The sequence below is a fragment of the Lineus longissimus genome, chromosome 13 (assembly GCF_910592395.1).
Source record: "Lineus longissimus chromosome 13, tnLinLong1.2, whole genome shotgun sequence".
Lineage (NCBI taxonomy): Eukaryota > Metazoa > Nemertea > Pilidiophora > Heteronemertea > Lineidae > Lineus > Lineus longissimus.
In genome coordinates this window covers 12,384,630-12,436,686 of record NC_088320.1, presented here as the reverse complement: position 1 = coordinate 12,436,686, position 52,057 = coordinate 12,384,630, and the positions used below count along the sequence as shown (strand labels likewise).

The window sequence follows — 52,057 nt, the reverse complement described above, 5'->3', positions numbered from 1 at the left end:
CTACCCCATGTGTGATCCCCATATGCATAAGCCCGCAGCACACCAGCCGCCAACTTTGGCGACAAGAAGCGTTCGGATGACGCCTCTCGACGGCAAAGTTGGCGGCCAGTGGATCCCGGTCAGAGCACACCTGCCCAGAATTGGCGTCCAGTAGCGTCTTTTCCGCCACTTTAACCCATCCTGGGCCATGCAGCGCGAAATCATGTGACATCAAGACGCAAGCTGATTGGCTATAGCCTCGCCGCCGACGCCAAGTCAGGCGGCAATCCGTAGCACACCTGGCTTCTTCTTGCGTTCAAACGCGGCGACACGCGTCAAAAATCAAACATGTTAGATATTTGGCGTTTAGTTGCGGCAAGTGGCGGCAAGTCGCGTTCGCCGACGCCGTTCGTAGCAGACTAGGGATTTTTCAGGCGTTCAGGACTCTTGCGGCAAAAAACGCCTGTGAACGCCGAAGTTGGCGGCTAGTGTGCTGCGGGCTATACGCAATCCCAGGCTGGAATACAGTGTTCCATTTTTGCCTCCTTTTCAAGTGAACATACATGTAGCCCTGCATTCTGCGGGTCACACAGCTATGATAAGGTTTTTGAAGGAACAGAAAGTAGTTTGGTCTGCTTTCTTATCACACGAAAATACAATGTTGTGGATTAATGTGAGATAAGGATGCTTTGATTGTACTATTTTCTAGTAGAAAAGAGTCAATTCATAGAGATGATTATGTACTAGCGTATTAAACCTATAGGATGAGAATCAAAAGTCCACCAAGCTTGAAACGTTTGAAGTGGGGGCGTGTGAAATCATATTACATTAGAGGTTTCTACAGAAGCACTCAGTTTTTGTAGACATAAACGTTAGTTTATGTGAGAAAATTGGCTGTTGAGCCAAGTTGTTGGAAGAGAATAGTAAAACAGCTAGCCATATAGGCAGGCCAAACCTAGCTTTTCGCCCGGTCACTGTTTGCAAAAAGTGTATCATGAAAATATCAAAACCGATCTATGACGAATTTTGAAGACTATTTAGAATAAGATTGGTAACCACAACCGCCAGACTCCCCGATTGTGGAATCGGTACACAGTGTACAACTCTACGCGCTCATTTGACTCACGCCCACGTACACGTGGAGGTCCCCACAGCATTTCGTTATTAGTTTTGATTAAAAATGGCCACTTAGCTGTCATTTGTAGAACTTTTGGGGCGGCGCTATGGCCCGTATGTCCACTCATATCTGCTCAAGCCGTATAGGACCGCCCAACCATGCCTATATAGCGGCACATTTTCAGGTGGAGAATAGAAGTTGTGGTATAGCGCGGGCCCTTGAGTTGCTAGGCCTACAGCAGTCAGCAGAATACCTCCTTCAACAGCATGAATTTGAAGTAGGGACTAGACTTTGCCGTTTTCATTTTGAGACTGAGGTAAATATTCTTCTATTTTCTCCGTCTGGCGGGCGTTAGATATCATTACAGGGACGCATGACACTGCAAGGTTGGAGCAAAGTGTCCCCACAATACAGTTCTTATGTAATGTAGATCAAATGTAGTGTTATTTTTTGGATATCGTTTTCCTTTTTCGGTACATTTCTATTTTAGAGAAGCAACTAACGCTTGCTAAACTAAATTGAAGTGTGTGCTTGCAATCCTTAGTACCATTTTTATTCCATAGACCTGTTCATGATAGGGTTCAGTGACGGATGTTTTGTGATCATTAAGTGTCCCTTTTACCGATTGTGACTTTTTTCTCATAAGGCCAACATCTTGGATGAATTGAAATACTTTTGTTCACCCTCAGTTAAGTTGACTTCAATGGTTTTTTTACTCTATTAAGTGGACACGAAGTGCGTTAAGTTGCCAAAGGCTGGTCCACTTTATACGGTCGAGACATAACGCTTTAAAATGCCTTAATCGATGGAGATACAGCGTCCTGGAAAATGTCCCCATAACCATGATAAGTATGCCCTCCAAGAATATCTCTTGTACAACACAACGAGTTATATTATCCCTTAACAACATGGGTCACAAGGAACAAAAACTGAGCAGGTAAAACTAAACAGACGACAAAAATGTCCTTGATAAATATGTAGATGGGCACCCATCACATTCGCTATTAAGCAGTCAATATAACAATGATATATTCCCCCCCCCCCAAGCCTTTCACACTTTGCATATAGCGGGATGTACTCTTAACTTCGCTGTGTATATTTTTCTGTTCAAAATAAATTTCACATATATCGATATTTTCTAATCTGTGAAGTTTAAAATGCACAATTTACACCCCTACTAAATTAAACATGTTTGATATCGTAATGCCAAAATACTTTCATTTGCCTGCAGTTTTAGGAGAGATGACAATGATCTTTAATAGCCGAACACTATTAACACTATCAATAATATGTTTTCAGCTATTTATACATAACTCCAGGTGTGATTAACTTGTGGCCTAACTTATACAGCTTTGTTAAGGCAATGATGGATTAATGAAGTCCGTCTAACACCCCAAGATATTGTATAGGCTAAAAACTCTTTATTTTCATTTCAGATATAACCAAGATGAAAAATTGCAGCCGTCTTCGCAGCCGTCGACGGATACCTCCCTGTGACAAAGCGAAGGAATTTATTGACAGTGGAAGTGATCTGCAAGGATTCCAGGAGAGATACATCAATGAATATATCGGTAAGTTTTAAGAAAAAAACACTTTGCACCAGAAAGTTTTAGTTTACATTTGGCCTGGCTCTGAAAACAACAGCCAATTACTTAGCAATGCTCCCCCCCCCCGCCACATATTTTACCTCTCTTGTAAATGTAGGCTAAATTTGAATGGTGTCCCCCCTGCTTCGAACTAAATGTGTATGTTTTTCTTCTTGACACGAGGCATTATTACACTACACCCCTTTTTTAGGACAACAAATTTTTGACTGAGATAAATGACCTATACCCATTGTCTTAAGCGGTAATTGCTGTGCTCTGTTTGCATTTTTATGATGCTGAGCAACAGGACTGAATTTAAGATTGAGCGATTTCTAGTAAGATCCTCATAAATCCCATTTGTGTCGACCGATTAATTGCTAGTTACCATTTCCGGTAGGGGAAATGGTATTTGCGGTCGCCTGTCTGTGTTTGTGTGCGGGGGGGGGGGGGGTCGCAGTGATGTGTACACCTGTGAAACAGCTACTGCCTTCTTTTAGTCGTTAATGCAGTGTTCTAGTTTCATGACGTTCTGATTTTACATGTTAGAGGATGTGGATCATCCTCACGGTTCTCAATAAGGGCAATATGTGGCATATAGAGGTTAGAGCTCTGGGCTCTTGGGTAGGAGAGCTCATTCGTCTTTGTGTACTTGATCAAGATTTTCTCCCCTCGACTCTCCCAGGGGTAAATGGATACGCATGCCAAATCCTGAACGCTCTTACCAGCGGGCCGGACCTGTAATACAGGTTTTCCTTGCCTATAACGTATTCTATACCTTCTTGTACAACTGAAGATGTACCATACATTTAATTAGGCCCACAATGGGTTATCACCAGGAGTGGGTGTGAATATTCAAGAAATCTTTTTAGTATAAACTCCTCCCTCTTTTTTATTCAAGAACCACTATTCATTCCTATCTAGTATGAGAGAAGTCAATTTCACGTTTATTGGGTTGCTCTTCAATCATTTGTGAGGGATCATTTGAGTAAGATAGCAATTGATATTAAGCAGGCCAAATTTATGGTTGACGCCAAGAGTCGTTTGTGCACCGCTCCCGAATAACGATCTTAAAAACATGTGTACAACTCAATGAATGAGTTTCCCCGTCCACAGACTGTGGCAGTCTGGCGTAAGAACATTTGACCAATATCGTTGGGTTTCATATCCATGTGACATGCGAAGTCAGGCCTACACATAATCATTATGTACCCCGTCGGGCCTCATTGTAATGTCACTCAAAGACGTTATAGGCAAGGACAGCCTGTATTACCCTATGAGGCTGCCAGTGAGCTTTCACCCGAGTGCAGGGATAGAAAAATTATTTGTCATCGCACATTCGAACGACTCACATGATATATATGGTTGACAACTTGCACCATTTTAATCCTTCTCCGTATTGCGAACTGCCAAGGGATTATTGATGACACTGAAACGTTTGTTAGATCAAATGGAGGTATTGGTTGTCTCACCAAAACCGCGAGGGTGGGGCTAAAATATAGATTAAAATCAAGGCGTTCAAAAGTTCCGAAGTTAGTCATGTTCACGCAATAGATGTTAGTTATACGACTCCAACGTGAGGTAATCTGACTGCCTTTAAACATGTAAATCCATCCATCATGCGGTGTTTCTCTCATTGTTTATCGAAGGCTTAAACACAGACGTGACAATAATTTTCGCGAAGTTCTAAAATATGGAAAAGCATTTAACAAATGTGAATGATATTGGGGCATGGCGATTTAGCGGATCCTGCGGATTCTGCGGAATCTGGTCTGCAGCGGATTGGTATCCGGTAGTTTCGCTCCCTGACGTTTTCGCCCCCAGCATTTTCGCCCCCAAACTTAGCCTAAAACCATTAGGCCCCACGGTGGCCGCTGCCGTGATGTAATGTAATCAAGCTAAAATCAAGAGAGTGTCCGAGAGTCACTCTACCCAAAAATTAGTCGTTTCGCCTCCTGGGACTTGGGTGTTTTAAGGATCGTTGCCAGGATCTCGGGCTTGTCACCTGTCATCGCATGATCTTGCTGGCTGTTTGGTCATCAAGAGTGGGATGATTGACTCCGGTGGACGTTTTAGAAAAATCTTTTATTTATTATCATGAGAGTGGGAAATTCTCTGTTTAAACTGATTTGTCATCTGAGAGTCCTGGACATCATCAGTCATCATGTGACTTGAATATCTTAATGATGGATCATCAAGGCAATCGTATGTTGCTCGTGCACGATTTTGCGATGTTGTAAAATAAAGAGAGACGTGTCAACCAGGCCAGTGTAGAAGTTTAAAATGTCCCCTGGAAAAAGTGTCCATCATCCCTATTGTATTCTGCACGATATTAACAAATTAACGAATGAGCGAAAATGACGTGTGACTCGGCCTATTATTTTATTACCAACTCGGCCTGGGTTGCGCCCCCGTAGTTCCTAAAATCATTGATTTCTCGGTCCTTACAGTATGTCAGTGTTGATTCAGCAGTTGTTTTGGCAAAGATATGTTTTTTTTGAGTTTCTGAAACCTAGAGCGCTACTCAACAGGCGGCTAACAAGAAACTACGCATTTATACTGTTGTTGCCGACGTATGTGTACACTGAACTTGGGATGTGCGTCGGCCCCGTCTTGAAATGCCGTCCAGTGCCAGTTGGTGCGCTTTTCGCTGATTTATGCAAAATTCAACATATCTCAAAAGTTCAATGGTTGACCCTCGATTTTTTTGGATTTTTGTGTAGCGTAAGCAACTGTCTTTCATGGGAGAATGGTCACTGTAAGAATTATCCAGGAAAAAATGTATAATATTTGGGGGTTTTCGTGATTGTCCGGCCCAATTCGCAATATTGCCATTTGGGATGGTGAACAGAGCTAGGAGCAAATGTGACGCTTATGATTTATTAAAAGAAATAAAATACCCGATTTAACATCCTGCAGAATCAGGGGCATATATGTGATATACGACACAAATGGGTTGTCCTCATGCATTCACTTTGGAAACGCATTTTAAAATAGATGTTACGTCCTGTTAATGGGGCACGTCATCATCGCGTACATTTGGGAAAAACTCCCTAACGAGACCAATGTGGAAATCGTCCGATAATAGAATGCAGACATTTTTTTCATGCATGTTGGGGTTTTTCCGAAATGCTTGATATCTTAGCGGTTTAGACAATTTAACAGTTATGGAATATTACAAATATTTATTATAAGGATAATTTATCATAATATCGATATTCTCGAGCTGTTTTTATGCTGATTCCGCCCAGATTCCGCAGAATCCGCAGGATCGCCATGCCCATGATATTGGGCTATCGATACAGGTCTTCCTGTGACCATGCTGTGACAGAGGCCGACCTTTTATTTCAGCCAATGAATGCCCCCTAACAGAACATTGTATTACAGTCTATATACAAACAGTGTAGACTTCACCATTTGTGTGCTTGAGTCAGTCCGTCCTGTCTTGTTCTGCATGTCCGTGTTGCATGGGCTGAACTTTTTTATGTGCCCCTACCAAAACGGATGTGCATCACAACTACCAATATATCAGTCCTTGACATCTGTATCGGGAGGCATTTTATAATCAGACTGATAACCCTTAACAATGCATCTTATGATTGAGAGTCAGCCTCCCCATATTGTTTTTCTGGTGAACAGAGAAATGAAGCGTAGGAACACTCTTTGAAATATTTGTAAATATGTTTGACCTTTTGAAAACCTTGGTTTTTCGGCCAGCACAAATATGCACTCCTGCGTGGAGGTGCAGCGACGCGACAAAGCAGAGTAAGAAGGTTTCCACAGTCTCAAAAACCTCTACGGGGTGTGTATTTTGTTTCCAAAAGACTTTTAAAGATTTTTTCAGAACCTCACCAACATTTATTTCTAAGACTAAGAGTGCTTGTGCCCTATATTAACCATAGTTTAGATGGTGCAACCATTTTCAACCATTCCACTGCTGCATCGAACACACGTTTATCTTTAGGCCTATCAAAAAATCATATTTTCTTATTTCAGGTAGGGGTGTTTTCACTGAAGTCCCTTTTGAAAAGGGTGACTTCCTCTTGATTTACAAGGGGGAGGTGATAAAAACAGCTGAAGCTGAAATTAGAGAAGAACGTTACAAAGAGGCTGGTTTAGGAAGCTTTATGTATTTTTTCAAATTCGGAAGTGAAACGATGTGGTAAGTTTTAATGTGTTTGCATTTAAAAATTATGCGGTTAAAGGGAATTTCGCACGACAATCGATTCAGCCTCCTTTTTACATGTTCCTGGGCGGTGAAAATGAACCTTTTCATTCCCTGTTTGAAAACTGGCGCAGATCAGTGAGCTAGATTAGACCTAATAAACATTAAGACAATAAGGCCCGCAAGCAATAGGGTGCCATTCAGGAACTTGCTTACGACTTGATGAAGCATCAATTGCTTTGATACCGACTGACACGCGGGAGGGACAATGCATTGCTCATACGAATTCGAATTCGAATTCGAATGTTGGAGATGAGTAAAGAGTATCTGTATTGTTTTTTGATCTAGAACGTCACCCGCTTCGACCATTGTCATCCAGTTGCTCCTTCCTGACATAGCTACATATTATGAGTTAAACAATTACTTCTGAATATGCACTGAGACTTTGTCAGGGGGCAGGTACAATCTGGACTACCAACATATGTCGTGAATATTTGCATGCTACAACTTTCAGACAATATATCAATTATATAGGAGAGTTTGTTCCACCCGAACTTTGAACTTTCGATTACTTTATATTGTAATGCATTTTTTTATACGAGGTTTGATTGCTGAGGGTAATTACCTTGCATGGCTAATTTATTTGTTTGAATTTCAGTGTCGATGCAACACGAGACGATGGAAGTCTTGGGCGCTTAGTGAATGATGGCGTGAACGGGTCGGACAATTGTTCAATGAGAATGGTTGCGAAGGAAGGGAAGCCATATTTGGCTTTATTTGCCAGCAGGAACATTGGCATTGGCGAGGAATTACGATACGATTATGGTGTTACAGATCTACCATGGCGAACATCTGACAAGCCAGTAAGCTTTGTTTTTTATCAATAATTAGACCCTGTCGTAGTGTGGCATGACACCAAGGGAAAATCAGTTGTTCTTGGATGATTCAATTAACCTCTGACAAATTCATTGTCACGAAGACTCAAGTTCTTTTAAACAGACTACTCGTGCATTTTAGCATACATAGAACTGGTGATATTATTGATGCATAAAAATCCAAGAATATGAGAGGTCTCCCCTTTTTGTGTATGCACTTTCTGAACGTTGAACTAATTACGTTTAAGTGGACACGAAGTGCGATCGGCTATGCTGAAGACCGGTCCACTTAAAAAAGTTCCAGTTCGACATTAGGTTGAAAATGCCTCTTTCTGAAAGAAATGTCCCCATAACTATGGCATTTTCGATATAAAGAAGGACCAAGTGATTAGTGATTTTAAAACTACCAGTCTAATGTTGTTATTTTTTCATGCAAGTGCCCCCACCGAAATATGATTGGTAGAACATGATCATGGAGCGAGACAGACAAAATAATGTGTATGTTTTCAAGTGTCTGCTAAACAAACATTGTCACTTACTAGAACTGAAACTTTTTCCGAATCGTGTTTAGGTTATCTGGTCACTACTCCGCTCGGAGCTCTTCTGCTTTCAACTTTACAACCTAGCTGAATATCAGTTGATCTGGAAATTACAATTTAATTGGCAGAAATCGTACAATGACCGACTGGGTTTTGGATAACCCATGATATTTGATGTTTTTCTGCAGTTCATTTATGAATTAAGAGATCTAACATAGATCAAAATGCGATTTGGCTGGGGAGCCAGCAACATGGTTAGCATACGTGCATTTTTTCAAGAAATGTGAGAGTTCACCATATTTTCCCTGTAAGTGGACCCCTGTCCTCTTCACTCTATTATAAGTGGACACACTTGCGTTAAGAAGTCGAAGGCTGGTCCACCTAAAGCCAGAATACATGCAACTGATATCATCCTTGATGCTGAAGTGGGGGCGATCATGACTCAGCCATCCAATGGTAAGTACTAATATCTAACCCATAAGAGTACAGTAGACCTGCACACTCATGATAATGTATTTATTTGGGAAGAAACGCGCTGCAACACAGGGTTTGACATGGCATTTCAGTATAAGGACAACAACAACTCGCATACACTTTTCTGAATGTTTATTGCCAAAATCATGATTAAATACAGGCATTTCTTTGTGATTCGGGGAGGGGGGAGGCTTTCCTTTGCCGTATGTGATATTTTGTGTCCCCATAATATTTGTGTTGTATCTAAGTCCCCTCTAACATATCGGAAACTTATCATTTGAAGTATTTTTGTTCCAAAATCATGATAAAACACAGGCATTTCGTTGTGATTCGGGGAGAGGGGGGAGGCTTTCCTTTGCCGTATGTGACATTCTGTGTCCCCATAATATTTGTGTTGTATCTACAATATTGAAAAAGTCCCCTCTACCTTGGGAAGTCCCCTCTAACATATCGGAAGCTTATCATTTGAAGTATTCTTGTTCTAAAGTAGGTTTGAAAAATGGTACGTGGAGCAAAATGGAGAAGCGATAAACTTTTTTTGGCTCACCGTAAGGGGAGTCTATACGATAGCGCTGTGTCCGTCGTCGTCGTCGTCGTCGTCGTCGTCGTCGTCGTCGTATCCTAACAGTGGCACGTTTCTTAACTGCTAGGGCTATGAACTTGAAACTTTGTACACAGAATGCCCCAGGTCAGCTGACCTCTGACACTGATTTTCGGTCCGATCTGATTCTCTGTTTGGCCACCAGGGGGCCAAATGTCGATATCTAAAAAGTGTGATATCTCGCTTATTAGTGACTTGTTTTCGATAAAACTTTTGTTGTAGGTACTCATAGCAAATATACATTTTATATTATACGGGTTTTTAATTTGACCTTGTTTTCAAGGTCACAGAGGTCATATGGCGTAAATTGGCCATTAGAGTGTAAACTATGGCACGTTTCTTAACCACTAAAGCTATGAACTTGAAACTTGGTACATATAACCCCCTATATCACATAGCCTCTGGTGCTGAATTTTGGTTTGATCTGATTCTCCACTTTGCCACCAGGGGGCCAAAAGTGGATATCTAAAAAGTGTGATATCTCGCTTATAAGTGACTTGTTTTCGATAAAATTTTTATGGTAGGTACTCTTAGGAAGAATACATCACATATCTTACGGGTTTTCAATTTGACCTACTTTTCAAGGTCACAGAGGTCATATGGCGTAAATTGGCCGTTAGAGTGTAAACTATGGCACGTTTCTTAACCACTAAAGCTATGAACTTGAAACTTGGTACATATAACCCCCTATATCACATAGCCTCTGGTGCTGAATTTCAGTTTGATCTGATTCTCAACTTTGCCACCAGGGGGCCAAAAGTGGATATCTAAAAAGTGTGATATCTCGCTTATAAGTGACTTGTTTTCGATAAAATTTTTATGGTAGGTACTCTTAGGAAGAATACATCACATGTCTTACGGGTTTTCAATTTGACCTACTTTTCAAGGTCACAGAGGTCATATGGCGTAAATTGGCCGTTAGAGTGTAAACTATGGCACGTTTCTTAACCAGTAAAGCTATGAACTTGAAACTTGGTGCATATAACCCCCTACATCAGATAACCTTTGATGCCGAATTTTGGCCTGATCTGATTCTTTATTCGGCCACCAGGGGGCCATAATGGAAAAAGGAAGAAGTGCAATATCTTGCTTATTTGAGTGAATTGTTTTCGATAAAATTTTTATGGCAGGGACTTCTAGCAAGGATACACCACATGTCCTACGATTTTTGGATTTGACCTCCTTTTCTAGGTCACAGAGGTCAAATGGCGTAAATTGGCCATTAGAGTGTAACTATGGCACGTTTCTTAACTGCTGAAGCTATGAACTTGAAAGTTGGTACATGTAACCCCCTACATCAGATAATCTCTGACACCGAATTTTGGCCTGATCTGATTCTTGATTCGGCCACCAGGGAGTCAAAACTGAAAAAGTAGGACATGCAATATCTCGCTTATTAATGACTTTTTTTCGATGAATTTTTTATTGCAGGGACTCTTAGCAATCACACGATATTGATCTTGTTGATGTCATAGACAATTATTGGTTGGATCATAAACTTATATATACTGCCCTGTCTTATTACTTGACAATCAATACACATCTAAAAAAAGTCTTCATGCCTGATTGTGTTCACCATATTCACCTCTAAACTAAGCATGATCCTGCCTACTAAAAGATGTATACGGTGAGCACAATGGCCCCTGGCCGTTTCATTTTGCTATCCGTTACAGTGGCATAGGTTGAGACAGTCATTCCTAGGGAACATTTATTATGATACCAGAGAGTGTCAAAATAGAGAATGATAGAATCTTCACTCAACATTTAAGGGTCAGCCGAACCGCATCCTATTTGTTTGGTCATCAACACTACCGAATTGTCTGATATTCCAAGTGCTGAAGCCCAGATTCCCAATGATGTGCGCCCTGGAAAAGATCTTGATGGCAGTGAATATGAGGTAGGAATCTTTGAATGCGCATTATGAGACAATAAAAGGTCAAAATGTTTTTTTCGCCAGATTACAAAATAGATCGAAGCCATAATATATTGTTAAATTCCTTGTCATTGATAATGTTGCCCTGAAAAGTTTAACACAAACATGTGGCTGAGTGCTGTTACACCCTGTGAGTGTCCAAATAATCTATTATCAAGCAAGTTCATTATTATCATGTTTTATCCTCTTTATTTGACTGGTCAGCTTTTGATGAACAATCAAGACGTTCGCGCTTTTTTTCAGATGTTAGACACCAACACTCCCAGGGATATCACCCAAGTTGATAAGACATTATTGCTTGCTGAAGAAGAGATCGATATAAGAGAAAATCCAAAAGGTAATTTCATAATTCCATCCTGTGTATACCTGTATTCTGAAAAATTACCCTTACGTCCAAATGAAGTTTTCGCCAACTTCTCCAGGTGGCATACTAATGTATTTTGGGTTATTTCCAATAGCTGCAGTTATATTTCTCTATTAAAGCCATCATGTTGGCCTTCGCGCATTAAACTAAATTTGAGTAAAATAACGCCTTAATATATAATGGCACAGTCAGCATAATGATATTCTAGATAATGTTTGGAATGTAGTATGGCGCCAGTGTGTAGTATCAGTCATGCATGAACGCTGATATAATTGAAATTTCAGGTTCATCGACCCCTGTTCTAACACGGCAAAATAGAATCCAAGTCGACAAGATCCAAAGCCATCCAGAACCAATCATCCCACTGCTGCCCAATGAGTTCAGAGGCAATTCTGTAATTCAGCCAGATAGTGCTCAAATTGGAGAAGATACTGAGAATACACAAGAACCTAGACCTAAAGGTAATTATCATTAGTGCTCTTACTACTACTACTACTACTCCTACTGGACGCCATGGCAGCTGACAAGTGACATCAATGATGCACGCCAAGGAGGATCGACTTTTAGCATTCTCTAATCCATGCATGTTGCAAAGCTTCCAATTATGACGAAGTTACTGATACACTGAGCTGTTATACATTGTAACTGTAGCAGACGATAATGAGGTGATAGAATAAAACAGCAGAGGTGTCACAGCTACGTCACAATGACTTTACATCAAACAATAATTGCAATGTTGTGTGATCATCTGGGAGTACAAAATACAGATCTTAAGAAAAATTATATTACAGCAAAAACTGTATCCCAAATAAAATAAATTGCTGTACATACCTACGAAAATAAATAATTATGTGATTTCAGAATATGCTGAACTCCTGCCAATATCTCCAACGATTTTCATGGATCAAAGGTTGCCAATATCTCCAACGATTTTCATGGATCAAAGGTTGCATTCAGACAATTTGTCACTAAATCTCTCAGAATCGGAGTATGGGATGATGAAGTTCGAGGTAAGGGAATTTATGTACATGCACAGGTACGAGGTGTTTAGTAAGTCCCATTCCCCAGTATCAGGATCTGATATTGCTACGCTAGCCATCCAGAAGTATTAAGGTAGCAGGAAGGGTTGGGTGTTTGTGGTTTCTGAGTCTGAGGGGGTTGGTGTCTGTTGACTGTGCTTTAAGAGAGACTAGGCATGGCGCCAGTCTCTCTTAAAGCACAGTCAACAGGCATTTGGTCTCAGTATTTGGGTTTTGATTGCCATGACTGTACCCCTGTAAAAGTCAGAGGAGGAGAAGTTTGGAATGATGAAAGCATTAAAGAAGAAGAAATGTTATTATTGAGGAAAGCAAAATTTATTATGAGACTAGAAGGCAGTGTCCTGACTTGATTATTTTGAAAATGGCGGTCTGAACACATTAAAAGGTGGAACATGGCATTTTATCGACTTTGAAGTGTTCCGCAGTTAAAGGGAGACTATAGGCAGCAGCTAGGTAGGCAAGATAAAGTCATACAAATTTGCCAATAGGGGTCAGTCATATCTCTAGGCATGGCGCCAGTCTCTCTTAAAGCACAGTCAGAGACAAGACCACAATTGATTTTTTAAGCCTTTTAGCAGTTAAATTGTCAATGTTTGACCGCGACGCATCAAAGAACGCGTCAAGTAGTGAAACTGAAATTCGGATATGATATACGGGTTAGTCTTGCGAGTAACTGGTGCGATGGAAATTGGTGATTGACCACGGAAATTTTTTTATAATCGACAAATTAGACAGACTTTGATATTTCCACTGTTTTCAGCCAACTGGCAGAAAAAACTCAAAACACGCCCCCTATTACCCAATTAGCAAAATTCGAAATTAATTTTTTCATCAAATAATTTCTTTATATCTGTAGACTTGCCACAGCAAATATTTTTTCAATACCTCTCCAAATATGTACTTGAGAGTAAAAAACATGCACTCGTCTAATTGATAGGCCTCGACCCTCCAACCTATGAATATTCATTAAATATTCATTAGTGGTCTTGTCTCAATGAAGGTACATTTCAGGGGTTAACATTTTGAGATTTTTTTCAAACTAATGTAGATGACATCCCACAACTCTCCAACAAAGGAAAGTCATATCTGGACATTTTTGGAGAAATGAGATACATTTCAAAGAGTGGTACAACTGTGCCAAAGCGACGAAAGAGGACAAAATCGACAAAAAGTCATGCTTTTGCAGCCAACAGCACCAAATTCAAAGACCTGCCCTGGCCAGAATATGCAAGCTATGGAGCTGAAAATTTAGGATGTGATTTAGGAATATCTTTGCTGCTTAGGGCACAACTTTCAGAATCAAGATCTAAGTAGTTTCAAAGAAATTACAAAATGAATGGCAACACAACAAGACTTGTAAAAATGAAACCGAACTTAGACCGGGGTTAGGTTGACTCTTATTTGGGTCAAATTAAGTTTTTTTCTCATTATTTTAGCTTGTTTTGACCTTAAATCATCAGCAATACAATATTCTAAATGAATTAGAGTGATTTGAGCACATTCAAATTTTTCACTATATTGACCCAAAATGTAGTGTAAATAGAGACAAGACCACAATTGATTTTTTAAGCCTTTTAGCAGTTAAATTGTCAATGTTTGACCGCGACGCATCAAAGAACGCGTCAAGTAGTGAAACTGAAATTCGGATATGATATACGGGTTAGTCTTGCGAGTAACTGGTGCGATGGAAATTGGTGATTGACCACGGAAATTTTTTTATAATCGACAAATTAGACAGACTTTGATATTTCCACTGTTTTCAGCCAACTGGCAGAAAAAACTCAAAACACGCCCCCTATTACCCAATTAGCAAAATTCGAAATTAATTTTTTCATCAAATAATTTCTTTATATCTGTAGACTTGCCACAGCAAATATTTTTTCAATACCTCTCCAAATATGTACTTGAGAGTAAAAAACATGCACTCGTCTAATTGATAGGCCTCGACCCTCCAACCTATGAATATTCATTAGTGGTCTTGTCTCGTCAACAGGCATTTGGTCTTAGTATTTGGGTAAGTACAGAATCAAGGCAGCTCAGAGAGCAATGATTGAACGATGCTGTGGACAAGTCCAAGGATACTGCATCAGTCACGACCAACTTCTCATCAGAAAGCGTCACCACCAGCATATTCAATGTTTAGTTCCAACCTGTACCAGTCCAATGCACGCCTGTCATGGTCAGCAGTGGTCAGCTTAGCGCGATATGGAACATTCTTCCGAAACTCAAGCGAGGGAAGTCTGCTCATTAGCCTATCTCGCGCACTGCTCCTTCTTGTCAAACATCGTAGTGAAATCATGGTACAGTGGGGCGTCCTCGAGGATTGCAGCTGGTCGGACAGACGTGAGGTGGAATGTGGGCGGCTGCACTTCTTCTTTGATGTGCGATGGCAGATAGCACAGCTGTTGCGTTGCATGACAGCTGAAAGTGAATGTGATATCATAGAACTGAGGCGTTTGCAATGAGACTATAGGTGAAGTAGAAGCAAGGAGTGAAATGGGCCATCTTCCAGTGACTAATATACAGAGTAAGGGCACTGGCTGTTGTTAGATTCAGCATTGAATGTATTCCTCGTACAAGCGTGAATAGTGTGGACATACAGTGAGAGGTGAGAGACCCCTTCTTGTAACTTTATCTTGGATATTATATTAGTATTGAACTTCTAGCCATGGAATATGAAGAAATTGAAGTTGTAGGCATGGAATATGAAAAGTTATTCAACGGTGAAAGACATTATTCCATGAGGCTTTGCCGTGATCGCAAAGGACGCGACGTGATTGGTTCACATGCTAATGAGGTATGATAATGATAATTACCTCTATAATGCTACTTGGATAGCGACTGTGTCGTTGACTGGAACAGTGGTCAATGTCAATGTGTGCCTGTAATGTCAATGAAGTATGATGAGGTGATGACGATAGTGCAATTATTAAATATTGGCAAGAGATCATACTGCAACAAAGGTCTTGTTTTTGACAGATGACTGTGCGACATTCCCATTGGGTCTTGTTAGAGTCAGCGCTGCATGTATTCCTTGTACAAGCTTGAATAGTTGTGACGGACTTTGAGGGGTGAGAGACCCCTATCGGCTACTTCGTCTAACTTTATCTTGCCTACCTAGCTGCTAGCAATAGTGCCCCTTTATCAAGACTGAAACCCACTGTGCGGGGCTAAGAAATTACCTTTATAATCCTAGTTGGATAACCACTGTGTAGATGATTTGAAGAGTGCTCTGTGGATGTGTGCCTGTAATGTCAATGAAAGTATGATGAGGTGATGACGATAGTGGAATGACGAAATATTGGAAAGAGATCTATTCCTAGAAGAACATATGTTCTGTTTTGACTAGGTGGCGCATTTTAGAATCAGCAGTGAGCACTGTGTGTAACATGGTGGAGGCAGCGGAGATAATAACTGTGTCGAAAGTATTGTTATAGGGCCTTCCCTAGGCCCATGGGGTTAAATTTACAATCCACGATTGAAAAGACGTAGTTTGATCGCATTCAACTATAAATCCATTGAACAGTTGTGTTCCTTTAGTCAACCGATGACCTTTTGTTGGGCCATGATCGGGGATTGTAAACTGTAAATGTATTATGGACTGGGGGACGGGGGGAAACACAAGTGAAACTGAAATAGACCAAAACAAGTGATTTTGGGGCTTTGGTTTAGACGCATGCCCCATGCGCCATGCGGGATTATACGGTTCATGTGAACTTGTTGACATCCACATGATCTGGTGCTGTTATTGGTCATGGACATGGTACATGGTAGGCCTAATCATCATGCCTATATGTTTCAGGAAAAGCTCGGAGTAAAATGAACTGCCGATGAATAATGATGTTGTTCATGTTTGTTTACCATGTTTACTAGTACATAGCCATAGGGTATGCACTGGCCAGTGCACTTTCTGCACGTCGTCATGGTCATGTACGTGATACCTTGCATATTTTGTTTTTTGAATGCGCATGCTTTTTGGGCAAAATCACTTGTACCAACACTAATGAATAATGTCTTCTTATCCCTATGACTCCATACACAGTGAGGGCATTGTCCCATTCCCATCAAATGGTAACTTATTGTACCAGCAGATACCTACCGTTGCACGCCTGTCATAATCAGTAGTGATGAGCTTAGCGCGATATGGAACATTCTTCAGAAACTCAAGCGAGGGAAGTCTGCTCATTAGCATATCTCGCGCACTGCTCCTTCTTGTCAAACATCGTAGTGAAATCGTAATGGAAAACGTCTGGCTTTGCGCCAGACGTTGAGACTAATAAGTGAAGAACTAATAGGTAAAGAACTTCTACTTGCGCGAGACTGCTCTGATAAAATTATCATTGCCGAGACTACGGTGACGTACACATATATTTTTTACAATCAAAAATGCCCTCAAAAGACGACATGGAATGATTATTTTATTGATATTTCCTACTATATACCTTCCAATTATCACTTTATACAAATAGATCGGCGTTAGGTCGCATGCTTTTCTTTCCTGGTGACACTATAAAGCAAAATAGTTGCAACCCCGTAAATGCGCTATAAGTCCAATAATAAGTGACGGTGACCCGTTATAAATGTTTCGCCAGCTTCGCTTTTTTGCCGCTACGCGGCGCGTTGGGCCCTTGCGTCAAGCATTCGAATATAACATTATGGCCTTCTGCACAGTACATGATTTATCTTCATGAATTCAACAGACGACTACATATTCGCCATCCAATGATCATCTCTGCTTTGTGATTATCGCTTTATGTGTGAATCTCTTGATTGCATTCTGTATGCCACATAGTTCTTTTACATCATTCAATTTCAGAACGAACAAGACACGGACGAAAACAATCACTCACCAAATGAAAGCTCCCAAGATAGTAGCTCCCAGGAGAATGAGACATGTGAAAACACAGAAGAAGTTAGATCCAAACCCTATTCAGAGTCTGGTGAATTAGAGAAGAGAAACGAACAAGAAGGTTAGTCTAGAAATGCATTTCAAGATAAATACGGTGTGGAACGCAGGGCGCCAAAAGGCTTTTGTTATGTTATCTGTTACACAATCTCAATGAGAGTAGGTGTAATGGGCTAAACATCTACAGTAACGTGATGCTGTATGTGGCATACCTATCATAATCTATTGAGTGCTGACAAATTGCTAAACTCCACTGTTTTCAACATGTTAGTGCCTGGACCTGGTGATTTGTTTCCCTTGATGTTATTTGTTCTGGGTACCATTTAGATACACTCATGACAATAATAATCCAACCAGATTTATTAAATCGAACAATTTTACACATAAACCACCTTCTAATTTTGGTCTAATTTCACAATGGATGCAATAAAATTGATGTCAGCATTTCTCAAGCAACCGCTGTTTTTGTTGACAGGATTAGACAATCAAGACATATTTCGGTGTGGAGATTGTAAGCTGAGTTTCTTCAAAATAGACGACTTCCTTCAACATAAGAAGTCAGAGCTTCAGTGTAAAAAGCAAAATAGTGTCGAAAGGAGGAATGGGCCGGAGCCACCAGCAAATGAGAAAGAGAAGGTAAGAGCACTATTTAGCGTATGTTTCTGTGGCAATTTTGCCTCTGGTAGGTGCCAGATACTCCATTATACATGTCATAAATGAGGCATTTAGTGTCCGAGACGACAGCGTAATCATGTACATTGTTAGGTGATTTCTCACTGATGCAGTTGATGGATGGAACGATATGAGACCAGAGGTACTTTACACACGGGATTAAGAAAACAATTTCTGTTCATGCCTATGACTTCTGAGTGATAGAGTGGGCAAAAGAGTAGTGTCCATGTGAAAATTCTATTTCATGGTAACATGTTTGAAATCATTGTTTTTCGATTTAATGCATCCAATTCTTGGATATCAATACTGTGACAAATTCAGCTTGAACATGTCAGTCATGTCCAACTTTTGCCCATGTTTAACATTGATCCAACACATGTTCAAATTATAAAACTTGTAATATTCGAAGGTGTTTAGTTCAGTTTTCTTGCTTTTAGGCCTCAACGAGTGAAACAGCTTGTAGCAGTGCATCAGCAGGAAAGAAGAAAACAACGAAGATGAAGACCAAATCAACAGAGTCGAAATACCCATCAGGTAAGAAGCCATTTATGGGCAATATCTTAGTGTGTAGGGAGCAAATTGGGGAATGCAATCCATTTAACCCTTTTGGCCCTATGAGGTGATCAGTTTGACTGTTTTGCTGAGAAGCTTCCGAGGATGCAAAACTACTGCTATAGATTACAACAGATAAAGCAATAGATATTTTTGCCCCATAATGACAAATTTTCTTCTGTCAAATATTTCTCCATTGCAACTGACTTATCCGTTTGTATCTTGACTACCTGATATATTTACCATGCACCCTTGAATGAGTGTTTTACGGTAGTGTTTCAACATATCAAGTCAATAAAGTGGACAATTGCGTGTCCACCTAATATGTTTGAGGTCGCTGGTGTACCTAATATGATTGAGATGGAAATGTATTCATGAGAAAATATTGGTGATATCCCAAAGCCATCCATCCCCCTCCCCTCCCACCGGCGATCCGCCATGTGCCTTGTGGAGTTATCAAGATATCTTATGACCGTCTGGTATGCTCAAGGGGGGGGGGGGCATGTATCTGGTTGACCACATAATCTGCCCACTGTCCACTTAAAAATGTCATGCAAAACTTTCACTATTCCGACAGGAATTTGGCAGCATATGTGAACTTGGAGGGATTTAGCATGATGCTCTTTGTAATTTCTGTTATTGATGAGTGATAGGGTCAGGCTGAATTATGTCGAGCAATGTTTTGAAATCCAAGTTGACATTTACCATTTTGGCATCACTGATATAATAACTAATCAATGGCATCGCTGATACCATAACTGATTGAGGAACGGTATACAATGTATCATTGCTATTAATGCTAGTGCTGATAACCGGCTAGTGACTGCAATGAAACTGGAGGTATTGGTTGTCACACCAAAACCGTGAGGGTGGCGCTAAGTTGTAGACCGAGGCGGTGCCAGGTTTTGGCCAATAATTGCTCCACCGAGTGGTTTAGGTGAGACAATCAATGCTGACCGTGAGGTATCGACTTCAATTCTTAATCTCAAATCAAATAAGGAATAAAGTGGTTTTGAATGCTTTTGAAATGGTACAAATTCTACATTTTGCACCAACCAAAGCGGTTATGGTTCATTGGCACATAGTGCATTAACACTGTGATGTGTAGTTCATTCTAAACCAAGTTGATTTTATAATATGACATTTAATTTCCGTTTCATTTTTCAGACACGACAAAATTTAACTCAAAATTGCTCTATTCTTTCATGTTATGATGATTTTTTCTCAGTCGCGCTATCAGTGAACATGTTTTTTTCTCTAGTTACAGTACCTGTGTACCAGAGAAAGAGTGATGGTGCAAGAACCTACGATCGACGCCACTCGTGTTATTTCTGTGGGGCCTTAGACAGTAAAGTGTCCCGCCATTGGGGAAAGGCTCACAAAGACGAAATGGAGGTGGCCAAAATTCAGGCAATTTCGGACAAAGCCCATAAGGATAAAGAAAAAGAACGTTTGCGGCACATGGGAGACTTTAGCCATAATATCAAGGTTCTCCAGAAAGGAGAAGGTAGTCTCATTGTGTCCCGCCGACCATCTGTAGCCAGAAACGCAGAGGAGTACTTGCCATGCATTTATTGTTTGGCATTCTTGCATCAAGATGAGTGTTGGAGGCATGTAAAAACCTGCATATTTAATGATCGAGGGAAAAATAGCGATGCATCAGCTGAAGATAACGACTGTTTGCTTGAAAGTGAAGCTGAGGAGGAAAATCATACGGATAAAACAACTTCAGAAACGAACAGAAGCCATTCCATGAAGGTTCAGTGCCGGATTTTCCTGGAAGGTGCTACACGGGCTAATGAGCCACTTTTCAGCCAGGATATTGTAACCTTGAGGGAGGCGGTAATCAGTAGGATGCGCCATGGTCCTATAAAGTCAGCTGTCGAGAAAGATTTCATGATATTGAAATTTGGGTCGATACTTCTCAACAGATTAGGAAGAAACAAACATTATATCATATCCCAAAGAATGCGACAACTAGCACGCTTCTTGATTGCATTTCGTGATAGTGTAAAGAAAAACATTTCACTGACTGAAATAATTGATGGATGTTATTTTGATGATGCAGTCAATGTAACAAAAGAACTGTGTAGTGTAAGTGAGGATACCACAATGAGTGGGGTCCCTTTACTTGGAACCCCTTCACTCGGTCTACATCTCGGACACTCTCTTAAACGGTGTGGCCTTATAAAAAGAGGCATGGGTCTCAGAAAAAAAGATCGGGACATAGATGAGCAATCACGAACATTCCTAAAACTATTCAATGCAGAATGGACCCAGTCTATTTCAACCCAGGCTTTGCAAAGCTTAAAGGAGCGCCGGTATAATGCAACAGAAATACTTCCATTAACTAGCGACTTGTTGTCGTTTAAGAACTATCTGCAACAGCAGTTGGCGACCAGTGTGCAGGACCTTCAAGACCATCAATCATCCTGTTCATGGAGAAGGTTGTCAGAAGTGTTGTTCTGCCTCGTTACATTATTCAATAAGCGCAGGGGAGGAGAAGTGGCCAAGATGAATTTGTCTTGCTTCGTAGATAGACCGAAGTGGAATGCACTGGCCAACGAAGAGATTGTCAACTCTCTATCACCTCTCGAGGTACAGCTGATGAAGAGGTAAGTACATTTACGATACTTGAGCTATTTATCTTTGAACCAAAGACTTTGTTATCTTTAGCCGCGTTGCATGCCAACGAAAAAAGCGTACCTTGGCTGTGAAACGCTCCCGAAAATCGCTTATGTTGGTATAGGCCCTTATAGGTTGATGCCTTACGACCTCTTTATCAAGAATAAAAAATAACCCATATTAACCCGGAAACTCCAACAGACCGATTATCTCCAGCAATACTGGCAATTAAAGCTGAGAATATCTCTAGGTTGTAGAAACCCAAATCAAGGCCCTCGTACCTCCTACCCTCCTATTTGAGAGATACCACTGACTTTCTCAATCACGTACAAGAGGACGTGGAAAACCCCTTACTATACCTAGGAAATTTTGTCTCAGCGCTTTAGATGTTACTTCTCTTTACACCAATAATCATCACACCGAATGGATTTTGGCTGCAAAGGGAGCCCTAGACGGTATATACATCTAACCTGTCCCGACAGAAACCCTGACAAAAAATGATGCAGTATCCTCAAATGCAACTGCACTTTTGATGACAAAACTTCCTTCACAGCACACACATGGACACATGCATGGCCCCTAATTTCTGCAACCTATTCATGGGCAGGCTAGACATGCTAGAACACAACTTTTGGAAACCCAAGAGTTCCAACCAATTCTATGGAAACGGTTCATTGACAATATTTTCATGATTTCGACCCATAGCAGGGAATCCCTAGACAAGGCCATAAAGGCTCTCAATCAATTTCACCCAACCATAAATTTCACAGCGGATATATCTGAAAGTACAGCTAACTTTCTAGATGTCTAAAAAAATCAAAACTGATTTGAATGTCAACCACAGCAACCCCAGCGATAGACATTCGTATTTACATTCTAAATCTTGTCACCATGCATGAAAATCAAACATCGAAGTCGGCTACCCCTGAGCCGAGCCGAGCCTCTCTTTTCTTCTGATACAAATGACTACTGACGGAAATGCTACGACACTTCAAATACCTTGCTACATGTCCAAATATGGACACAGCAATTGAAAAATGCTGGGATTTGGCCGAGAATATTTACTAAAAGTAAGGGTGATTGAAAAAAGGGACATTTTTCCATTCATCACCACTCCATAATCCATCGAACCCACCATACTCCAGACCATAAACTGACCATACACTATAGACCATATACAGACATTAGCCTACGCTTAATGAATCCCCACATCCTGAGATACAGGATTTTTATTCTCCTACATTGAAATATTGAAAGGCTGAATATTGAAAGAAATATTGAGAATATATTTCAAACCACTGATTACATCAAGATATAGAATCCAAGACAACATGTGGTTATCGGAGGTGTAGAAATCTACGTAAACGAAATTTATACAGATTGTTGTTGTGAGGACTGTTGATTTCGATTCTTTTAATATCAGAATTTTGGCAACTGCTTTTTCAAATCATGGAGAGGAAAACCGTGATCTTGCGCTCGCTATATGCAGTAACAAGTTGTATGCGGTGAGAAAAATTCACCAAAACAATCATGTTTTAAAGTTTCACATCGCTTGGGAAAGATTATCAACCCTTTTGCCGACCTCAACTGTTTACACACCAGCAGGCCTAGGGCCGGCCTGCTCGAATTTTTTGGCATGGCAGTTGCATTTCAGCCGAAATTAAAATTCGAAATTGAGCTTAATTTTTTCATCACATTTTTATTTATAGTCTGGACATGGTACAGCTTCCTGGGAAACGGAACAGAAGGGTCCCACTCCTACTTAAACTAGAGTGGGTAACAGCAATGGACCTGCTTGTTCGAAACAGGGAGACCTGCAACGTCGTCAACAATGTATATTTTTTCGGACAGCCATGCAAGACAAATCATCTTGCACCATGGAAGGTAGGTATCTGGCATCTGACAAATCTGAAATTTCAAACAAGTCTTAATTTCATGAGGAGGGATCAATAACTGAAAAGTTTTGATAAGTCAAGACATTATTGTCTCAAGTTTTGCCTTTTCAACAAATTCCCTGAAATGAGCTATATTTTGAAGTAGCATCTCCTATATTTCAGGTTCTCAACCAAACTGCTGTCGCTGCAGGTTGTCTAAGACCAGAGCTGATATCCACAACACGATTACGAAAATACACTGCGACAGTAACCCAGGTATGTTTTACAACCCTCAATTAAAGATGTTTCTTCTATAAACTGAATTGAACGTTTTAGCAGTAATTTTCAATTTTTTTTATACGATTTTCTACAATCCGCTTGGGTTTATCTTTTACGATTTTCTACAATCAGCTTGGGTTTATCTTTTTGTAAAGGATATTGTGCACGTTATTACAATGCACTGTGCAGTCTAACAACTTTCATCTATGATTACAATCAACGCATAAAACGGACACAGTAACTATACCAAAGTTACATCTCCGTCAAAACTCTGGATTGGAATATTAAGCAACTTGTTAATCCGCAGAGACAGTAGAGAATCGGGACTTGAGTCAAATAAGTTTCAGATTTCCTTATTGCAAATTGGCTACTTTTTTAATTGACAGCTTGGCATCGCCGGGAATGTCCCATCATTTGACCCCTTTTGGGCGGAGATTTCAAAAAGAATCGTCTTTGTTCAGAGATGAAAAGAACATGATTTTCCCCACACGTTAAAACCATGAACATTTCTAAATTGCCACAGAAACATGTTTCAGCAAATTCCAAATACAAAATTCCCCAGCAAAATCACAGAGGATAAGTCAGTGTTGTGGTTCCATCACAGCACCACTTTCCCGTTCTCCAAAACGATAAGCAAATATTACCAGCAGTAATCTAGACAATAAATATGGTTATTTATTCCTGCAAATATAATATTGTGTCCTGCTTAGGAACAAATAGGCGCTTGTCTCATATGGACAAAATGCTTCAGGAAATTGTTTGTGTGGTCATCTGATTTAAGCTGTCTGGGGGCTATAGTCATGGTACAAAAGAAGAATGATATTTTCATTATTTTGATAAATTGTTACGAAACTGACGAGTTTTATTATGTCCGACTCATTAAATCATTATAAAATTAACTCACTGTGTTGAACTCCCGAGTGCCAACGATGCCAGAGTTGAGCATACGTAAGAATTAATTGTAACTCTAGAAATTCATTATGTTTCATTACCTGATTTTCAGATCCTTGGTCTTACACCTGGTGAAGTCGAATGGCTTAGCAACCATATGGGTCACACAGTGGATATTCACAAGGAAGCCTACAGGTTGCACGAATCAACTATAGAAATGGCTAAAGTGTCCAAACTGTTACTTGCCATTGACCAGGGAGTGGTTGGAAACTTCAGCGGAAAGTCATTGGACGAAATTGATATAGACAGTAAGTCTGACTTTCTTTAAACTTTAGTGCCATGCCAGAACAAGAGTGGAAAATGATTCCTCTCCTTGTAGAGTACTTTGTGGATTATGTGTTATGAGGACGATGAACTTGAGTCTGGGCAAATATGAAATGGCAGGGCACTTGCACGGCTTCAGACTTACATCATTATGCTTTCTGTGATCAATGTCAAGGTGATATGGGATCAAATTTGGAATGTTGATACATTTGTTTCTTTAACGTTTTAACATTTACGAAATAAACTTGTTTCAGATATTCCAAGGACTGCTTTTGATGAAGAAGATGATGTTGATTGGGATGAGGATGATGGTGAATGCAGTGAACATGCCAGTGATTCCAATGGTATGGTTAAGAAGACAAAGAACAAACGACGAAAGCGAAAGAACAGTGACGGTGAAGAGGGTGTTGATGGTCCACATGCTGATGATTCAGTGGCTAAAGGAAGACCAAAAAAGCGGAAGTTGAAAAAGAAGTTGACAGGAATACAAGGAAAACCGAGAAAATCCAATAAATTGCCGCCTGATGATTCACCCGACCGTTCTCCGGATTCTCTTCCAAGACGAACAGCTCGAAAGGGAAAAAAGATTAGAAATATAGAACCGAACTCTGATGAACATAATGATTCAACCATGGATTCAAATTATAAAGCAAGCAGTAGCAGCTCATCATCTGAATGTGATTCAGGAAATGATAGTATGGAGATGCCTAGAAAAAAAGGTAAAGCAACTGTCAGAGGAAAGACGCAGAGGGTAAGATGGACAAAGGAAGAACTGACTGCATTAGAACTGGGATTCAAGAGACTCCTCTTGAATAAACGAATCCCTCGCCAGAATGATATTTCGAGGGTAGTTGGTAATTTTCCAGTCCTGCGCAGCAGAACTGATGCTCAGATAAAAAGTCGAGTTCAGCATATGATCAAATCGGATAGCAATGCACGAAACGCCTTGTTGAAAAAGTCAAAGGAAAAAATGGGAAATATCTAAATAATATGCAATGGTCAACCAACCAAATCACATTTTCAGATTGTCCTAAATCGGTGAAATTTTCCCCGAAGACCAGGCATTGCATTTCCTTGCTTGGAAAGGCCATCATAATTTCTTCTATTTGCTGTCCACCAAAATCATGTCTGCTCAGGTTTGTGATGATAAGTGTGGTGTTGGTATGTAAATTCACTCATTTTCTTGCCGCTTACTAGAGTTGCAAGTTATAGCATTTACATGTGATGGCAATCCATCCATATACCGTAACTTGTATTTTAGTTTCATGTTAATTTACTTGTCGCTAATACTAGAGTTGCAAGTTATAGCATTTACATGTGATGGCAATCCATCCATATACCGTAACTTGTATTTTAGTTTCATGTTAATTTACTTGTCGCTAATGCTAGAGTTGCAAGTTATAGCATTTACATGTGATGGCAATCCATCCATATACCGTAACTTGTATTTTAGTTTCATGTTAATTTTCTTGTCGCTAATACTAGAGTTGCAAGTCATAGCATTTGACATGTGATGGCAATCCATCCATATACCATAACTTGTATTTTAGTTTCATGTTAATTTTCTTGTCGCTAATGCTAGAGTTGCAAGTTATAGCATTTGACATGTGATGGCAATCCATCCATATACTGTAACTTGTATTTTATTTTCATGTTAATTTTCTTGTCGCTAATGCTAGAGTTGCAAGTTATAGCATTTGACATGTGATGGCAATCCATCCATATACCGTAACTTGTATTTTATTTTCATGTTAATTTTCTTGTCGCTAATGCTAGAGTTGCAAGTTATAGCATTTGACATGTGATGGCAATCCATCCATATACCGCAACTTGTATTTTATTTTCATGTTAATTTTCTTGTCGCTAATGCTAGAGTTGCAAGTTATAGCATTTGACATGTGATGGCAATCCATCCATATACCATAACTTGTATTTTAGTTTCATGTTGATTTTCTTGTCGCTAATGCTAGAGTTGCAAGTTATAGCATTTGACATGTGATGGCAATCCATCCATATACCGCAACTTGTATTTTATTTTCATGTTAATTTTCTTGTCGCTAATGCTAGAGTTGCAAGTTATAGCATTTGACATGTGATGGCAATCCATCCATATACCGTAACTTGTATTTTAGTTGCATTGGCAATCAATCCAAATCACTTGTTATTAGATTAGTCTTTTTGAGAAAGGTGATATGCTAGTGCTTCGAGGCATTCGATGTAAATAGTCATTTGTAATTTGCATTTTTTTTCAAATACCCTCAGACTTGATTTATGGTGAACCAACTAATATGTTCAAAAAGATTCCGCTAAACTCAGAAAGTAAGGTTCATCAAATGTATATTAAAGTTACTGGTAATGTTGAGGGGAAGGGGGGGGGGGCTGGGTGTTGTTTTGAAAGATATGCATAGATTTAAAGGTTTTCCTTGTGGTGTCTTTTTAGCAACTACCGTGATTGTTAACCCGGCAGGGCAATTGTTCTGTTTCTGGCAAGTGTAATCCTTTTTTTTTTCAACATATTTTCTTGTTGGGAAAGTGATGACCTCATAGAAATGCTGTGGTCCCCTTTGCCAGAAATGTATACAAATTGAATGTACTGGTAAATTCTGTCATTGCAATATGTGTACTTCGGACATATTGTTTTGGTGGTTGATGTTGCAGGAATTTTTGGGTCAGCCGAGTGAAGGACAGCAAGTCAGCAATTTTGTTTATGAGGACATCAATACTGCGGTAGCAAAAATTGTGGGGGGGGGATTTTCAGGGTTCAATACCCATAATTCATCGTAATGGACAAATGGCACCCTATCTCTTAATGATACACACTCAAGGGCAAGTTGCCGACAATTTTGTGCAAATATTTCAGCCTATGTTACAGCTACAACAACCTGGGTTCAGGGTTACAAATTCATGGACCGGAACTTTCTGAATATCCCATTGTATGCATTTAATGTCACAAGAGATTGCTCTTTTGATGAATACAGTGGATGATTGTACTTACCATCGATTTAATTATGTTATTTTGTGCAAAAAAACTTGGATCAGTTTACTTTCATCTTCAGTAGCCCAATTAACAACTTGCAAAACAGGGCTCGTTGACTTGTCTGACTGATGTTATTCTTTACGTACCGTGAATTGCACTTGTCATTGTGATCACAAGCATATTTCCTGGCTCTGGGGGCGGGAATGTGGGATCATTTAGAATTTTAAAGAGAAAAACAAAAAGGTTCCAGACAAATGGGAGATATGCTTGTGTTCAGCTTTGGTGACAATGGTGATGTTACCATTGAGCCCCCCATCATAGCTCACAAGATTTTAGTGACTACTGATAATGCAGTTCGAATGTTAACAAATAGAAAATGTTCTTATTTCAACTTCGAACAGTTTGATAAAAAGGCATTTCAGTGTCTAATATCATGCCTGAATGTAGGCGCAAAAGTTCCGCTTTATGATAATTTACTATATCTCACTGTAGAGATCATATGTTATCTTCAGTTAGAAGAGTCGATAGTTAGTGACTTGATACCTATAATTCCAAATGGACAAATGGCACCCTATCTCAAAGTGATGCATACTCTCCTTTGCGCTAACTATTGTGACACAGTCGAAAATATTTTCAGAAAGTGCAGGTTGCCTACTTTTTTGTGCAAATGTGTAAGTCCAAGTTACCGCAAATTTAAACAAAATTACAGAAACGCCTAAAGGCACCATGAATGGTTTGTCACCAAATGCCAGATTCGGTGCAGGTGCAAAACATGCTCCCAATATCAATCGGAGAGATTGCGTCAGATGTTTAAAAACGACGAGAATGCGTATTCTAATCCGTATTATGGCCCTTTTGAAAGATCACCATTGCAAAATCTTCCAATCTAAATTCTATGTGCAAGACACTGTAAAACAAGTCCCAGTTATTTTTGGCAAATAACTTAGCAGACACTTCAAAAACAAGTGATTTTTTGATGGGCCCCAGTCTAAAAAATTAACTGCTCTCATGGTATGCATTTGACTCGAGGTTGAATTTTTGAATTTTTGAATTTTTGTTGAGGAGACAATAATTTTGTATCGATTTGATAATGTTTTTTTGGTACAAAGGGGTGGGGTTAAAAATTTTCTTTCACGTCTTGAAATAGGTTGCCAGGCTACTCAAGATGCAGCAAGATGATATAATTAATCATATGCGTGCACTATATCACACGTTGTACTATTTTTTGTATGTTTTTATGTTTTTTCTTGAGATATTTCTTATTCATTTTCAAAAGTAAATTACCCTGCAGTTTTACGAGCCTTGCCTTGAAAAGGAGTTGCCTAGTGAGCTAACCGAAATTATCCGTACACGTGTCATGTTACTTTACAATACCTCATTGACTTCTTCTTCTTCGTGCTTACCCGGAGAGGAAATAATGACGCAAAAGAAACAGACAAAAGATTAGTTCATTTTGAGATGCGCAAGGCCCGCAAAAAGATTCCGCTAAACTCAGAAAGTAAGGTTCATCAAATGTATATTAAAGTTACTGGTAATGTTGAGGGGAAGGGGGGGGGGGGGTGGGTGTTGTTTTGAAAGATATGCATAGATTTAAAGGTTTTCCTTGTGGTGTCTTTTTAGCAACTACCGTGATTGTTAACCCGGCAGGGCAATTGTTCTGTTTCTGGCAAGTGTAATCCTTTTTTTTTTCAACATATCTTCTTGTTGGGAAAGTGATGACCTCATAGAAATGCTGTGGTCCCCTTTGCCAGAAATGTATACAAATTGAATGTACTGGTAAATTCTGTCATTGCAATATGTGTACTTCGGACATATTGTTTTGGTGGTTGATGTTGCAGGAATTTTTGGGTCAGCCGAGTGAAGGACAGCAAGTCAGCAATTTTGTTTATGAGGACATCAATACTGCGGTAGCAAAAATTGTGGGGGGGGGGATTTTCAGGGTTCAATACCCATAATTCATCGTAATGGACAAATGGCACCCTATCTCTTAATGATACACACTCAAGGGCAAGTTGCCGACAATTTTGTGCAAATATTTCAGCCTATGTTACAGCGACAACAACCTGGGTTCAGGGTTACAAATTCATGGACCGGAACTTTCTGAATATCCCATTGTATGCATTTAATGTCACAAGAGATTGCTCTTTTGATGAATACAGTGGATGATTGTACTTACCATCGATTTAATTATGTTATTTTGTGCAAAAAAACTTGGATCAGTTTACTTTCATCTTCAGTAGCCCAATTAACAACTTGCAAAACAGGGCTCGTTGACTTGTCTGACTGATGTTATTCTTTACGTACCGTGAATTGCACTTGTCATTGTGATCACAAGCATATTTCCTGGCTCTGGGGGCGGGAATGTGGGATCATTTAGAATTTTAAAGAGAAAAACAAAAAGGTTCCAGACAAATGGGAGATATGCTTGTGTTCAGCTTTGGTGACAATGGTGATGTTACCATTGAGCCCCCCATCATAGCTCACAAGATTTTAGTGACTACTGATAATGCAGTTCGAATGTTAACAAATAGAAAATGTTCTTATTTCAACTTCGAACAGTTTGATAAAAAGGCATTTCAGTGTCTAATATCATGCCTGAATGTAGGCGCAAAAGTTCCGCTTTATGATAATTTACTATATCTCACTGTAGAGATCATATGTTATCTTCAGTTAGAAGAGTCGATAGTTAGTGACTTGATACCTATAATTCCAAATGGACAAATGGCACCCTATCTCAAAGTGATGCATACTCTCCTTTGCGCTAACTATTGTGACACAGTCGAAAATATTTTCAGAAAGTGCAGGTTGCCTACTTTTTTGTGCAAATGTGTAAGTCTAAGTTACCGCAAATTTAAACAAAATTACAGAAACGCCAAAAGGCACCATGAATGGTTTGTCACCAAATGCCAGATTCGGTGCAGGTGCAAAACATGCTCCCAATATCAATCGGAGAGATTGCGTCAGATGTTTAAAAACGACGAGAATGCGTATTCTAATCCGTATTATGGCCCTTTTGAAAGATCACCATTGCAAAATCTTCCAATCTAAATTCTATGTGCAAGACACTGTAAAACAAGTCCCAGTTATTTTTGGCAAATAACTTAGCAGACACTTCAAAAACAAGTGATTTTTTGATGGGCCCCAGTCTAAAAAATTAACTGCTCTCATGGTATGCATTTGACTCGAGGTTGAATTTTTGAATTTTTGAATTTTTGTTGAGGAGACAATAATTTTGTATCGATTTGATAATGTTTTTTTGGTACAAAGGGGTGGGGTTAAAAATTTTCTTTCACGTCTTGAAATAGGTTGCCAGGCTACTCAAGATGCAGCAAGATGATATAATTAATCATATGCGTGCACTATATCACACGTTGTACTATTTTTTGTATGTTTTCATGTTTTTTCTTGAGATATTTCTTATTCATTTTCAAAAGTAAATTACCCTGCAGTTTTACGAGCCTTGCCTTGAAAAGGAGTTGCCTAGTGAGCTAACCGAAATTATCCGTACACTTGTCATGTTACTTTACAATACCTCATTGACTTCTTCTTCTTCTGAGTTCGAAAATTCAGACACATGCAAAACAGTCACTCCGTTTTCAGTAACAAGGTCGGCTATCCACTACATTTTCAATGCGAACTGTGCCAATTTGATTACGCTTATAATCACGGTCTTTATTAAGGTATCGGTTTGCCCAGGAAAACTACGTGCTTAGCCGGAGAGGAAATAATGACGCAAAAGAAACAGACAAAAGATTAGTTCATTTTGAGATGCGCAAGGCCCGCATTTTGTTACAAAGGTAAACCAATACCTCTACCCACGGTGATAATGCCTTTGCCAAAACCAACACGGATTACAACAGATATTTTTAGTTTGTAAAATATTTGTAAATGTAATAAATGTAAAAATGTAATAAATGTAATAAATGTACCAATTTTTAATATTTTGTACGACTCCATTATAAGACTTTTGGCCAGGCATGGCTTCACTTCCTACGCAATTTTTACATCAGTCTTAACTCAAACTGTCCGCTCATCACTCATTATGTAAAAGTTGCATTCGCGAAATCAGCAAAATGTCTAAATTACATGGTCCGTTATCATACTGCCTTTTGTCTTCGTAGGACAGAATTGGGAACCGATTGATTGGCGAAAATGCCACAATCTTTGTTGGAAATGAATAAAAATTACCATAGTGAAATATACAATCGTTGTTTCTTGTTTTATGTTGCTTATTTGAAACGGGAATGTGTTGCACAGGAATTTGTAAGTGTCCCCCTAAAAACCTAGAGGTAACGTTGATGACTCTCGAGTATGTTTGTATGATTGTAAGATTGTAAGATTGTATGAAAGAATTAAGTTATGAGGTAAAATATATCATGCATAGTAATCTCTAGGTTTTAAGGATTTTATAAAACCACTGAACTTGGATCACATTTAACTTGTCCCTAAATTTTTATTGTGACTTTGTCCTTAAAAAAGGACTGCTGGATGATTAGATATTAATATTAAACACGGAATCGATTTTTATGCAACACAGCAATGATAAGGATGATGTTATTTAAGTGACTGTCAAGATGTCGATTATTTTGGATACATTGATGGAAATATAAAGGGGTCATGGAAGAGGACCTCGTAATGGAGCTTAAAATGGCGAGTCTCATTTTGGACAAAATCCATATTTATTGGCAAAAAGTCGATGCGCTGTTATGCCAGACCACAAGATTTTGCATTTGAAATAGCTAGTATATATAACTTTATTTCAGTCCTAACTTGATAACAAATACATGTATGTAGGGCTAAAAGGTACCCTCAAACCTCCGAGTGAATAACTCGAAGCTAAAACATAGCTCAAGGGACTTTTTCTAATTTACTGGATACCCCTACTCGGCCAGTTGCCAGCTCCGTAAAGTTTTGAGAAAAAACAAACAACATATATATATGACTGCTAAGAACACTTAAGCTGTGCAATACGAATAAGAAGTTTCAGTATTAACATATATCATGGGTTCGAATGTGTGGGGGGGGGAGGCAGGGGCCTTCGAGATTCGAACTCATGACCTCAACAAATATTCAGTTCTTTCACCACCAGCACCAGCACAAGCCTGTTGAAAGTGATGGTATTCGTGGGGTCATGTGTGACTTTGGCGAGGATATGGGTACATAACTCGTACTAATTTTGAGCTTCAATCATCATTTCCATGTAACATCAAATCAATGCTTTACAAACTTCGGTCTGGATTGGGGTTTGGATGGGACAGAACACTATGTGCATCCATCCTCCTCTTGGCAAGGGACAGAAATAAGTCCAGTGCTATGACTGTATCAAAATAATTAAGAAAAACAACTATTATAGTTATCATAATATTGTAATTGACCAACAGTCTACAAACGTCACCAGTAATAGGAATACAGTACACGTATAGAAAATGGACAGAGAGAAATCGATCAGATAAGCAATAAATGCAAAAATAACATGGGTGTAAATGTATGGAAAGAGATCAGTGAACACAGATTGAAATAATGCACTCCAGTGCATTCAAACTTCCATGCTTGGATCAAAATGCAAGAGTTCTTCTATATTTCATTTCAGTTTTTCAATACATAAGTATCAACACTATCAACCAGGGGCCACTGAGCTCACCATACAGATAGTTGGTGGTTAGGAATTCATCCCGTTCAAGGAACATGCTACGTGTATAGTATATAGGTCAAATAAAAATGGGTATGACATGTGTTGTATCCTGGCTTGGAATACCTACCATAAAAATATTATTAAAAGCAAGTCACCAATAAAGCGAGATAGTGCACTTTTTACCTTTTCGGTTATGGCCCCCTGTTAGCCAAGTTGAGCATTGGACCGAAATTCGGTGTGCTTGTGCTTGATGTAAATGAAAACAAACTGCCTCATTGGTCAATGGTTTCAATCATTGGAAATATCCGAACCAAACCAAACGATGGGTAAATAGCAGCATACATTGGTACAGCGACTTGTTACATCTTCCAGAAATGTCAGAATGTCTCGTATTCTGTGAATTATATTACAGTGACGTCACCAAAGTTAAATTGCGGGAAATATGAGTGCTCCGGCTGGACGTGCGAGTTTCGAAAGAAAACTTGCCTTTTATTTGTTGTTTAGTATTTTATTTCTGAAGGTCCACTCTGTTCATTCGAAATTGGTCGAAAACTTTAAACTTTAAAACTTGAGTTTGAATATTCATAGCATTATGTGTGGCCTACATTAACTCGATCGTTAAAACACAAAAAATATTCACGCTTATTCTCATGCCAGTTTTTGTACACTCTCTGTTAAGTTGACTTCAATTTTATTGTTTTTTACTCTATTAAGTGGACACGTAGGCTCGTCCACTTTATGTGGTCAAGCCTTAATGCCGTGATCAATGGGAATACAGCGTCCCCGAAAATGTCCCCATAACCGATGACTGATGCTACTATAGTTTACACCAATGTTGTTCAATTTCTGTTAAGTTGGCTTGAATGTTTATTTCTTCTACTCTTTTTAGTGGACACAAAGACTGGTCCACTTTATACTGTCGATTGAGATGCAGCGTCCCCAAAAATGTCCCCATAACCAGTAATTGATGTCCCCTTTGCACCTATGCTGTTCACTCTCAGTTTAGTTCACTTCATTTTTTATCTTTACTCTATTAAGTGGACACGAAGGCTACGGTTGAGCTACAATGCCTCGATTGATGGAGATACAGCATCCCAAGATGTTCACTCTGTTTAGTTGACTTCAATGTTGTTGTTTTTATATCAAGAGGACACGAAGGCTGGTCCACTACATACGGTGATTGATTGAGATGCAGCGTTCCCAAAAATGTTCCCATGTGATAAATGTCCCCTTTGCACCAATGTTGTATTTACACTGTACATAATATAAAACACTTCGATGAGCGTAATCAAACTGAAAATGGCCATGGCCAAAGGTTCCTGCTCACTTAAGTGGGGGCCAGGGGCCATTTTGCTTACCGTCTAGATATTTGGTGGTTACGAATTTATCCTGGTTTATGCTACATCTATAGATTATAGGTTAAACCAAAGTTTGTATGATATGTGATGCATCGCTGCTTTGAGTACCTACCAAAAAAATATCATTGAAAACAAGTCACTAATTAGAGCGATATTGCACTTTTTACCTCTTTTCGTTTTGGCCTCCTGATGGCCATGTCGAGAAACAGATCAGATGGAAATCAGGTGTCCAATGTTACATGACGTAGGGAGTCATGTGTACCAAATTTCAAATTCATAGCTTTAGTGGTTAAGAAATGCACCACAGTTACACTCAAACGGACAATTTACGCCATTTGACCTATGTGACCTTGAAAATTCAGTCAGTGTTGATGAGAATGGTGACATGATTGGTGACTATTCTCTCAAGGACCTTAACCCAACAACAGGAAAATTCGAGGTAGGTTTTCTCAAGTGGTCCTCATCCTTCAAATTCTGTTGTTTACAGGCATTGGACGTTTTCAGTGCTAACAGTAATCGGCCAAAATCTTTTGCCCGTGGAAATCACGAAATTGGTTGTCATTATGAAACTAACGTAACAGAGTAAAGCACACATTCTAGAATGTCTCAATTATTAACCATAACAGGTGGATTTTGTGTTCTGTAGATCTGGTGTGGAAGTAGAGAAATGTCTCGCTAAAAAATGAGTAGCCTATACTGTGTTTAGACAGATCATGGTGTATGGTTGTATATTAAGGCCATAAACGTCAAAGCAAAACCCATAGGATATGTGATGTATCCTTGCTTGGAGAACCTACTATAAAACTATCATTGAAAACACGCGAGATATTGCACTTTTTACCTTTTTTAGTTTTGACTCCCTGGTGGCCAAGTTGAGAATCAGAACATACCGAAATTCAGTGTCAGAGGCTATATGACGGAGCAGTCATGTGTACCAAATTTTAAGTTCATAGCTTTATCAATTAAGTAACATGCCATAGTTACACTCAAATGGCCAATTTACGCCATTTGGTCAAATCAAAAATCCATATGTTATGTGATGTATCCTTGCTAGGAGAACCTACCATGGCATAAAGATTTTATCGAAAAGGAGTAACTCATCAGAGAGATATCACACTTTTTAGGTTTCCACTTCTGACCCAGATGGTGGCCAAGTCAAGAATTTGATCGGACTGAAATTCATTTTCAGAGGTCACCTGACCTGGGGGTCCTGTGTACAAAGTTTCAAGTTCATAGCACTCGTGGTTAAAAAACAAGCCACTGTTGTTGAAGAAGGTTTCGAACGACGACGACGGACACCGCAGCGTTGTATAGACTCCCCTGCGGTGCGCCAAAATCTTATGCTACTTAAAATTAAACTGCTTCGATATACATCATTCGAACCATATCACAAACTTGCACTTGATCAGAGGCCCATAAAGATTTTTGATTAGAAAAAGGCCTAACCAGCCACCACATGCAAGGGCAAATATCTTAAATGCAATACAATTCCACAAGACCAAAAGGAGATAAATACAATGAGAGTCAAGTGAACAAATATATACAACAGGAACATACAGAAGGTCTACATTTCATAATTCATTGAACCCTGTGTAATCATTTATGATGAGGCTAGGAATGTAGATGTCAACCACAATGAATGGTACAACCAGTGTAACTACAATATATTTTCAGTTGCCTACATGCAAAACAAAGCAGGAAAAAAACAGGAAATAAAAAAGGGTTATTGACCCTCCGTTTTGAAAGTCCTTCCAGGGGTTGGGCAAAATTAGGGTAATCATTTAGCTTCGAAGGGAGATAAGTCATGACCAAAAAATGTTTCATTGCGTCTTTTCCAATTAGAAATCTGTTCTGTGATGTTGTTTGTAACATGTGCCAGATGACTCATGAAGTAACCGGAAAAGTGTCCACATATGGCCATTTTGCCCACTTAGACTGCCTGTGTCTCATAAGTTCATGAGAACCCCAAATAAATTAAAATGTTTTGGTATCTCATCTACATACTAGTGCTTCCAAGCATTGGAATAATAAATATTAGAATAACATGAAAATTGGCATCTGGAACTACTTTGGGCGCCATCGTATTCAACTTCTTCATGAGTGTCCCAAATGAAAAACAGTGGCGAAATTTACACATACCCTTGTCAGTCCACTATCAGTAAGTAATTCAGGTGGTGCACTCCTGAAGTTGAAATATTATGATAATTTTGGTTCTGAAGTTTGGGAGTTCAGTCAAACATCACTGAAACTTTCAGCCAGATCCAGTGGGTCAAGGGTTCTGACTGTCTGAATTTCTAAATCAGCAGCAATGCCAACACTGAACACCCCCTTTGTCGACCCCAAAAATAGGTACTGTCAACTTTTTAAAAAATGTCGACCGGTTATGGGTTTACATTGACCGCCGCATCATGCAATGACTGGACCAAACTGAAATTCAGTGTCAGAGGATATTGGACTTAGGGGGTTATGGAAGACAGACACCGCACTTGTAGACCCCTCCATGTCCTCGGACCGGTGAGACAAGAAGGGTACAAAACATTGTCTGCAGCGAATGGGTTAAATATCCTGCAGTTTGAATTACAATGTGTCAGTGACATTTTTTTAACTTTTATCCCTCGGATCACCTGACAAAGTGGTACATGGACAATTGATTTCAGTTTTTGACCCCTGGTGGCCAAGTTAAGGGTCACATTGAACCAAAATTTGCTTCAAAGGTCAACTGACCTAGGGGGTCAAACATTTAAAGTCTCAAACCCATAACCTCAGTGGTTAGGAAATGTCCCATAATTACACTCTGCAATTTTTTACGCCATAGGGCATCTGTGACCTTGAAAAAATACGTCAAATCACAAACCCGTACGATATGCAATGTATCCTTGCTAGGAGTACACCTACCACAAAAATGTTATCAAAACCGAATCAGTAACAGGTGAGTTCTGATACTTTAGGTTTTCAGTTTTGGCCTGCTGGCGGCCAAGTCAAGAATTAGACCAAACCAAAATTCAGTGTCAGAGGTCACCTGACCTAGGGGACCATGTGTAACAGGCCCCTGTTTTTGAAAAAGGTCACAGACGTCGATGGACACTATGGTACTATATAGCCTCACCATACCAATGAGTTAAAAAATCATGACAGACCCTTAAAATAATTAATTGCGTCTAGATGATATCATGTAGGGCGCATTGTTTTCCAAAATTATGGCCATTATAATTACAGCTACAGCTGTGGTTCATGGCATTTGACTCCTGTGAAAAGTAGGCAAAATAAAAAAATACAATTTGTGGCAATCAAGCAAGTAGTTTTAAAGGAATGATTGCACTTTTTTATGTTTTTAGATCTGACTTCCTGGTGGCCAAAACCAGAGTGAACTGAACTTTCGTCTCCGAGATCACCTCATCATGGGGTACATACTACATATGTACCAAATAAGAAATTAAGAGTCATTGCAGAAAGAAACGTGCCATAGTTATACATGTAGCCTGAAAGTGAAAGCCAACTCACACCTTTTGATCTCTGTGACCTTGAAAAGTGGGTCAAATAAGAAATGCTGTATGACCTAATGGTCCTTATTATGTAAAAGAGAGATCTGCAAATAATCATATGACAATGAAATGGTAAACAATAAAACTAGAATTCCGAAATTTGCTGGTAGCAAATTTGATAGTCCCCAGGTAGTCATGACTCCAGGGTTGTTTTGAGGGCAATATCGTTAGAGTTGGTCTTGAGTATGGGAACCTGAAGGTCCGTGAGGCACCTGGGGAGAGAAGACTAGTTGAACGATGGGCATAAATTAAAATAGGAGTGCGGGAACAAGGTTTTTTTAGCAGGAGGAAAGCGAGAACATTTTGCGCCGACGTATTCCGATTTGACTGGTTAGTGGTGAAATCTGCTTTTACTTTTCGTTTTTCTAGTTCGAACGTTGTCTGAATTAAAGATGCTTTCCCAATGCTTGACTGGTCTGGCAAGAGGCATTGCCAGGAAAACGTGACGTCATTTTGCCCATTCTTCTTACCGCACGCCCTCCCTCTCCGTAAAACTTCCTGACATGGTGTGAAGTGGGAGAGCGCACAATGGGAACCACACTGCCGCGATGTTAATAGTTTCTATTAATAGAATTCAGCGGCAGAGATTTTAAGCACGGAAAAAGTAGATTAACTTGGCTAATCTCAATGTATTTTACCCAGGAATGTTTTCAAGGCGAGAGAAACATCTGATTTAAGTACTGCGCTTATTAGATTTCATGTTCATGCCGAAGATTGGCCTAAAACGTGGACGAAAAGAGTGCATTATCGAGTGTTGGAGAGGTCACGTGATTGTACGAGAAACCTGAGCGAAAACAATACTGACTCCAGCTCCCAGAGGGAGGAGCTGGAGTCATAAAAATGCATCTAAAGCATCGAAATATTCTGAGTTTTGAAAAATCGTTTTGCGATAGTCCATGAATCGAATTGGGTTTCTTTATGATACCTCCATCGTCACATCGCTCGACCAACTCCTGAGAATAATGACGTCATTATGATGGGGCGGAGCTTATGCTAATGTATCAGCGTCTTGCCTCTGCGCATGTCACAGCGCATGTCAAATTGAATCGCGGCTTCAGCATGTTGGGAGAAGACGATCAGACGATATCTCAGCAAAAAATGCTTCAAAAGTATCGAAATACTCAGGATTTTAAAAATACTTTTGCGATAGTCCATAGATTGAATTGGGTTTGGTGGCGTAAGGGTGATTGATTTCTGGTTTATTTAGCCGTTTTGCTGGACTACCGCAATAAATGTGTTGGTGGAAGAAAATAACAGTTTCGAGAATTCCAGGGATATCAATATAGTCCCCAGACGGGATCTGGGGCCTATAATAACACTAACAGTATAAGAACCATGCACACCATGAAAATAAACCACAGTAAATGAAAAAGATACAATTAGCCATGAATATTGAACAACAACTTGGTGACAAAGGTAACCTGTTTCAATAATTAAATTAGCTCCAATGACAATACATCTATTGGTAAAATACACAGTTCATGTTCATTCAGTTCATGTAAATTATCAACACCTTTCAAACTTTAAACATTGAAATATTAACAAGAGGCCCAAGGGCCTGGCGCTCAGCTGAAATGGATAGGTGAAGGCAAGGGCCAAGTGTGTGTCGGTAACGTTATTATGAGGCAACGTGAAGCTATAACGTCTAGCACGCAGAAGTGCTGATGCGAAAGACCTTCTTGCTATATCAGTGCATGCTGAAGTACTGAGTTGACGTCACCCTGGTATTATGACGTAAAGTCATTTCTATTGCCGTTGCAGTAGTGGGGTGTGTGATGACGTCAAGGAGTTGTGTGGTGACGTCAAAGAGTGGAGTCCTTGTCTTCATGCAGCGTAGGTGGAACTAATAACATGCACATGGACACAAGGTACATGATTATTACAGTGTATTTTGTGAGGTGGGGCCTGGTGCTTTACAATGGTCAAATGAACCGACTGTTGTCTGGACATTGATGAAGTGGATGCAGCCAAATGTTTGGGACGGTCTTTTTTGTATGTGAAGAAAAGAAGATAGGTGGAACTAATAACATGCACATGGACACAAGGTACATGATTATTACAGTGTATTTTGTGAGGTGGGGCCTGGTGCTTTACAATGGTCAAATGAACCGACTGTTGTCTGGACATTGATGAAGTGGATGCAGCCAAATGTTTGGGACGGTCTTTTTTGTATGTGAAGAAAAGAAGATAAAGAGTTGGTTAACAAAATGAACTTTATTGGTGCGGCAGATATTTGATGCCTTTCGGCAGATATTTGAAGCGCCTTGCGGCAGATATTTGTTGCCTTGCAGCAGATATTTGATAACGCTCTCCGGGAATGGAAAGCAGTAAAACGAGAAGCACACCTCACTCTGAATGTGGGAACAGCAAGTGCTTTCCTGGACTTGAAATGTGCCAACGACTCCTCTTGTAATAACCAACAACAGTTAATCTGTAAAAAAAGAGAAGAGAAATTAACACTGACTGAATAAAAAAGGGTGACATAGACGGGGAAATGTACACCACCGGATACAGTCTGTGCTTGATCAGGCATCGGTCAGATGATATCCTGAACAAGGCATCTATGGAAGCAAATCCAGAAAGAGACTTTACCTTCGAAGGGCACACTTATTACTCAGTGAAAAGTCAGTCCTGTGGGCTGTTTTCCAATTCAAAATAAAAGTGTAACCTCTTTAAATTAGTCTCACAGACTGAACCATAACACTCAACAGCCAACCGTGCCCACATGATGTGAGCCGAGAGCTGGGCTTAAAGATGAGCGAGTGGTGTACTACATTTTGAAAATTGTCTATCGTCTACGACATGTGACAGAACAGGATCTAGTGGACTTAATGATGAGGTACTATCAAATAAGGTGTCCATCAAATGAATCATGAGGGCCTGTTTGTTGAGTTATACTCTAAGAGTCTCCAAGATAACCGCGTCCATGAAAGAAAAAGCCGCCGAAAACGTGTACAAGTCAGCATCCGCTATTGTGACTGAAGTCCTTCTTGAGCACGTGAACTCAGGCCCATGTCCTTCGCTACCGAAAATGAGCTGCTTAACCAGAGCAACTAATCGCTTTCGCCAGAAGAATCGCCCGCAAGATCCCACAGACTTGGAATTTGAGCTCCAAGAGGACCGCGTCGCTGAAAATTTTTTTAAAGCTGACATCAATGTCCGAGATCGCCGGCATTTCATCTTCGCAACAGATGAACAAATCCACCTCCTGAGTAAAGCAAAGACCTGGTACGCTGATGCCACGTTTAAACTTTGCCGGTCGCCCTTCAAACAGCTTCAAACGGCAAAAATCAAATTTGGTTACTACGCCGTGAATAATGATGATGATAATGATGATGATGATGATGATGATGATGATAATGATGATTACCCGAAGACGAATCTGTAATTGTACTATACTCGAGCATTTTTTCCCTAAATTCACAACAGATATTTAGCCCGGAGTTTAGCACAAACTTAGGGAGTAATAGGGGAATAATGTAGCGAAACGACCTACATCCATGTCGCGAAATGACCTACATCCATGTCGCGAAACGACTCCACCCATGTAGCGAAACGCCCTCCATGTAAAGAAACGACCGTACCCATCATGTAGCGAAACGACTCCACCCATGTAGCGAAACGACCTACCATGTAACGAAACGACCGCCACATGTAGCGAAACGACTGGTAGCGAACTGGCAATGTAGCGAAACGACAGTAAACCGCCTGTCCTATAGGGCTAGGCTATGGTTTTTGTCTTTTTTACAGCTACAGTACAGCCATGCACAGCGCAGTGTACAGACAGTACAGGATTGCAAACCAAAAACATGAGCATTGCTGCGTAACAAAACTGCAGTGGAATTCATACTACGATGTCATAATGTGACTTTCAAAATAATTGTAAACAAACGTAGCCTAAATGGCGAAATTTGTTGCAAAATTGCCAACCACAACATCTCAGGGACCATAGCCAAAATGGCCGACGGCGAATTCTCCGGTCGCTAGCGCAGTCCATAAACAAGCATCAATTTCACCAACTTTGGGCGCAAGCTTGGTCATCAAAGTTACAGAACTGTTAGAAATACATCCAAACAACATATATATACAGTTAAAAGTGCATAAAAATCCCGTTTCAACCTCCGGCCGCTACCTTTTTTTCTCCGCCAGACGCCGGGCCCTACCGGTCGTTATTTAGTGCGACCGCCACCAGAGTGTTTATCACGATCTTTCGCCGTTTTAATAGCGCGTTTTAGGCAGATTAATCAATTATTACATGCATGCATTATATATCACCGAAATGATAATTGCGTAGGCTATTTGAAACTAAGTTCAGATATTATTTTTGATCTTTGAATTGAATTTAGGCGAGTGATTTTTGACACCCGGTCGACATATCAGGACTTGCAAAATTCACGCGAGATCGCTTGCATCATCGGCACGTTTGAAAACCGAATTTCACAAATTCCACAAATATTTATCACATACCATATGTATCACCACAAAGGTAACTCTCTAGACTATTTGAAACCAAGTTCAGATACTTATTTTCACAAAAATTCGAAGCTATGCAAGCGATTTTTCAGTGGTAGAGATCGACGGAAACAAATTTCTCGCTCTAAAATGACATGAGACGAGCACCAACTTTCGCTAATTTGTGCACAAAATTTCCGCAATATTATAAAAAACTATCGATAAATCTGAATTATATAGACTCTTTTCAGTACCTAAACAAATTTCAGGTACATGGTCATGTTGATTAAAAGAGTATCAACCGATTGAACATGAGAAAGTTCACTCATCTTCATTGAAGCAGCGACTACCGCCATTTTTAAATGGTGGCATCTCTTCTATCGATCGGCCAATCAGCGGCACTGCTTGCAAAAAGTTGAGCCACCGCCAAATTTGAAATCGCCAAAATTCAGTCAATGTGCCTGCAGCGCCAACTGGCGGTGAAAACCATATTAATTCCATTAAAAGTAAAAAATGAAAAAATATTAAAAAATATTCAGCCACATTTGAAAACAATATTTGCTCTGTGGACCGAGGTAAAAAGGGAAAGAAATCTACACGCGAAATGACCTCATTCTCTTAATACAGGTCGGATCGCGCTGATTTTTCGTTTTTTGAGTTCACCTTGGGCAACTCCTAATTTAGCACCGTCAACGAAGTGGCTAGGCCTTCCCAATCAGAAATGTCCAATTTTGTCCACAGATGGGTCCCTAGATGGATGGATTGCAGGACGGACACCATTTGAACAGCTATTCTACTAGCTCCGCTGACTTTGTCAGCTGAGCTAAAAATTCAAAATTTGCTTGTTAATCAATTGATGCAGATAAAATTCAAAATAATATTCATTATCAACGAGAGAAGAAATTGGTTTAACATGTTAAAATGCAGATAAAATTCTGCATTATCAACGAAAGAAGAAATTGGTTTAACATGTTAAAACGCAGATAAAATTCTGCATTATCAACGAGAGAAGAAATTGGTTTAACATGTTAAATTTTAAAACGCATTTAGGTTTTTTAAAAAATCGTGAAAAACTTTCCTGTCTATAGTATTGTCAGTAATACGGCAGGAATGCCAATGCATCAACTTGATACCCATATAAATTCTATAAATCTTAAAGCGTTATGTCTCGACCGTATAAAGTGGACCAGCCTTTGGCAACTTAACGCACTTCGTGTCCACTTAATAGAGTAAAAAACCATTGAAGTCAACTTAACTGAGGGTGACTAAAAGTACCCATATATGTTGGAACACAACTTACAGTCTGTGTTTGAACACTCGAATTATTGCAGTGATGTGGGTAAATGCATTAATTGATCTTGACCCACTGGCTGTTCGCTAATCAGTCCAGTTGTTTTTAAGATAGTCACATGAGCAGGGACAAACAGGAATGTGCATACGAAGAGGGCTTGATTACAGTATTCATATAATATGACCAGCAAGCTTAGCCAAAGTTGTCAAAATGTAAACCAAGTGCTTTCGATCCTCTGCACATAACATATCATACGGCCTAGTGTAAAAAATGTTCGCCTTGTGTGAAGGACTTACTTCACTTGTCTCCTCAAGCAGCTCTTGCAGGTGCTCTTTCTTCATCCTTAGACAAGTAAGACTGACCTATAAAATAGGAAGAAAAAAACATTTAATCGACACCTACACCTACCCTATTGTCCCGGAGTCTAAAGGTTAGTGAAATCAAGCAAGAATGGGCGTTGGCCTCTGTGATGATCTGAACGACTTTAGATGTGTCTTTTAGGCATGAGCAATAGCATAAATTCTCGCGACCAGCACTATGGGCGTCGTTATGCAGTTCAGCTTTAATACTTAAGAAGGGGCTTGCGGATTGGTTTGCAACATCAACTGTTTGCCATCTAGGGAGCACTGAGGTTATGGTACAAAAAAATCAGGTTCTTTCGTGAGAGATCCATTTCTCATTTTTCCAAATACTGTCCTTCTCTGGGGCAGTTACTCTAAAGTTAGAAGGTTACAGTCCTAAACTATGCAAGATTAATGACCAGAGAGCACAAAAAATACTACTGTCCATCAATTTTTTATGAGTGTAGAAGGATTCAGGACAATAGTTCTGGTGGTTATATAACGGATGATGCACAACGCCTCAGAACACCATATCATATCATATAGTCACAGGCTAGTTTTGCAAAAAATATTTACCTTTGTTGCCTGGATGACCAAACCAAAGATAAGGTTGTCGTTGTTATAACCTTTCACAGCTGAAAATGGAAGCTCAACTAATAACTCGGCAGCATGCTGTCCACGAAGATCACTTGAAAATGTGTTTTTCAGTTTGTCAAGACGACGTCGCTTTATCAAGTTATCTCCTGCTGCATCAGATTGTTCTTCCTGATCTTTCACTACACTCACAGTGCGTTTTTTCACCTGAATATAAATTAGAGGAAAAATGAACAGATTATCTTCAACGAAAACTAGAATTGTCAGTTGAGCCTTGCCAGATGATATCTTCGATATCCAGACTGCACGAGAAATTTTCTCATTTGGTCAGGACCCTACATTGTTGAAATACGTTTCTCTTTTGCAACACCTTCATTGTTGCTATTTCTGACGTCATAAATTTATTCATCATTTATTCTTAATGTTTTGTTGCATAAAGAGAATTTTAGAATTTTGTTGGTAAGGTAAAGTGGTACAATTATAGCCCCATTCAGTGTAGAAAACAGCCGACAGTACTGTAGCCTAATTGTACTGGGGGTATATTTGTACCACCTTAGCTTTGTTACAGATATTTATTCAGAAATATTCATGATAGTATGAGACTTTTTCTATGTCTGAGGTAGCATCTGCAAAAAGTTAAAACACATATCTCTGCCAATGAGCTTTTTTTTTGGGGGGGGGGGGCGTCTTCCTAGTTTAATGCATTTTCCTTGTGATCCAAATATCTTTGAAAATAAATAAGCTGCAGAAGTCAAGATGGTAAATTCATGAAGAGGAAGTTCATTGTTGTCATGGACAAAAGTGTGACATGTGACACTTATTGTGACAAGTTTCTGACAAGTGACCAATGATGAAATAGACTTTTCTTTTTTTCTCACCTCACCAACAGTGACGACAGAGATTTCATAACATCCCTTCAGTTTCATGTCTTCAACTTTCAGCATACGCAAATCAGGGATAGATTTCACATCATTACCACACACCCTCAAGGAACGGGGCATACATCCACCGGAACTGAAATAATAGCAAATAGGTCTTCTACATCACATACAAAACGATTTGTGCGAAACTGCAATCAAAAGTCAAGGGAGTTTGGTTAACATTGGTTAGTTTTTTGGCCCCCAGCATCTTGGTGAACGATGTCAACTACAGAAGGCCGTAGTGCTACAATTCAAGTGTTGGGAAATAGCATCTAAGGCATTCAGACTTTTTTTTCAAACACAAGTGGGGACACCCCCTCCAGTCCCACCCCCTGCTCGGCCATTTGCCTCATTAGCTGCTCGACATATTAGTCCACTGATGATTGATGAGGCTCCAAATAATATAACATTCATGACACTGTTCTAAAGCTGTAGGGAATTTTTCATGCATAGTCAAGTAGACCAGGGACTTGTGTCCTCTTTTATGTTACGCTACATGTATTGTCATTGTATCCATTGTTGTCTTGCCTGTGTCGCTACTTTAGTGTAAGACTACAGTAACCTAGCAGAAATATAATCACGCAGAATCATCTTTTTCACAGACAGATCAGCCAAAAAAAGTTGATAAAAATATCAATCTACAAAGATTTGGCAGACTGACAATCAGGGGAATGTCCCTTACAATACACAGGTAAACAGCTATTTTCCTGGATTAAAGTTTGGTCCTTATAGAGTGACTTATGACTGCTGTTCTATTTGACTGCAGCAACAGAAGTACAGGAAATGTACTCATCTGATACAAAAAAGAATGAAACGGCCAGGGGCCATTGTGCTCACCGTATACATCTTTTAGTAGGCAGGATCATGCTTAGTTTAGAGGTGAATATGGTGAACACAATCAGGCATGAAGACTTTTTTTAGATGTGTATTGATGTCAAGTAATAAGACAGGGCAGTATATATAAGTTTATTATCCAACCAATAATTGTCTATGACATCAACAAGATCAATATCGTGTGATTGCTAAGAGTCCCTGCAATAAAAAATTCATCGAAAAAAAGTCATTAATAAGCGAGATATTGCACGTCCTACTTTTTCAGTTTTGACCCCCTGGTGGCCAAATCAAGAATCAGATCAGGCCAAAATTCGGTGTCAGAGATTATCTGATGTAGGGGGTTACATGTACCAACTTTCAAGTTCATAGCTTTAGCAGTTAAGAAACGTGCCATAGTTACACTCGAACGGTCAATTTACGCCATTTGACCTCTGTGACCTAGAAAAGGAGGTCAAATCCAAAAATCATAGGAAATGTGATGTATCCTTGCTAGGAGTTCCTGCCATAAAATTTTATCGAAAACAATTCACTCAAATAGGCAAGATATTGCACTTCTTCCTTTTTCCGTTATGGCCCCCTGGTGGCCGAATAAAGAATCAGATCAGGCCAAAATTCGACATCAGACGTTATCTGATGTAGGGGGTTATATGCACCAAGTTTCAAGTTCATAGCTTTACTGGTTAAGAAACGTGCCATAGTTTACACTCTAACAGCCAATTTACGCTATATGACTTCTGTGACCTTGAAAAGTAGGTCAAATTGAAAACCCGTAAAATATGTGATGTATTCTTCCAAACAGTACCTACCATAAGAATTTTATCGAAAACAAGTCACTTATAAGCGAGATATCACACTTTTTAGATTTCCACTTTTGGCCCCCTGGTGGCAAAGTTAGGAATCAGATCGAACCAAAATTCAGCGCCAGAGGCTATGTGATATAGGGGGTTATATGTACCAAGTTTCAAGTTCATAGCTTTAGTGGTTAAGAAACGTGCCATAGTTTACACTCTAATGGCCAATTTACGCCATATGACCTCTGTGACCTTGAAAAGTAGGCCAAATTGAAAACCCGTATAATATAAAATGTATATTTGCTATGAGTACCTACAACAAAAGTTTTATCGAAAACAAGTCACTTATAAGCGAGATATCACACTTTTTAGATTTCCACTTTTGGCCCCCTGGTGGCAAAGTTAGGAATCAGATCGAACCAAAATTCAGCACCAGAGGCTATGTGATATAGGGGGTTATATGTACCAAGTTTCAAGTTCATAGCTTTAGTGGTTAAGAAACGTGCCATAGTTTACACTCTAATGGCCAATTTACGCCATATGACCTCTGCGACCTTGAAAACAAGGTCAAATTAAAAACCCGTATAATATAAAATGTATATTTGCTATGAGTACCTACAACAAAAGTTTTATCGAAAACAAGTCACTAATAAGCGAGATATCACACTTTTTAGATATCGACATTTGGCCCCCTGGTGGCCAAACAGAGAATCAGATCGGACCGAAAATCAGTGTCAGAGGTCAGCTGACCTAGGGCATTCTGTGTACAAAGTTTCAAGTTCATAGCCCTAGCAGTTAAGAAACGTGCCACTGTTAGGATACGACGACGACGACGACGACGACGACGACGGACACAGCGCTATCGTATAGACTCCCCTTACGGTGAGCCAAAAACTTACGGCAAATCAATTGATAGCATCTGTGTAAATGTACAGAAAAGCCAAGTGAAGGTCTGTTCATCAGGTTTTGCAGGTGGTTGGGCTAAACACATTTCAAAGATACTTTTCAGTCTTTTAAGGTATGCCATACATCCATGATATATCCAGTACCCTTGTTGATCCATGTTGCTGAAAAAGAATTTTAGAAAATAAAATGAATTATGAAGCACAGAACTGCCGTGTATTCATGTACAGGCTTGAAAATAAAGTGTACACTTGCATGACTTGTCAGCGAAGCCCGTTGACCTGGCGGATGGCCATTAGCGTGATCCCCTGGATAGGGCACATTTTGTTTCTCGCCATTTCTCATTCATTTTTGGCCCATTAGTAGATGCACAAAAAAAACCCTCAACCTTTTATTCAGTTGGTTTAGAAATAAACTGTAGAGCGGAAAATGTCCAAATTCAACGTACTAGTACCAGTAGTGCATTGACTATTTCAATGTATGTACAGCAGTCCAAAAGGATGGTGTCAGTGACTGTCACTCATTTACTTCTGAAAACGCACTGTCTAGAGGTACGGGAGCCGTATCCCTACTACATGCATGACATGTAGGTCAGAATGCTGAAGGTACAGCATTCTTCTGCGTTTCCCAAAATGTTTTTTTCTCTCAACTCAGACAAATGCGCCGAGTCACAGCTTAGAGTTTACACTAAGGCCACAGTGACAGTGCATGCATCTTTGATTATATAAGCTATCAATGGCTTTTTAGTACCCTGGGTGAATATGCTTTTGAAGTATAACATTAATGAAAGGTCCACTCCTAATCAAAGAGGGCGCTGTGGCCCAGTGAATATAGCATTGGTCTCAGACCCTGACGTCTCCGGTTCAAATCCCACAATGGTCACTTTTTTAATTTTCTTCCTGAGATTTTTCTGCAGCTTTCTTCTAAATTTTGGGATGTTTCTTCAATGTTATAAGAAAAGACTGACTTTCAGTCAAAAAATTCTGAAAAAGCCTAAAGCCTGCAGCACACTAGCCGCCAACCTCGGCGTTTACAGGCATTTTTTTGGCGCAAGAGCCCTGAACGCCTGAAAAATCCCTAGTCTGCTACGAACGGCGTCGGCGAACGCGACCCGACGCCACTTGCCGCAACTTAACGCCAAATATCCAACATGTTTGATTTTTGACGCGTGTCGCCGCGTTTGAACGCAAGAAGAAGCCAGGTGTGCTACGGATGGCCGCCTGACTGGGACCGGCGGGGAGGGTATAGCCAATCAGCTTGCGTCTTGATGTCACATGATTTCCCGCTGCATTGCCCAGGATGGGTTAAAGTGACATAAAAGACGCTACTGGACGCCAATTCTGGGCAGGTGTGCTCTGACCGGGATCCACTGGCCGCCAACTTTGACGTCAAGAGGCGTCAGCCGAACGCTTCTTGTCGCCAAACTTGGCGGCTAGTGTACTGCAGGCTTAATATAGCTTAATATTTTATATTGGCCTAGGCCTAGGCCTATAGGCTGATCGAAATAGGGAGCAAAATGTTACCTTTTATCCATTATATATATTAGGAAGCTCATGCTTAATTTCAATTTTTCTGTGTCTTCGAAGTCCAGATTTTCGATGTTGAACTTCTCGGGTAACCATTTAGTCATTTCTTCCTGTTTTTTGTTAATTTTTTCTTCCAGGTCTTGGTCGATCTTCACATGGGCCATTTCGAATATACTCTTATAGTCATCCTCGTCGTCAGCGCCAATGTGATTGTCAATGAATTCACTATCGTATTTTATGCGCAATAAATCCAGAGGAGACCCCATAAGCACGTCCCCATCAGCCCACCAAGTATCATCCTTCCATAAACTGGCCGATGCTGGCAGTTTTATTGGACTTATTTTCTTCTTTCTCCCACCGAACACTTCAACTTCGCAATCTTGTGAAGAACACGAACTCGTTGCAGTGGTTTCATCCTCCACGCTTTTTTGTGAACACGATATCGGAGAAGACGGAGGTCCCGAATCATCCGTCGGCTGATCCTGCGAGTCCGTAGCACTAGCAGTTCCTACTGTACGTTTTTTACCTATCTTTTTCGACACTGTACCATCATTCATGTTTGGTGAACACAGCAAGGTAACCCTCATCAACACACGAAAGTGATGAAGAAAGGCAATGTAGTCTTACGAAACAAGAGCATGAAGAGCGGAACAGCGAGTTCACCATAATTCGAAATACCAAGCGAGGGGTTTGTTAATTTATGCAAGTTTCTCATATGAATCTATTTTTGTCCGTCATGTGACCTTCCTCGGCATTTTCGCGGCAAGTTCAGAATAGTCATGAGCTGAGCAACTGTTATTCGACGTGTAGGCAAATGTTGGACAGAGTAAGTCTACCATAGGAACCCAATTCTTAAAGGCACGATAAAGTTACGAAAAGCCGCAGTTGTAACTATATAAAGCGAGATATAAGAGACACCTATCGGAAAAATAAAGTCCTTGCCGTTATATTTTGGAACAAGACTGCCCATTCATATCGTTGGAAACCGCACGGATTTCAATCTCGAACACTATGTATTTGTTCTGTTTGGGAGAAACGGATATCTTAGGTCAACCCACTGGAAAAATCCTTTTCAAATATCAAATAACTTTTCATTTTCATTTTATTTGATATCCCGACAAGTGAGGGTGGCTGTAATAAATTAGGCATTATTCAAATCGGTTGTCTTTCACATCAGACATATTTTCGTTAACGTCTTGATCTACATATATGGTAATTGATTTGTCCCCATAACTCGATTGTGGTCCCCATAATCAGGTAGGCCTATAGGCCTACTGTCCCCCTAAACCAATTTAATGGTATACACAGGGGCTTTGATTTTTTACTTCTCTAATCATTGATGGTACACGTTTTGTCAATGGTTCCCATAGGCCTTGCGATCCAATTGAAGAAGTATGAATATTTTGGAGTAAACCATTTTCCTGAATAAGTCTAGTTGCCATATGCGATATCACCGTACCCGTTGCCATTATTACCGCATACCGCATTTTTTTATGCCCGAATTATTACACTGTCGTCATGAAGCTATAACCCAAATTAAATTGTTAACCACCTTGCACACCGCGCTGAACCCAGTGTTGGAGAGAACCTGTTTGGCACCAAATGTCTGTTCAATATTTAAACCATGTTGAAAAACGATGTTCAGTCAAAAAATGACATTTCTCTATAGAAACCTTCAAATTGGATGAAAACTTTTAATCCAAAAGACCAACTTCGGCGACTGGGCAAGGTCTTTATGGCACCTTACCCAGTTGAATGATCCAGTGCACTACGTTAGGAAGTATTAGGAACATATCAAACCTTTACAGTAACTAACGATGTTATAGGGGGACATATACAAAATGACCCAATTACTTAGGGGGACTTGATGTCAAGGCCATCACAGGACACGCAACTCACTAAAAAGTTATGGACAAAAGTCCACCTTATCGTTGAAAACACGAATATGAAAACAGGTGTAGATACTGCAACACAATGCATTCATTCGTCCTCTGGGGTAATCTACACCCACATATACACTGTTGGGATGCTTAAGCTGGCTAACAACAAAAGGCACTTAGCTCGGTAAAAAATGTAAGAACACCTAACTGATGGTGAACGTGT

At 39.8% G+C, this 52,057-nt stretch overlaps 4 protein-coding genes across 6 annotated transcripts; 2 read left to right on the top strand and 2 right to left on the bottom strand.

The window, feature by feature from the left end:
* Positions 1–2,606: 2,606 nt before the first annotated feature.
* LOC135498309 (uncharacterized) lies at positions 2,607–14,160 on the top strand. The gene is made up of 9 exons (XM_064788562.1): positions 2,607–2,667; positions 6,676–6,841; positions 7,503–7,707; positions 8,624–8,714; positions 11,103–11,230; positions 11,510–11,603; positions 11,915–12,091; positions 12,492–12,640; positions 14,107–14,160. The coding sequence occupies exons 2-9, from the start codon at positions 6,807–6,809 to the stop codon at positions 14,158–14,160; spliced, it is 933 nt and encodes a 310-aa protein (XP_064644632.1). The 5' UTR covers positions 2,607–2,667; positions 6,676–6,806.
* A 144-nt stretch (positions 14,161–14,304) lies between these two features.
* Positions 14,305–16,843, bottom strand: LOC135497819 (uncharacterized). The gene is made up of 4 exons (XM_064787759.1): positions 16,770–16,843; positions 15,853–15,916; positions 15,487–15,552; positions 14,305–15,091 (listed from the first exon to the last, which is right to left on the bottom strand). Exons 1-4 carry the CDS (start codon positions 16,820–16,822, stop codon positions 14,966–14,968), a joined length of 309 nt encoding a protein of 102 aa, XP_064643829.1. The 5' UTR covers positions 16,823–16,843; the 3' UTR covers positions 14,305–14,965.
* A 327-nt stretch (positions 16,844–17,170) lies between these two features.
* LOC135497581 (uncharacterized) lies at positions 17,171–31,975 on the top strand. Of its 2 annotated transcripts, XM_064787338.1 has the most exons (8): positions 17,171–17,640; positions 18,052–18,212; positions 18,686–18,782; positions 20,062–21,415; positions 23,135–23,309; positions 23,483–23,575; positions 24,582–24,777; positions 25,048–31,975. In XM_064787338.1, exons 3-8 carry the CDS (start codon positions 18,746–18,748, stop codon positions 25,776–25,778), a joined length of 2,586 nt encoding a protein of 861 aa, XP_064643408.1. In that variant the 5' UTR covers positions 17,171–17,640; positions 18,052–18,212; positions 18,686–18,745; the 3' UTR covers positions 25,779–31,975. The 2 variants fall into 2 exon arrangements, with proteins under 2 accessions (XP_064643408.1, XP_064643409.1); XM_064787339.1 differs by lacking the exon at positions 18,052–18,212.
* An 11,995-nt stretch (positions 31,976–43,970) lies between these two features.
* Positions 43,971–50,640, bottom strand: LOC135498454 (uncharacterized). Of its 2 annotated transcripts, none has more exons than XM_064788724.1 (5): positions 49,952–50,640; positions 48,425–48,592; positions 45,868–45,994; positions 44,963–45,187; positions 43,971–44,407 (listed from the first exon to the last, which is right to left on the bottom strand). In XM_064788724.1, exons 1-5 carry the CDS (start codon positions 50,539–50,541, stop codon positions 44,216–44,218), a joined length of 1,302 nt encoding a protein of 433 aa, XP_064644794.1. In that variant the 5' UTR covers positions 50,542–50,640; the 3' UTR covers positions 43,971–44,215. The 2 variants fall into 2 exon arrangements, with proteins under 2 accessions (XP_064644794.1, XP_064644793.1); XM_064788723.1 differs by having other exon boundaries at positions 45,859–45,994; positions 49,952–50,638.
* Positions 50,641–52,057: the final 1,417 nt, after the last annotated feature.

What these genes read in the sequence shown, in the direction of transcription:
- LOC135498309 (XM_064788562.1), top strand. Translation starts at nt 6,807, where the DNA reads ATGTATTTTTTCAAATTCGGAAGTGAAACGATGTG. An exon ending in TTCGGAAGTGAAACGATGTG is followed by an intron (nt 6,842 to 7,502) that starts GTAAGTTTTAAT and finishes TTTGAATTTCAG; the next exon opens with TGTCGATGCAACACGAGACG. An exon ending in ACAAGAACCTAGACCTAAAG is followed by an intron (nt 12,092 to 12,491) that starts GTAATTATCATT and finishes ATGTGATTTCAG; the next exon opens with AATATGCTGAACTCCTGCCA.
- LOC135497819 (XM_064787759.1), bottom strand. Translation starts at nt 16,822, where the DNA reads ATGTTCCATATCGCGCTAAGCTCATCACTACTGATTATGACAGGCGTG. An exon ending in ATTATGACAGGCGTGCAACG is followed by an intron (nt 15,917 to 16,769) that starts GTAGGTATCTGC and finishes TTGACATTACAG; the next exon opens with GCACACATCCACAGAGCACT. An exon ending in ATCCAACTAGGATTATAAAG is followed by an intron (nt 15,553 to 15,852) that starts GTAATTTCTTAG and finishes TTGACATTACAG; the next exon opens with GCACACATTGACATTGACCA.
- LOC135497581 (XM_064787339.1), top strand. Translation starts at nt 18,746, where the DNA reads ATGAAGACCAAATCAACAGAGTCGAAATACCCATCAG. An exon ending in GAGGTACAGCTGATGAAGAG is followed by an intron (nt 21,416 to 23,134) that starts GTAAGTACATTT and finishes TTTTATTTATAG; the next exon opens with TCTGGACATGGTACAGCTTC. An exon ending in GGACGAAATTGATATAGACA is followed by an intron (nt 24,778 to 25,047) that starts GTAAGTCTGACT and finishes AACTTGTTTCAG; the next exon opens with ATATTCCAAGGACTGCTTTT.
- LOC135498454 (XM_064788723.1), bottom strand. Translation starts at nt 50,541, where the DNA reads ATGAGGGTTACCTTGCTGTGTTCACCAAACATGAATGATGGTACAGTG. An exon ending in ATATATATAATGGATAAAAG is followed by an intron (nt 48,593 to 49,951) that starts GTAACATTTTGC and finishes ATTCTTTTTCAG; the next exon opens with CAACATGGATCAACAAGGGT. An exon ending in TGGTCATCCAGGCAACAAAG is followed by an intron (nt 44,408 to 44,962) that starts GTAAATATTTTT and finishes CCTATTTTATAG; the next exon opens with GTCAGTCTTACTTGTCTAAG.